The 72,089-nt window shown below is 38.2% G+C and overlaps 2 protein-coding genes across 13 annotated transcripts in view; both read right to left on the bottom strand.

The window, feature by feature from the left end:
* MYRFL (myelin regulatory factor like) overlaps window positions 1-6,976 on the bottom strand; it is a 122,567-nt gene extending 115,591 nt beyond the window's left edge. Inside the window, exon 1 of the mRNA XM_043447547.1 lies at window positions 6,931-6,976. Within this exon, the coding sequence (XP_043303482.1) occupies window positions 6,931-6,976 (46 nt within the window). The remainder of the gene's footprint in view (window positions 1-6,930) is intronic.
* Window positions 6,977-21,246: 14,270 nt separating this feature from the next.
* Window positions 21,247-70,296, bottom strand: LOC122427369 (RAB3A interacting protein). Of its 12 annotated transcripts, none has more exons than XM_043446785.1 (12): window positions 70,127-70,296; window positions 57,807-57,887; window positions 54,384-54,659; window positions 53,286-53,544; window positions 42,015-42,110; window positions 36,099-36,176; window positions 34,872-35,075; window positions 31,372-31,500; window positions 29,808-29,920; window positions 25,546-25,645; window positions 25,391-25,460; window positions 21,247-21,601 (listed from the first exon to the last, which is right to left on the bottom strand). In XM_043446785.1, exons 3-12 carry the CDS (start codon window positions 54,632-54,634, stop codon window positions 21,519-21,521), a joined length of 1,383 nt encoding a protein of 460 aa, XP_043302720.1. In that variant the 5' UTR covers window positions 54,635-54,659; window positions 57,807-57,887; window positions 70,127-70,296; the 3' UTR covers window positions 21,247-21,518. The 12 variants fall into 12 exon arrangements, with proteins under 12 accessions (XP_043302720.1, XP_043302719.1, XP_043302721.1 ...); XM_043446784.1 differs by having other exon boundaries at window positions 70,118-70,265; XM_043446786.1 differs by lacking the exon at window positions 70,127-70,296 and adding an exon at window positions 69,275-69,593.
* Between the last annotated feature and the right edge of the window lie 1,793 nt (window positions 70,297-72,089).

The raw sequence follows: 72,089 nt of genomic DNA, 5'->3' as shown, positions 1-72,089 counted from the left end.
TCTTGTTTCAAAATAAATAGAACAATTTTTTCACACTTGTAAATGCTATAATTAAAAATCAATAACTATCATTTACCTCATCTTTCAATATTTTATCATTAATGCTCACAGCCCCAAGACGTAGGTGTTATTATCCCCATTTCACAGATGGAGAAAACTGAAACTTTAAAATGTTAATTTAGGGGTGATCCCTGGTGGTCCAATGGCTAAGACTCTGAGTTCCCAATGCAGGGGACCTGGGTTCAATCCCTGGTCAGAAAACTAGATCTCACATGCCACAACTAAGAGTTCACATACCACAACTAAAGACCTCACATGCCGCAATGAAGACTGAAGATCCTGCTTGCCTCAGCTAAGAACTGGCACAAGCAAATTTTTTTAAAAAGTTGAGATGACTTTAAAAAAATAAAAAATAAAGAGCACAAATAGTATGATCCTAATAAACACACCCCAAGATCAACACCAAAATGTGAAGAGCTGTTATCACTAAATGGTGTGATGTACAGCGATAACTATTTCTTGTTTTGGGTTATCTGTCTTTCCCACAACTGTCCATGTATTCAATGTTTAGCTCCCAAGACATTGTGGAGTCTTCCAGAAGGTGACTTCTAACTCCCAAGTTGAGAAGTTTGACATCAATAACACCAAAGAAAGTGGTGGAGTCTCTGCTCAGGAGCATTTGTCTGAGTAATTTTGTTCCAGGATTCCCTAGAGTTGCTAATAATGCTGGCAGGTCTCAAATGTGGGATGTGTGTGGTGACAGAAGTTGGCTCTGACCTAGTTACAGCACATTTTAAATTCTAATAAAATCGCCTTCACCTTGGGGATCCCAGTATGAAAGAATAAAGGATTTTTTTTCTTAATGGCAACAAGCCCATACCTCTTTGTTCTGGATGCTTCATGATAAGGTAACATAATTTCTAACCACCTTCCAGCATCAGATAGAAGTGTTCAAATAATTATAAGCTGCTTGCATTATCTTCTTGTCCTTGATGTGTTCTTGTTCCCAGTCTCCTGAAAAGTCTATACTGTTTCCAAACAGAAACAGAGGCAATCTCATCAATAAACAAGGAGCTCCTATCTCTGTGGGATAATTTCAGAGATACTAGGATGCAACATGATGTCTAAAATTCCACCATTAGAGAGCAACCAAACCTACCCTTAGAGAAGGTAATCTTTTTGATTCATTTGATCAAAATAAATGTGTTCTATGAAAGTGCATTGGATACAAAACACTTTAGAGATGTCAGGTGGCATCAGATCTTTCGCCATTTGCACCTTCTGTGCAAGCTCAGGTTTTATTGGGACAGAAGGAAGAGGGAATAAGGATGCTGGTTTGTGAGAGGTGAGAAGGCGGTGGTCCTAAAGTGAATGAAAGACAAAGATTGAGAGATTGGTCAAAGACACCCCTTACCTGCAAGACTCGTCCCCAGGGCCAGCCCTCTATACTGCACTCAGTTGCTCAGAGCTTCTGATTCCAACCACAGGAATTCAGAAACATCAACCAATCAGAGCTGGTTTCACTTTTGGAGGAGTAATATACAGGAATCACTTAAGACATTTATGACTTTACCTTTGGTAATAATGGAACCTGAGGCTTTCCACCGACTGGCAGCACTTTGTACAATCTGCCTGTTTTATTCACTGAACCTTTATGCTGTGTTAGTCAGTCAGTTGGGCCTGACTCTTTGCAACCCCATGGACTGTAGCCCACCAGGCTCCTTTGTCGACGGGGTTTTCTAGGCAAGAATACTGCAGTGGGTTGCATTCCCTTCTCCAGAGGATCTTCCCGATTCAGGGATCAAGCCCGCATCTCCTGCATAGCAAGCAGATTCTTTACCATATGCTAGTTTTTCTTCTTCTCATATCTGAACTTACTAGATGCTCCTAACCTAGAGTTTAAACTATTGAGTAGAATTGTCGTCATCCATTTATTCTATAAGTATTTCTGTCTACTGTACGCTGACACCATATAGGCACTTCTCCAAGCTGCATTTCTCTTTTCTCAACAATTCTCCCAATGCCTTGGAGACTTGATGCCTTTGACACCTTTCTAGATGCATTCTATCTGGGGTGAGTCCTTTGAGTCACTGCGTTTCTGCTCCAGAGTTTTCAGCATTTTCTTCACTTCCAAGAAAACTTGGCTCCTCCCTAATATTCCTGTACAATTCATGGGTAGCAGATGTTTTTGCCTAAATCCCTACCACCCTACTTTAATAATAGGTAATTAGAAATTTAAATCTTAAGCAAAGAGAGGAGGGCAGAAAATATACTGCTGCTTGTTTGACAGCCGCTTCCTGAAGGGCCTCTTCCTCCTCTTTGATCTCAGGAGCTGTTCAGTGCTTCCTGCCCGTCCACAGTTTCTGGTTCTAGGAGGTACCTTTCAACCCTCAAATTTCAATAGGTGCGTAAGAGTTTCTTCAACTAGTTTCCATCTTCTGCTTTTTCATGTGATTCTCTCTTAGGAGAGTCAGCCCTCCATGTCTGCGAGTCACACATTTGCAGATTTCAACCAACCAGGGAAGGAAAATATTTGGGAAAAAAGATCCCAGAAAGTTCCACAAAGGCAAACTTGATTTTGCGACATTCTAGAAATGACTCACATAGTATTTACCTTGCACTGGATATTATAAATAATCTAGAGATTATTTAAAGTATGATGTACATAAGTTAATATGCAAATACTACTGCTATTTTATATAAGGGACTTGAGCATGTGTGGATTTTGGTATCAGAGGGGCTGGATACTAAGGGACAACTGCATGTAGTTTTCCCATTTCTGCTCAGTCAGAGCGGGAATCTCCTCTTTATTTCATGATAAGCCAAAAAGCATTTGAGAACCTACTTCCAGATCCTATGAAGAAGATGAGCTAAACATCTTCTCACCAACTTAGAAAATTTCTTCTTAAAGATTAAATTAATGAACTATAAAATATTCTCAAATTAGCTTTTATAAACTAAAATCTACTTTAGAATAATTTTCTTTTTCTTCATTTCCATGAAAAGTAATTCTCAAATTCGCTTTTATAAACTAAAAGCTAGTTTAAAATGATTCCCATGGGAAATAAAAGATGAATCCTGATATCACAGTAGTCCAAAAGAAATACCCATAGGGAAACAAATTTAGAATGGAAGGTCACAGCTATCAAAATGAGTGAAGTAAACTGAGGGATGGGATCTAACATAACTTTATTTTGTATTCCTTTTTTAACCAGGGGGTTGTAAGAATTAAATGAGATAATGGTGTAAAGTGAATGGAACAGTACTTAATGCCTAGTAAATGTTCAGTAAACATTATTAATCTGGTTCGAATTTAAGGTAAAACAAAATCTAAGCTAACTCACTTAAAATTTGGCAAGCGTTAAAGGATATATATTTTTAAAGATAAAATCATGACTTATACAAATAAAAGATGAACACATGTCAAAGATTTGTATTTACTTAATTAAGGAAATTAAGATGTTACAATTGGTTCAAGGAATATTGAAACAGCAGATCTAGATCTAGGTATCTAGAAAGATGAACCAAGATAGATAGATGGATAGATAGATAGATCTATATAGGTATGTAGATAGATAAGCAGATAGATAATCTAAGTCTAGCTATGCTATGGAATGAATTTAATAATAATTGGAAACCTGGGGTTTACTGAAGCTGTTGTTTAGTCACTCAGTCGTGTCTGACTACTTCTGCAACCCCATGGACTGTAGCCTGCCAGGCCCCTCTGTCCATGGGATTTCCCAGGCAAGAATATTGAAGCAGGTTGCCATTTCCTACTCCACTGAAACTCTACTGAAACTATTGATCCCCAAAAGGAGATAATTGACTTACATATCTATAGACAAAATTCATTGCATTGATATCAATCATCTACAATTTACAGAGTTTCAGAATAGCTCTAAAACAATAAAAGGTGAAAATCCCATAGAATTTGATAGCCCAGAGGACATGATGCAGCCATAGTTTTCTGTGGAAGATACCTAGTAATCTTTTTTTCATCCATGTCAATGTCTTTTACAATTTTTCTTTATGCAAAAAAGAAACTCTAACAGAAGAGTTTTGTGGAATTAAATTCAATGCCCTTTATTTAAGATAACCTATGACATAGTACATTCCAAGTTTGAAGTACTGAGATAATAAAGAAGAAACTAAAAATCTCAATATTCCTACTGCTAAGAGATAGCTACTACTAATACTTTTCATGTAATCATCCAGTTGTTACCATGGATATGTGTGTGTGTGTGTATATATAGTGTATGTGCATCCATATGTGTATATATAGTAACTCTTTTCAGGTCAGTTTAAATAAACTCTGTTCTAGAAATATATAAATATATAATTATAATATACCAATTTTAACCCATGTTTCTGCTTTATATCATTAACATTTTCCTTATCATCATCATTTTTACTAGCTACAAAATATTCCATTATATAAAAGAACTATAATATATTTAACTAGTTCACCACTAATTTAAGTTGTAATCAATTTTTGGTTGTTATACATAAAATAATGTGCCTCTCCTCTGACAACTTTTCTCTTGCAGTGGTATCAACTTTATTAAAAAACAAATATTTCACATAATATCTGAGCTTCCAGTGGATGTTGGGATCCCTGGAGAATGTGATCCAACTCTTCTCCTTTAGTTGATGGGCCTACTTATTGCATCATTGGCAGGCAATAAAATAAGGCTTGCCAGTTGCCTAGAACCACTCTTTGTTCTGATCATTTTCCTGAGACACACAGTAAAGATTTAGCATAATCAGCATGAACTCTGATGTTCAAGGTCATTTAATTCACAATGATATTGTCAGTCCAGATACTTTTTACCACAAAAGTGTTCATAAGGAAAGATATATTATTTAGGATTCAGTTTATTAGAATGAAGAGTTTGAGGAAACGAAAAATTAGCTTTCAGGTGGGTAACAAATTAAGAAAACTTTTCTTGTTTTTCAGACCTTGGTTTTTTTATATGAGATTGCACTTAATTGGAAGGTGATATATAAACAGGAGAACAACATATAACTGGCCCTCCTCATGAGAATATCATATCCAGTTTTGCTGTCCTCATTCTAAGGAATATTTGAGAAAGGAAATCATAACCTAAGGGAAATTCTTCAAAGCCCTACAGGCTTTCAAAGAGGTGATTGTTGGACTTGGCACACAGTCAGTGATCGATATTTGCTGAACAGGTAATAAAAAATTGACAACCACCCCTGTGATATTCAAGGGGAGGGGAGTCACTAAAATTAGTACTTCTACTTTTTATTTCTAAGTTCACCATCTTTTCAATCTATTCATTCAGAGATAATGTAAGAAAACACTGACCATTTTATTCTCTTCCCATGGAGAAATTACTCCTCCCTAGTTAAAAAGTCTCCAAAAGGAGCCCAAGTTCCGTTCGGGCTAAGAAAGATACAATAATATTAATCAGATTTTTGTAACCAGCTATAGAGAGGATTTGTGGAAACTGTATCTCCAAAGACTTCAGAAAATAGCCTGAACAAGGACAATACAGTGACCCTATAGGCATGACAGGACTACTAAAAAACAGAAGGTAGACCAGATGAACTTTTCAGGTCTTCTCCAGTTCTGGAATGAAGCTAGGTTGATTTTGTGCTTTTATAAAATGAATGGTTTCTCTAAAATAAAACAGATATAACTGTAGCTCGGAGCTTGCTACTCTATTCAAATGAATGTTGCATAGGATATAAAATCAGGCAACAACAATTGAGCCACATTATTATACCTAGTGTGTGACCCAAGTGGACACATTGACTTGGCCACTGTCGGAGATAGAACACAATGAGATAGATTCTAGAGCTAGAATAACACAATACTTCTCTAGGTCCTATATTTTTCTTGCCCCATCTGACAAAATTCAAGCCATTGGACCTTTGTACTGTGCTAATGCCTTCTGATAGTGACCTAGAATCTCACAGTTTCTTTGGTAGAAACACTCTTTAGTGTTTGACACAATATGGTCATTCAACCTTTAAACATCTAGTATTTGTCAGGCACTTTACTAATCACAAGAAATGCCAAAAGCACTTTCTCAATATGCTGCTAACTGCCCCTGGGATTCTGTGAGCGAGCAGGTCTGCCCTCAATAATTCTCATACTCTCTCCTGGGAAATACCCGGAAATGTGCAAAAGCTCTGGCCACATTTCCTGTTCCATGGAAGTCTGAGCATTGCTAACTGATAAGAAACTCTAGCTGCACTAGTGTGCAGCATCCCAGGGGCTCCCTAAAAGATGTCACAAGAAGGCAAGTCATTGCTGACATTTGCAGTGGACCCATCATGAGAATATCAACCCAACTGAATATGAGAAGTGCTACCGACATTTCAGGTTTTTAGAAAAAAGAAAACCTGTGAAACCATGTCATATAGTAAGTCTCTCCTTGGGGAAAAAGATACTTACCCTCAAAAACAAACCATCATTCAATAGTTATATATTTTTTTAAGTGTTGTGAAAAACACAGATGGGAATGAGAAAAGAGGTGCTTCTTTGCTGTTAGGCTGTTTTGTATTTAATTATACCGAGAGAAAAATTGTCTTTAGTAAACTTTTGCATTTTTGTTGTGCTATATTCAATAATTTTAGAAGTAAGAAAAATCTAGCTTTATGAAACATAGAGATTGGAAAAAAATCTAGCATAGAACAGGGGCAAATTCTAGTAACATAGGAATGCTGACATCTTGATTCTTCTAATAACCAACCTATAAGATGGAAATCCTGAATTTTTAAAAATCACTACCTACACCACTGATTTTTTGCTACAAACACAACAAACAAACCTGAACTTCTGACTTCAGAACAGTTAGTACAATTGTATTTCTTTGAAAGCCAAGTTTAAGTGAATTCCAAAAAGGTGAAACAGTGACGTAAGCAATGTCATCTCCCAGGTGTTGAAAACAGGCCTCTTACCTTCAAAGAACTGCTGTAGGGCCTCGTTTTCGCCTACCACATCCATGGTACTGAGGTCCTGGTTGTTACTTCCTCATGGAACAACTACCAGAACTCAGGAACGAAGTGCTCTCCTCTTGGCTCAAAGCCTATGAATGCTCTCGAAAAGTTTTCATTTTCTTTTTATTGGAGTGAAGCATCTCTTCAGCCATTGAACTGTGCCCAAAAAGATGGTCAAGTTTTCAAATGTGATTATAAAGCCAGAAGGATATGCAAGCATGCAGAACGAAAATTCATGAAGAGGGAAGTGGTAGCAAGTCCATCTATCTTACTAAAGGGAACTGCTTCTACTCTGCCTTTCGTCTTTGTTTTAAAGACCTTTGTCCTCAGTGACACATGTAATTACATAAATGGGCAATAAATACATAGTCTTATCTCCTATGTGTCCTTTTACACCAATATATTTATATCTCTGCCTCTATCAACCAGATCAATTTAGCTACAACTAAGCAAAGATACAGGTTTTTTTTTTTTTAATTTTTACTTAGAGAAAGGGGACAAATCAATACATCACTTTTATAGACATGAAGACTTGTGAAAAAGAAAAGTTAGGGTTTGTTAAATATTTCCAAATCTACCCACAGTGCAAACTTAAATTCCTTAATACACATGTAGTCCATTTCCTCCAGCTTATTTCCTTTGAAAGTATAAGCCATAAAATATGAGAAGTCCCTCTAATGAGCAATAGAACTTTATTTCTGATTTTCTAATTCTTACAACTAAGTACATGACTGACTGTTAGCTGGTTTTATTCCTAAATATAAAGTTATACCCAAATAACTGTTTTGTTTTCATTGCTTAGCTATTAACTTATCTATTACGAGACAAAAAAGAACACAGGAAATTAAACCAGGTCTTTTGGCTTCTTCCTTTTTCTCTAAGTTTATTTGGAAAGTTTTTAACCTATAGAAAAACTGAAAGAATAATACAATGGAGTACCCTATATTCTTCAGCTAGATTTAGTAATTACCAATATTTTCCCTTATTGTTCACTTAAGAAAGGCCTATTAAGTGAACAATGCAAAGAAACAGGAAAACAATAGAATGGGAAAGACTAGAGATCAATTCAAGAAAATTAGAGATACCAAGGGAACATTTCAGGCAAAGATGGGTAAAAGGACAGAAATGATATGGACCTAACAGAAGCAGAAGATACTAATAAGAAGTGACAGGAATACACAGAAGAACTACAGAAAAAAAACGTCTTAATGACCTGGATAACCACAATGGTGTGATCACTCACCTAGAGCCAGACATCTTAGAGTGTGAAATCAAGTGGGCCTTAGGAAGCATTACTATGAACAAAGCTAGTGGAGGTGATGGAATTCTAGCCAAGCTATTTCAAATCCTAAAAGATGATGCTGTTAAAGTGTTGTACTCAATATGCCAACAAATTTGAAAAACTCACCAATGGCCACAGGACTGGAAAAGGTCAGTTTTCATTCTAATCCCAAAGAAGGGTAATGGCAAAGAATGTTCAAACTACCACACAATTTGCACTGATTTCACATGCTAGCAAGATAATGCTCAAAATCCTTCAAGCTAGGCTTCAGTAGTATGTGAACCAAGAAATTCCAGATGTACAAGCTGAATTTAGAAAAGGCAGAGGAACCAGAGATCAAACTGCCAACATCTGTTGGATCACAGAAAAAAATCAAGGGAATTCCAGAAAAACATCTATTTCTGCTTCATTGACTACACTAAAACCTTTCACTGTGTGGATCACAACAAACTGTGGAAAATTCTTAAAGAGATGGGAATATCAGACCACCTTACCTGCCTCCTAAGAAATCTGTATGCAGGTCAAGAAGCAACAGTTAGAACTGGACATTGAAAAACAGACTGGTTCCAAATTGGAAAAGGAGTGCCTAGAGGCTGTATATAGAAAACTAACCAATCTGATCACATGGACCACGACCTTGTCTGACTCAATGAAACTAAGAGCAACGCCATGTAGGGCCACCCAAGATGAATGGGTCATGGTGGAGAGTTCTGACAAAATGTGGTCCACTGGAGAAGGGAAGTGCAAACCACTTCAGTATTCTTGCCTTGAGAATCCTGTGAACAGTATAAAAAGGCAAAAAAGATAGGACACTAAAAGATGAACTCCCCAGGTTGGTAGGTGCCCAGTATGCTACTGGAGATCAGTGGAGAAATAACTCCAGAAAGAATGAAGAGATGGAGCTAAAGCAAAAAAATAAATAAATAAATAAATAACACCCAGTTGAGGATGTGACTGGTGCTAGAAGCAAAATCCAATGCTGTAAAGAGCAATATTGCATAGGAACCTGGAATGTTGATTCATGCTCCATGAATCAAGGCAAATTGGAAGTGGTCAAACAGGAGATGGCAGGAGTGAACATCGACACTTTAGGAATCAGCAAACTAAAATGGACTGGAATGGGTGAAGTTAACTCAGATGACCATTATATCTACTTCTGTGGGCAAGAATCCCTTAGAAGAAATGGAGTAGCCATCACAGTCAACAAAAAAGTCCAAAATGCAATACTTGGATGCAATCTCAAAAACAACAGAATGATCTCTGTTTCCAAGACAAACCATTCAATATCACAGTAATCCAAGTCAATGCCCCGACCAGTAAGGCTGAAGAAGCTGAGGCTGAACGGTTCTATGAAGACCTGCAAGACCTTTTAGAACTAACACCCAAAAAAGATGTCCTTTTCATTATAGGGGACTGGAATGCATAAGTAGGAAGTCAAGAAACACCTGGAGTAACAGGAAAATTTGGCCTTGGAGTACAGAATGAAGCAGGGCAAAGGCTCATAGAGTTTTGCCAAGAGAATCCACTGGTCATAGCAAACACCCTCTTCCAAAAACACAAGAGAAGACTCTACACATGGACATCAACAGATGGTCAATAGCAAAATCAGATTGATTATATTATTTGCAGCCAAAGATGGAGAAGCTCTATACAGTCAGCAAAAACAACACTGGGAGCTGACTGTGGCTCAGATCATGAACTCCTTATTGCCAAATTCAGACGTAAATTGGCTCAGAGGGTAAAGCGTCTGCCTGCAATGCAGGAAACCTGGGTTTCATCCCTGGATAGGGAAGATCCCCTGGAGAAGGAAATAGCAACCCACTCCAGTACTCTTGCCTAGAAGATTCCATGGATGGAGGAGCCTGGTAGGCTATAGTCCATGGGGTTGCAAAGAGTCGGACACGACTGAGCAACTTCACCACCAGAGACATAAATTGAAGAAAGTAGGGAAAACCAGTAGACCATTCACATATGACTTAAATCAAATCCCTTATGATTATACAGTCAAAGTGAGAAATAGATTCAAGGGATTAGATCTGATAGACAGAGTGCCTGATGAACTATGGACGGAGGTTCGTGACATTGTACAGGAGACAGGGATCAAGACCATCTCCCAAAAATGCACAAAAGCAAAAATGACTGTCTGAAGAAGCCTTACAAATAGCTGTGAAAAGAAGAGAAGTGAAAAGCAAAGGAGAAAAGGAAAGATATACCCATTTGAATGCAGAGTTCAAAAGAATAGCAAGGAGAAATAAGAAAGCCATCCTCAGTGATCAGTGCAAAGAAAAGGAGGAAAACAATAGAATGGGAAAGACTAGAGATCTCTTCAAGAAAATTAGAGATACCAAGGGAACATTTCATGCAAAGATGGGCTCAATAAAGGACAGAAATTGTATGGGCCTAACAGTAGCAGAAGATGTTAAGAAGAGGTAGCAAAAATACACAGAAGAATTATATAGAAAAGATCTTCATGACCCAGATAATCACGATGGTATGATCACTCACCTAGAGCCAGACATCCTGGAATGTAAAGTCAAGGGGGCCTTAGGAAGCATCACTACAAACAAAGCTAGCGGAGGTGATGGAATTCCAGTTGAGCTATTTCAAATCTTGAAAGATGATGCTGTGAAAGTGCTGCACTCAATATGCCAGCAAATTTGGAAAACTCAGCAGTGGTCACAGGACTGGAAAACGTCAGTTTTCATTCCAATCCCAAAGAAAGGCAATCCCAAAGAATGCTCAAACTATTGCACAATTGCATTCTTCTCACACGCTAGTAAAGTAATGCTCAAAATTCTCCAAGCCAGGCTTCAGCAATACGTGAACCATGGACTTCCAGATGTTCAAGCTGGTTTTAGAAAAAGCAGAGGAATCAGAGATCAAATTGCCAATATCCACTGGATTATCAAAGAAGCAAAAGAGTTCCAGAAAACAATCTATTTCCACCTTATTGACTATGCCAAAGCCTCTGACTGTGTGGATCACCACAAACTGTGGAAAATTCTGAAAGAGATGGGAAACCCAGACCACCTGACCTGCCTATTTAGAAATCTATATGCAGGTCAGGAAGCAACAGTTAGAACTGGACATGGAACAATAGACTGCTTCCAAATAGGGAAAGGAGTACATCAAGGCTGTATATTGTCACCCTGCTTATTTAATTTATGTGCAGAGTACATCATGCAAAATGCCAGGCTGGATGAAGCACAAGCTGGAATCAAGATTGCCAGGAGAAATATCAATAACCACAGATATGCAGATGACACCACACTTATGGCAGAAAGTGAAGAAGAACTAAAGAGCCTCTTGATGAAAGTGAAAGAGGATAATGAAAAAGTTGGCTTAAAGCTCAACATTCAGAAAACTAAGATCATGGCATCGGGTCCCGTCACTTCATGGGAAATAGATGGGGAAACAGTGGAAATAGTGACAGACTGTATTTTTGCGGGCTCCAAAATCACTGCAGATGGAGACTGCAGTCATGACATTAAAAGACACTTACTCCTTGGAAGAAAAGTTATGACCAACCTAGACAGCATATTAAAAAGCAGAGACATTACTTTGACAACAAAGGTCCATCCAGTCAAAGCTACGGTTTTTCCAGTAGTCATGTATGGATGTGAGAGCTGGACTATAAAGAAAGCTGAGTGCCGAAGAATTGACACTCTTGAACGTAGTGTTGGAGAAGACTCTTGAGAATCCCTTTGACTGCAAGGAGATTCAACCAATCAATCCTAAAGGAAATCAATCCCAAATTGTATCAGAAGGACTGATCCTGAAGCTGAAACTCCAATATTTTGGCCACCTGATGCGAAGAACTGTCTCATTGAAAAGACCCTGATGTTGGGAAAGATTGAAGGCGGTAGGAGAAGGAGATGCCAGAGGATGAGATGGTTGGATGGCATCACCGACTCAATGGACATGAGTTTGAGTAAACTCCGGGAGTTGATGGACAGGGAGGCCTCACATGCTGCAGTCCATGGGGTAACAGAGAGTTGGACATGACTGAGTGATTGAACTGAACTGAACTGAAAGCTGTATATTGTCATCCTGGTCATTTAACTTATATGCGGGATGCATCATGTGAAATGCCAGGCTGGATGAAGCACAAGCTGGAATCAAGATTGGAGGGAGAAATATCAATACCCTCAGATATGCAGATGACACCTCCCTTATGGCAAAAAGCAAAGAGGAACTAAAGAGCCTCTTGATGAAAGTGAAAGAGGAGAGTGAAAATGCTGGCAAAAAACGATGATCATGGCATCTAGTCTCATCACTTCATGGCAAATAGATGGGGAAACAATGAAAACAGTGACAGACTTTATATTCTTGGGATCCAAAATCATGGCAGATGGTGACTGCAGCCATGAAGATAAAAGACTTTTGCTCCTTGGAAGAAAAGCTATGACAAACTTAGACACATATTAAAAAGCAGAGACATCGCTTTGCCAACAAAGGTCCATCTAGTCAAAGCTATGATTTTTCCAGCAGTCATGTATGATTGTGAGAGTTGGACCATAAAGAAAGCTGAGTGCCAAAGAATTGATGGTTTTGAGCTGTGGTGTTGGAGAAGACTTGAGAGTCCTTTGGACAGTATGGAGTTCAAACCAGTCAAGCCGAAAGGAAATCTGTCCTGAGGACACATTGGAAGGACTGATGCTGAAGCTGAAGCTCCAAAACTTCGGCCACCTGATGCAAAGAGCCAACTCATTGGAAAAGACCCCGATGCTGGGCAAGATTGAAAGCAGGAGGAGAAGGGGATGACAGAGGATAAGCTGGTTGGATGGTATCACCATTTCAATGGACATGAGTTTGAGCAAACTCAAGGAAATAGTGAAGGACAGGGAAGCCTGGTGTGCTGCCATCCATGGGGTTGCAGAGTCAGACATGACTGAGTGACCAAAGAAAAACAAAAAAATTTCTCCCACTTTTGCTTTCTCTCTCTCTCTTGCTCTCTCTCTTTCTCTCTCTCTCTCTCTATATATATATACACACACACACACATATATATATACACACACACATATATATATACACACACATACTTGTTTTGGCTGAGCCATTTGCTGACATAGTTATTTCATTCAGAAATAACTCTGTATATGTCTCCTAACAAATAAGGGTGTTTTCCCACATAAATCATGATATTATTGTTACTATCATTATTGGACCCAAGAAATGTCATATTAATTTAATACTAATATTTTGTATATAATTCCCATGATTGTGCCAAAACTATCTTTTATGATTTTTTTGTCTCATCAAGGATCCAAGCAAGGTTATACATTACCTTTGGTTATGCGTTTCTTACAATATAGAACACTCTCCTTGTCATTTTTATTGGTTGGTTTTTATAAGACTGACACTTGTTTAACAGTCCTGGTGTATTGTCTGGTAGAATGTCCCACATTTTGAATTTGTCATATTATTTCATTTTTGTAAGAATTGGTATGGGTGATGAGTATGATTCTTAATAAGTATTTTAAAACTTCACACTTATAAACTGTTAAAACAAAAGAATTAATTTTATCCTGGAGAAAGAAAATGAGGCTTAGAATCTTGTTTTGAAGGTTATATTGGGCCCCATATCTTTAAGGACAAGTCATCAAGTTCTTCATGAAATAGATTTTCTATTTGAAACAAATAGAAAACTTGTGCTAAACTCTCTGTTAGGTGCAGAAAATAAAAAGATGTGTAAATCATGGTCCCTGCCTCCCTAGGCTCAAATGCAGGGCATGAGAAAAATTCAAGGAACTGTAATTCAAGGCAGAGTCTGATAAGAGCAGGGGAAAACATCCCAAGAGAACAGAGGCAGGAAATATTAATTTCATCTGAAGGGACTTGTAAAAGTGTCATCAAGAGCTAGGATTTGAAGAGACTTAAACAATGGATATGTCTTTAAACACTTGAGCAGTGACTTGGAGGGGAGAAAGCCCATGAACTGAGCCTGGAGTCACAGTGGATGCGTGGTAGAGTGAGAAAAAAAAAATAAAGGGAAGTAGGCTGAAGAAGGGTTTGGGTAGATTTTGAATGTTTGGCTAAATCTGAATTTGATTCTATGCATATTCATTCTAAGTATATCTGTTGATGTCTTATATTTGGATAGTGTGTGGTACATGATATAGTTAAATCTAATTTAGAAAGAAGCTGTGTTAGAGTGTGCTGATTGGGGCAGTAACTAAATTTATAGCAGCTGAGATGCTCCTGCAGAATCCAGATAGGCAGTAACAAAGCCTGAAGATGCTAGAGAACCAAGAAGATGTGCTGCTGATTGGATGTGGGAAGTAAGGGAGAAATCAGATGTGATTTCTCAAAAGGATTTCTTTACCTTTAGGTGCAGAAAGAATTAAAATGTCTAAAACGTGTGCGCGCATGCTAAGTTGCTAATCCCAAGGACTGTATCCTGCCAGGCTCCTCAGTCTGTGGAATTCTCCAAGCAAGAGTTCTGGAGTGGGTTGCCATTCTCTTCTCTAGGGGATCTTCCCAACCCAGGGAACAAACCCTTGTTTCTTATGTCTCCTGCCCTGGCAGGCGGGTTCTTTACCACTGTGCTGTGTGCTGTAATTAGTTCACTCGGTCATGTCTGACTCTTTGCAACTCCATGGACTGTAACAGGCCAGGCTCCTCTGTCCGTGGGGATTCTCCAGGCAAGTATACTGGAGTGGGTTGCATGCCTTCCTCCAGGGGATCTTCCCAACCCTGGGAATGAACTCAGGTCTCCCACATTGCAGGTGGATTCTTTACCATCTCAGCCACCAGGGAACCACCTAAAACATGTAGCCTACGGCTAAATCTAGACTCCAAAGCAAGCTCCCAGCCAAGTTTACTGAAGGCCATTGGAAATTAAGTCAGCACACGGCATCCTCTACCAAATGATGATTCAGGATTCTATGCAGCAGTTCACCCAGAGACTTGACACAGTCAGCAGAGAGTAATGAGTGATAGGAAGCAAATCAAGTTTCATTTAACAAGCTGAGAGACAAAGGTTAGACTTGGAGTCCCAAGCTCAATTATAGGACCAAGCAGATAAGTGAGTAAAATGGGTCAAAATAAGCAAAAACCACCATGCAAGCATATAGATAACCGACACCTGACCCTTAGCCGTGGTGTCCAGGAGACAATTATGGGTGGTGGGGCAGAGAGCGAACGAGAGGGGACACACCCTCGGGGTGGAGCTGCCGGCTGCAGGTGGAGTCACTCCACCCCCTTCACGTGCCGCCGCTCAAGAATGTGGACTCGGGGTTCTTGAAACGGTCAACTTGAAGAGAGGAGCTGGCAACGCAGTTTTAAATCACATTTGTAAATATTGCAAATAATCCGTTTAGAAACAAAACAATAAACCAAGACACTGTCAAAGACAAATTCAGCACATGTGTGAAAGCACAGTTCAGCCTTCAGGTGGCAATGTCTGGGTTGGAGGCTAAATCATAAACAACAGGGTTTGAGGAAAGCCTCAAAAGAATGAAGAAAGATGTTGGAAGGGCTAGAAAATACATCTGTATTGATTAATGAGCAGACAGCTGAGCACAATACAACTGGTGGGAACTGGAATTCAAGTGGAAGTTTCTCCCTCACAGTGAATAATAAATATTACCTAAATTTTGCCTCAATTCTGAGCTTTACTTCCCCAATGGTCTAAGATTTTCCAATTCTACTGGGCATCCCATCTTGCACACATTTGATGGAGATTCATTATCTTGAGTAGCAATCTAACGTAGCTGTCCCTTGGATTTGTTTGGGATTAACAATTCCTAAAGAACACCAGTAGATAAACGATCAGAGCTGAGCTGCTGTGGTTATCTGGGCATGTAGTGAAGGGAAACTTGTCTGTCTTAAGACTGTCCTTGGTGGATGAACCTAGAGCCGGTTATACAGAGCGAAGTAAGTCAGAAAGAGAAAAACAAATATCGTATATTAACGTGTATATATGGAATCTAGAAAAATGGTACTGATGAACCTCTCTGCAGGGCAGAAACAGAGGCACAGAGAACAGACATGTGTACACAGCGGAGGTGGGACTGATTGATTAAGAGAGTAGCACTGAAATGTATGTATTACCATATGCAAAACAGCTAGCTAGTGGGAAGTTGCTGCGTAACACAGGCAGCTCACCCTGGTGCTCTGTGACAACCTGGAGGGTGAGATGGGGGAGTGGGAGGGAGGTTCAAGAAGGGAACATATGTGTTGTTGTGTTGTGCTCAGCTGTCTGACTTTGAGGCCTCATGGACTGAAGCCCGTCAGGTTCCTCTGTCCATGGGATTTCCCAGGCAAGGATCTGGAATGGGTTACCATTCCTTCTCCAGGGGATCTTCCTGACCTAGGGATCGAACCCTCGTCTCTCACATCTCCTGCATTGGCAGGCGGGTTCTTTACCATTGAGCCACCAGAGAAACTCCAAGTAAGTATCTTTTAAAAGGCTGTCCCTGAGACCCATCGCTCCAGAATTCTTGTATTCATACCAGCCCTCCCTCTTGAAGTCAGTGTTCGTGGGCTTGTACTTCTGGGACAGATGCCTTTGGCAAGGATTTCTATTCTTTGACAAGCTTGCTCCTCTTCTCTATTTTTTTTTTTTCATTTTAAAAAGATTCATGAATTGTTTTCCAACCTGATTTTTATTGTTTTTTCTCTGTTAACAATAACCACTGTGGAAACTTGATGATTTTCTATTGAGTTTGGCTTTATTTTTCCAAGAAGCCATGAGAGGACATTTTGATTTTTGTTTTTAAAATGATTATGTCGGCTGCTGTCAGGAATTATAGAGGGGCAGGAGTGGAAGCCAGGATACCAAGTAAGAAGTTATTGCAGGAATTCAGGTGAAAGATGATGATGGCTTGGACAGAGTGGAAATAGTGAACATTGAAAGGAGTGGATGGTGCCAAGATATGTTTCTGAGACTTGATGGGACTTGCTGATGGATTGGACTGAGGTAGTGGTGACAGAAAAGGAGAAATCAAGAAGAACACCTAGATTGTTGCTTAAGCAGCCGGGAAATGTTCAGCCACGTTAGATTTGAGATGCCCATTTGAAATCCAAGTGGAGTGGCTGAGTAGGCCAATGGGTACAAGAGTCTGGAGCAAGGAAAGGTGTAACGCCAGGGCTGGAGATGCAGTTATGAGCAATAGTTACATAAAGTTTTCAAAACCATGAGCCTAAATGAGATGATCTAAAAAACATTCAGATAGGGAGAAAGGGGCCCAGCACAGAAATCTGAGGATTCCAGTATCTAAAAGCTGAGTTGAAAAAGGGCCAGCTAGAGCCTGACCAAAGCTGCCACAGAAAACTCCCCATTTCCAACCACAACTTACAGAGATCTGCATGGTCTGACTGCCCACTCCCCCACTTTTCTCTTACCACTCTTCCTACTGCCAGCTGCACACTAGCTCTCCTTGCCGTTTTTTCATTTCTTCCTCAGGGGTTAACACCAGCTTTAAAACACTCTCCCTACCATCTTCCCTTCCCAAGACCGGATCTTCTCAGAGCCCCACCTAAAAATGCCAAGTCCTAAACGTGGCCTTTCCACACCACCCAATATGAAGTGGTCATCCATTCCCTCTAGCCATTATCCCATTTTAATTATAGAGGACGTGTCCAGTCTTTGAACATTTGTCTTTTTGTCCCTTTCTTACTACTGAGAGCTCCATGAGAACTGAGACCTTGTCTGTCTTGCTCGTTGCTGTACCTGCAACACCTGCTTCTGACACATACAAGACTCCCAGAGATGTGTGAATGAATGAATGAACGAATGTAGTGTGGAGGAATTCTCTTTGTAGAAGTCCTACACACAATTATAGACCCTACTGGGTCTTTGTCCACACAACAAAGACAAGAAAGTCAGCTATTAAGATGTATGGCATCCCGTGAGGAAAATAAAAAATCATTTTCTAGCACAAATTCATACTGCTTTGGACTCTTGTTCTTAAATTAACTTTTATTGGAGTATATTTGCTTTACAACGTTGTTAGTTTCTACTGTACAGAAGATGAATCCGCTCTCTTTGTTTTAAACGTTGTATCCTATGGGGGGGAATCTATGTAGGGAAAAATTCAATGAAGAAAATCTTTGAAAATAAAAGCTGAACAAAATCAGACCCATTTTAGAGTCTGGGTGCATGAAACAAAAAAACACAGGATTCACAAGGCGGTGGTGGTGGAAGTGGGTAAGTAGGTGGTTGCACGTTCTTTTCAGGACTGAACAAAATCTTTCTTCTTTCAGTGTAGATGTTTAATTAAAGGCTGTGGGCTGTTAGAGCTGGGAGAAACCATGGAGAACACCGGATCCAGCTTTACAGAGGCGGCCGGAGAGGAGTGGCCAGCTGCCTAACTTTCCAGTTTTTGCAGACCCAAGCCTGGACCAGAATGTAGGTCTTCTGAGCAACTCCCAATCCAGAGTTCTCTTCACTGGGCTAGGCTCTCTTCCCAGCTCTGAACTTACTTACAGAAATGTATCCAAAAAATCTTTTTTTTCAGAATTGGTAATCAGGGCAATTAAACTCTGTGTAGAAATATTCTCGAGAACCTAAGTCACTGATCAGCATCCTAATCGTCCCTCTCCTCTGCCTTTTAGTGCAATTAGCTCCTTTGTAGTCAGTCTTCTTCCAGGCTTTTCCTTTCCTTGTCATAGGAACTCAGGGCTCAGTGCTGTATTTCTGACTCCCAAGTATCCCCAAAGCTCTCATGGCTAACTACACCCAAACTTATCTCCTGTTCTGACCTTACCACTGAATTTAGACTTGTATATCCAGTAAAGGCTTCCCCAGTGGCTCAGTGTAAAGAACTTGTCTGCAATGCAGGAGATGTGGGTCTGATCCCTGGGTCAGAATATCCCCTAGAGAAGGAAATGGCAACCTACTCTGGTATTCCTGCCTGAGAAATCCCATGGACAGAGCCTGGCGAGCTACAGTTCATGGGGTTGCAGAGTCAGACATGACTTAGCGACTAAAATAACAACAGCATCCAATACCTACTTAACATTTCCACTTGTAGTGTCTGTAGTGACATACACCTTTTCATTCCCAATATGGGGTATTTGGTGTTTTTTCTTCAGGATAACTTGCTAGAAATTTGTCTATTTTGTTCATCTTTTCAAAGACTCAAAGGCTTTGATGATCCTCTACTGCATTCTTTTCTATTTCTGCTCTTATCTCTTTCATCCTGCTCTTGTATAGTTTCTTTAACAGGACACCAAGCTCATTTTTAAAATGTAAGTAAGGACTTAGAGCTATAAACTTTTCCTTTGAAGCCTTTCTCTGCATCACTGTAGGTTCTGATATTATTAGTTAGCTCTTAGTAATTTTAAATTTCTATTATTTCTATTTTCTCATTAAGTCTTCACAGTGCACTAAATTTTTAGCTTTATCTAGAACCTCTATTTCTAATAATGCTTTTGTCTTAATGACATCTGTTTTGTCTGTATAATCACACTAGCTTTCTTTTGGTATTTTCCTGATTACATTTTCCATTCTTTGATTCTAACTTTTCCATGTCCTTATGTTTTGTGTAGTATATTTTAATCCAATTTGATTATCTTTTTACCAGTGAGTTTATCTCATCATTTTACCTTTTATTTCCATATCATACTGTTTGGTTCTCTACTTGGTCTTTTTTTGGTCTTTTACTTTTAACTGATACATCTAACAAGATGAGAACTTTAATATATCCCCATATTCTCTGGTCTCCTCCCATTCCAACTGTGTTGATACAGTAAAGAATTTCAGTTCTAAATTGTTATGAATATACTTGAAATTTAATATTTTTCTTTACCTTTGTATTTTATTAAGTTATCAATAAGCTATTACTTTTCCTCTCAAATCTCAAGCATCTCCTGGATTTGTTTCTCTTTTTAGTATTTTCTTCAAAAGTGTTTTTAATTTGCATCTTTGGGTGGAAAAATCTTCTGAAGCTTTGAAAGTCTGAGAGCATGTTTATTATGTCCTCACATTAGAGTAACTATCAAGACATGAAATCTAGTTTCAAATTTCATTTTCAATTTCATATTCTTGAGCTGGGTATAGTGATCTCCAAACACAATTAATTAAACTATGCTAACATCCTAAAATCAAAACCTTACAGTGATTAAGCTTTGTAGAATATTTAAGTAAAGTTTACTTTTTGTTTCAGAAATGTACATATGTAGGTAGAAAATATCTGAAAATCTATTCTTCAAAAATATGGAGTGGCTTTCACTAGATGGGGACACTAAAGTAATTTCTTGTTTCTTTTTGCTTTTCTGTACTTACTATATGCAGGAGATGTTATGAGATGTGTGTTTGATCCTTGGGTCAGGAACACCCCCTGGAGGAGGGCAAAGAAACTCCAGTATTCTTGCCTGGAGAACCCCATGGACAGAGGAGCCTGGTAGATTATGGTCCATGGAGTCACAAGGAGTCAGACAAGACTAAAGTGACTTAGCATGCATGCATGTTTCATGAAACTATTTACTCTTAAGTTTTTCCAAGCAATTTCTATTTTATAATTTGAAATTTATAAATCAAGAGGTTCTATGATCAGTCTATCCTTTGCAGGTGTCACTCTTTCAACCCACATCCCTTACGACTCCCTGGAGGGCACATCATATTAATTTATCCTTATGCCCTTTCAATGATTACTCAGTGCCCAACAAATATAAAGTATAGATACATTACATCCAGATGCCAAAAGAATGCATCTCTAGGATAAAATCTGACTGTCTTCTATCGGATATATTTAAACCAATCACCACAATAATGGGATTCTTTAAATTAGAACCGAATGATTAAAACAGAGAACTTTCTTTTCAGAAGAAGTCTTTCTTTAAATAAAGTCTTTTCTTTTAATCTTAACATATAAAAACAGACAAAAATAGAGTCATTCTAGTGGGTGTGGGGGGAGGAAGGTGATCCTGTCCACTTAGCCTTCTTCCTTGTCCTTCATAGGCTGCTGCAGAGTTTGAAAATTACAGTTCAAATTCAACTGACCCTATGCACCAAGTCAGAGCTAGAAGAGAAAGCAGAAACACACTCAGTTTAACATTTATTTATTTAGCTATTTTTTGCAACTATAAATTACAATCACTAGTACACCTGTAATTCTTTATAGTGTGTTCAACTAAATAATAAGCAAACACAGCATAGGTCAGTTTAAAAAGAAATCACAGTACTTCTTAGTATAATCTGCAAAAGAGGGAAAAAGTCTTGGACCCGCTCCTTGGAAATAAATATCAAGTAACCGTAAAAATATTCAGCCATTTTCCATGTCTTCAGGGAGGTTCACGGATGGTCCCAGGCAGAACATCAGAGTTCCTCTTTGAAATAGCCCAGCTTTGCCAATGACATCTCTTTTCTCAACTGCATAATTTCCCAAAAGATTTGGTCAACTACACAAACAGAAAAGAGGGACACATAAATCATAAAATATCATCTTAATTATTTTCGTTTCAATGAAAATTTAGGATTAGCTGAAATGCCAACTGGACATTTCTAATGATATACCTAATGCTTAACATCCTATCACTTATTTCACACTAACTTTTCCATGTACTTCTGAGCATCCCAGTTTTATTAATAAATATATTTACTGATTTTGCCACCACAATTTGTTAGATATTATCAATGACTACCATTTTAGTCCAAAAGAAGGTAGACATTTCAGCGTCCTGAGTAACTGGCGATGTTGCTGCCTTCTTGAGTAACTATTCTCAATGCTCGATTGTGCAAGAGTTACTATCTCACTTATGGATCTTCTTGCTCTAGTTTGCTATATCTTGGCCATTTTTCACTTTTCATTAAAACTAACAGAGTAAATAGGAAAAAAGGAAAACACGAGACACTCCAGAGAACTTAGTAACATTCTTTGTAATAACAGGGAAAGATTCTGTGTATGACTCAACTAGAAATAAAAATAAATTCAGAGGATAAGCTGTAAATTTCTATTATCTCTGCTTCTGTAAGTCCCCTCTGGTACGTGGGGGAAAGTTGGCTCTGTTTTAGATTATAAAAGGTCTCCCTCTGACATATGATCAGATTAGACTGATTTAGATCAGTGGTTCTTAACCAGGGAGATTCTGCCCCCCAGTGTGCATATGGCAATGTCTGGAAATGTTTTTCATTATTCACATCTAGTGAGTAAAGCCCAGGAATGCTATTAAAACATCCTACAATGCACAGGACAGCCTCTCTCAATAATTATCTGGCTTAGAATAGTAATAGTACCAAGGCTGAGAAACCCTGCTTTACGTTTAGCTGCCTTAAATCCTTTTCAACACAAGGCACAAATAATAAACAGAATGTAAAATCAATAATAATTTACTACAAACCCATGCAATATATAATGTGTACCAAATACTGTGAAATGAAACAGTAAGAGAAGCTAGAGAAGATATCACTTTCATCACTGTCAACCCCCACCACTTATGACCCTTTCTTCTTATTTTTATAAGTAGAGTACTTTTCATTCATCCCTACAAAAACTCTTTTATAACAAGTAGAAAAAATATGCTTGACAACTTGGCACAAATCATCTGTTCTTAAGCTTAAATAGTATTACCTACCAACAGCTATTCAAAAAGATTTACATTTTATTAAAGTCAGAAAAAGTCAGTTCAATTAGCTCAGTTCAGTTGCTCAGTTGTGTCCAACTCTCTGAGATCCCATGGACTGGAGCACGCCAGGCTTCCCTGTCCATCACCAACTCCCAGAGCTTGCTCAGACTCATGTCCATTGAATCGGTGATGCCATTCAGCCATCTCATCCTCTGTCGTCCCCTTCTCCTGCCTTCAGTCTTGCCAAGCATCAGGGTCTTTTCTAATGAGTCAGTTCTTCACATCACATGGCTAAGGTACTGGAGTTTCAGTTTCAGCATCAGTCCTTCCAATGAACACCCAGGACTGATCTCCTTTAGGATGGACTGGTTAGATCTCCTTGCAGTCCAAGGGACTCTCAAGAGTCTTCTTCAACACCACAGTTCAAAAGCATCAATTCTTTGGTGCTCAGCATTCTTTATACTCCAACTCTCACATCTATACATAACTACTGGACAAACCATAGCTTTGACTAGATGGACCTTTGTTGGCAAAGTAATATCTCTGCTTTTTAATATGCTGTCTAGGTTGGTCATAGCTTTTCTTCCAAGGAGCAAGCGCCTTTTAAATTCATGGCTGCAGTCACCATTTGCAGTGATTTTGGAGCCTCCCAAAAAAGTCTGTCCCTGTTTCCATTGTTTCCCCATCTATATGCCATGAAGTGATGGGACTGGATGCCATGATCTTAGCTTTTTGAATGTTGAGTTTTAAGCCAAATTTTTCACACTCCTCTTTCACCTTCAACAAGAGGCTCTTTAGTTCTTCTTCGCTTTCTGCCATAAGGGTGGTGTCATCTGCGTGTCTTGAGGTTTATTGATATTTTTCCCGGCAATCCTGATTCCAGCTGAATGCTTCATTCAGCCTGGCATTTTGCATGACGTACTCTGCATATAAGTTAAACAAGCAGGGTGACAATACACAGCCTTGGTGTATGCCTTTTCCAATTTGGAAACAAGTCTGTTGTTCCATGTCCAGGTCTAACTGTTGCTTCTTGACCTGCATACAGATTTCTCAGGAGGCAGGTAAGGTGGTCTGGTATTCCCATCTTATGCAGAATTTTCCACAGTTTGTTGTGATCCACACAGTCAAAGGTTTTGGCATAGTCAATAAAGCAGAAGTAGCTGCTTTTCCGGAACTCACCTGCTTTCTTGATGATCCAACGGATGTTGGCAATTTGATCTCTGGTTCCTCTGCCTTTTCTAAAACCAGCTTGAACATCTGGAAGTTCATGGTTCATGTACTGTTGAAGCCTAGCTTGGAGAATTTTGAGCATCATTTTGCTAGCGTGTGAGATGAGTACAATGGTGCCGTAGTTGGAACAATCTTTGGCACTGCCTTTCTTTGGGATTGGAATGAAAACGGACCTTTTCCAGTCCTGTGGCCACTGCTGAGTTTTCCAAATTTGCTGGCATATTGAGTGCAGCACTTTAATAGCATCACTTTAGGATCTGAAATAGCTCAACTGGAAATCCATCACCTGCACTAGCTTTGTTTGCAGTGATGCCTCCCTGAGGCCCACGTGACTCTGCATTTTTACCAAAGCATAGAAAGTACCGCACAGTTTAACGCCTGCGTGTCCGCTCTGCAGCCTCTTTTCAATACTGATCAGAGGCAGGTTTCACCCCTATTCTTTTAGGCATTAAAACCTAATTACCAAAAAAAATAAAAAACCCTAATTACATAGGATTATAAACAAATGACTGTTTTCAATATACCAGAGTCTGAAGATGCTAAACTTAAGTTTTTACCAACACAACTAATTCTTCCAAAGGATTAACATTCACTGATTTACATTACTAAAACACAGTAGGCTTTTACCAGTTTTTCAGTATAAGAAAATTTTCAGGGTCTGGAAAAAGATAAACAGGAAAATTCTCCACAACTTCAAATACAAAATTGGCAAGGACTTGTCCCTAGCTCAGTACCTGTTATTTCTGTTTTAAAACAACCATATGTATTAACAAATATATATTTTGGAGTTGTCAGGTCATGTTAGTTTCTATGCCTGTATTTAAGACATCTGACTATAAAATCATAACTAGTCATGAAAGACTACAATTAAAAATGCTGCCAGCCTGGCACTAGGTTAGCTCTCTGGATATACCATCTACATGTTTCTGTTGATTTGGAAGACAGTGATCTTTACTCCATTAGGAATTGCCCTCACGACTACTTTATTAACTCACACGTGAAAGAAGAAAATACAGAAAAAAGCTTAGTGCCCTGTGGGCTCCACTAATTAAAATAAGCCTGACCACATTTAGAGCTTGCTCAGTTTTATTTCTTAAGGAGTATATTCTATGGCCTTTATGCTCCTCTCACATTTACCATCTGGTTTATCATATATTCCTTAAACATTAAAACTGATCCTGCTTCAAACTCAAGATTAGAGTAAAATGTGACAAATCTAAGCATACAGCATGTTTTAAAAGATGCTTTTATTCCCAAATTCTTCACACATTTTATTAGACCGATAAAAGAGATTCAATATAAATGTACCAGTAACGTTTATTTGAGCATTACTATTATGTTCTATACTTTTTACTGAACTTTCATGGAAATATTTTATAACGAATTGACACTCACCATCTTGCTGTTTCACAAGTCCCTGCTGAATGTACCGAATGTATGTGAAAAAGTTACAGACAGACGTGATCTAGGCCAAAAAGAAAAGAATGTTAAACAGTCAAATGTTTCATGTCAAAGAGAGCTTTATTAAAATTCATGGTTACGTTACTTACCCTGTATCTGCAAAAAGGAGAAATATAATAGTAGTTGCTTGAGTCCCCTAGTTTAATTCTGTGTTTACAGGACTTGCTCTGACCTGTGAGGGCACATTTTCTGTAAAATAAGGATAAATTTTAGTTTTCAAAAATTAAAAGCATTTTGCCTCTACTTTCTGAACAAGTTGCACATTCATTCAGACAACAAATATTTGACAACCTACCCTGTATCAGGCACTCTGTGAAGATGAGAAAGACAAAAGCCCTACCCTCTAGGGCTTACATTCTAGTAGAAGTTTACAGGCATAGCATTCAGTATGGTCCTAGAAATAAAAGCTAGATGTTTTAATATATGTCCTTGCTCAGTCACTTCAGTCATGTCCGACTCTCTGCGACCCCATGGACCACAGCCCGCCAGGTTCCCCTGTCCATGGGATTCTCCAGGCAAGAATACTGGAGTGGGTTGTCATTTCCTTCTCCAGTGATAAAGTATGAAGTGAGTGAAGTGAAGTCGCTCAGTCATGTCCGACTCTTTACAACCCTGTGGACTGTAGCCTACCAGGCTCCTCCGTCCACGGGATTTTCCAGGCAAGAGTACTGGAGTGGGATGCCATTTCCTTCTCCAATGTATGTCCTAACCAGGAACAAAGTTACAAATAAATAATCAGCTGCAGGGCAGGCCACAGCTTTCCACTGGGACTTCAACTTCTGTCTTAGTTGAAAAAAACTTAAAAGTGACTGTTCGAGTCTCAAAACATGTTACTGATGCCCTGCAGGACAACGGTTTCCAGATGGGATACTTTTCGGTGTGTTGGGTTGGTATATATGAATTTAATGTGGCACCTAGGACTGAGAAATACAAAGGAATAAGATCGCTTACAAATACACTGCATCTTAACAACTACAATTACACAAAGGGTACACACTACATTCAGACATACCAACCTTCCTCTTCGCATACTACATGTATGAGGGTTTTCAGGCTACAAGAGGGTGGAAGTCTCTTGAGATCAGAGAATGTCCCATATTCATCTTTTAACTGCCTGACAGTAAGTATCTGCCGGGCGGGGAGCAGACCTTCAGTGGTTGCTGGTTAAGCGACAGGCCACCTGTCACTCTGCTTGCTCAGTAAGATCAGGTTGGACTCACAGCGGCCCAGCCGTCACCCTGCTAAATCAGAAGCTTGACTAAGGACAGCTACCACTCCTCGTCCATGCAGAATCAGGGTAGCTCTAAAGTAAAAGAAAGTGGCCAATAGCATTTATAGGACATTATAAGTTATAAAGAAATATGTATTAACTAGACATTGAATTTTCAGCTATACTTACGAGACATATGAAATGAATGTGGCTGCATATTAAGCAAACACACAACAAATGGTTCCTTAAAAGAGAATAATTTTGGCCATTCAAATCACAAAAGAATTCTTACCTTTTCAAAGAGATTTCACCTCACTGTTCCTTTATTAGAAAATTCCTTTAATGATCTCTAACAACATTTAAAAGCACTACTACTAGCTTGAGGAGGATGGACGATCAAGAAAGTTAAGGCACAAATGTTAAAAGTCCTTCGAACTATACTATTTTAAGTATAATTTATACAAGAGAAAAAAGTACCATCAAACTGATAAAAATCACCTTTACACTGCTCTTCTGGAAGCAGACATATATCTGTTTGTCTACTATTTTTCTAACTTTCAGATGACTCAGGTAAAATGGTTTTAAGTATCAACTTTTAAAATAATAAAGTGTTTAAGTTATCTCATTTCTGAAGTTAATATATTTTTATTTGAGCTAGAATTCAATGCTGTCTTCTGAGCTCTAATTCCAATTTTTTTTTAAAAAAACATACTACACTACCTCAGTATCTCAACAGCTCTAGTCCCAAGAGTTCAAAGCCTTGCTTGCCATTTTCACTCAAGGATGTCAACGTGTCTAAGTTTGCATCTATCATCTTGTAAACCAGAGCCCTTCCTATTAACTTCCAAAAGCTCACATCACCCATCCAACCAGTCACCTCTAACCTCTTTCTTTACACATCTTTCCTCCCCATACACTCATCATCCACTGAACGTAGTTTCCTTGTTCCCTTCTTCAGTCTTTGTTATCCAAATTCCACCCATGCTTCTGAGTCCAGATCAAACCAAAGCCCCTCCAAGAATAGTTCTGATCACCACCAGTGGAGTGACCTTGCCTTCCACAAAATTCCCAGAGCACTATGCCACTCACTTACTGACTGTCTTGACAATCTCATCCACAAGAGCCTTAGCCGGGGCCATACTTCACATTTCATTAAAAAAAAGAGAGAAGAAAAGAAAAGACAACATTTTCTTTTAGTTTTCTCCACACAATATGCACTGCAAACATCTTGGCTTCTGGCCCCATTTCCACAAGCACAACAATACCCTTAACTATGTAAATTGTTCCCTAAATAGCTCAGTTGGTAAAGAATCCACCTGCAATGCAGGAGACCCCTTTGATTCCTGGGTCGGGAAGATCCACTGGAGAAGGGACAGGCTACCCACTCCAGAATTCCTGGGCTTCCCTTGTGGCTCAGCTGGTAAAGAATCCACCTGCAATGCAGGAGATGTGGATTTGATCCCTGGGTTGGAAAGATCCCCTGGAGAAGGGAAAGGCTACCCACTAGAATATCCTGGCCTGAAGAATTCCATGGACTGTATAGTCCATGGGGTCACAAAGAGGTGGACATGATTGAGTGACTTTCACTTTCATTCAGTATAATTATTTTAGTAAAATATTGTAAAAATCTACTGTAACTGAGATTTCATTTGATGATATTGCACATTTAATATGTGGGATAGATATAATGCAACCATAAATTTAAAATCATACAATAAAAACTGCTATTTGTAAAATAAGGTATAACACAGAACTCAGAAGTACAATAACTGCTATCATTAAAGATCACGATAAAAATACCCAGGAGTTTGTTGATGGGTAGAATCTAGGAATGTAAATCTCGTCCCCAAAATTCAGAGGCCACCATACACTACAAGTCTGGCATGGGGAGCGTAAAACAGGACACAGCTCTAAGTGGACAGACCTGTGGGTCACGAGCAAACACAGGACTGGAAAAATCAGTTACCCAAATACCAGCACTGACTGATCCTGCTGAGACTGCAGTGTGCGTAACAGGAAACAGAAGAACCAGACAACCCCCACACCTGGCTTTAACAGACCTGGCAGTTCATCTCAACCAGCCGTTTCCTCTTCTGCATTCAAACAGCCTGCCTGATGGGATTCAATTGTTGCTAGCTAGCAGCTCTCTTGGGCCTCCCAGGTGATGCTAGTGGTTAAGAACCTGCCTGCCAATGCAGGAGACATGAGAGACGTGGGTTCAATCCCTGGGTGGGGAAGATCCCCTGGATGAGGGTATGACAACACACTCCAGTGTTCTTGCCTGGAGAATCCCATGGACAGAGGAGCCTGGCGGGCTATGGTCCATGGGGTGGCACAGAATCGGACACAGCTGAGCGACTTAGCATGCACGCATATGAGCTCTCCTGGGCTCTTCAGTCCCCTCATACTGATCCAGTTTTTAACCAACTAAGCAGCTTCCCCAAAATTTTTCAAAGTCACTTTTTAAACAGTTATGCCAAAGGTTTTTAAGTACTGCTGGTTTCAGTCTTTCCTCCTCCCAGAACTAGCTGGAAAAAAGCTTGTTCTGTTATGAAATGTGGAGTCACTTCAGTGGAGTCACTGAAGGTACACAACTGTCAAATATCTCTTCCACATGAAGACAGAAATGTTTCTTTATCAAAATGAGAAAGCTTTACAATAGAGTACTGAAGGAGAGGACTAGCCAAGTCTTTTTGGTAACCTGTTTTCATGCTTGGTAAGACCTGGTCTAATTCACTGTCTTTTCAAATTATTTTTGACAGCAAACTTCAGGAAAAAATATTTTATATAAAAAGCCCAGAACATGAAAAGTATAACAAAAAGAAAATCTGCTTATGACCCATTAAAGAGATTTCATAATCAGGTAATGGATTACAATATGTGGTTTAAAAAAAAATAAGTTTCTGACACCTGATCTACCTGGATCCCACGTACAGGTCTGTAATTAAAGAGCTCTCCACTGACGATACATCTGAAATCCCCACACTGCCTGCGGGTTGGTCTCTGGGCTGCACAGACTCTAAACAGAAAACCGCCGAGAGATTTAACCATATTTAAAACCAGAAAAAATTAAAGTAACTACAATACATAAAATTTTTAAAACTCAGTATTCTTCCACAAGACATGATTTTGAAAACATACTTTGGTCCTCCACATTCAACTGCAGATGCTTTCACGAATCGAACAGGTTGTAATCCCACTGGTTCAATGCTTAACGTGTTGTTCTCCACAGCCTCCAGAACAGCTGAAGCCAACTTCACAGAACACAGAAAAGTATTAGATGCTGACAGGAAAATGTAAAAATTCTAGTTCACAGTAAACTGATGTTTAAAAATTATTTTTCCCCAAGTCCCCCTAGATTTGCCTTAGCTAATGAAAAAGAAAGAAACCACATAAGCATGGTTTGAATTATTTTGTAACTTCAATATTGTTACGAAAAGTGATTCAGTTACAGCTAAGTAACTTTTCTCATTTTCTGGAAGGAAATAAAAGACATTAACTCCAGATCACCCCTTATCCACAATTAACATCCACTATTAAAGTCACTTCAAAATGAATATCCTAATGCTTGATTTTGCTAAATTTATGCATTATTTCTTAATACTGGTCATCATAACAGAGCAATATATATTAAACAGAACTATATATTTAATGATCTCGTATTTATGTGCACAAGAGTATACAAAAGAATTAAATGAATTATCAAATATTAAATGCCCAGATGGAGATGGTAGTAACTGATAAACAATTGATGAAATGGGCAAACTACTTTATTCTGGCAAGATTACTTATACGTAGCAATCTATCTAAAATTAGGGCCAGAGCCATACTGACTAACAGCTATATATCAAAAGCATTTTATTCTTCCTCTTAACTTCTCCTTACAAGTAGTATTGTAATTAAATTCTCTAAAGACTCTTAGGATTAAACTTTCTAAAAACACTTATTGATTGGATATTTGTAGACAAACCTTCCACATGTAAGAACAAATTAAAATTATGACCTTACATTTGCATAGTGTTTTAAGGTTTTCTGTCTACTTGAAAGTGTCAAAGTTAGTCACGCAGTCATGTCCAACTCTTTGAACTGGACTATAGCCCACCAGGTTCCCCTGTCCATGGAATTCTCCAGGCAAGAATACTGGAGTGGGTAGCCTTCCCTTCTCCAAGGGATCTTCCCAACCCAGAGATTGAACCTGGGTCTCCTGCATTGCAGGCAGATGCTTTACCATCTGAGACACCAGGGAAGTTTTTCTATCTACTTAATTGACTTCGTTTTGTCTTAACAACCCTGAGACCCAGGCAAGGAAGGAATTTTTTCCCCATTTTAAAGATGAAGGAACTAAACAGGAGTTTTAAAATCACAAACAGATAAACCAAACAAACAGCTTGAAGTGTACAGAAACTCCTTTACACTGACCCTTGAACTAAAAGTTAAGAAATAAGGGCTACCCCCTTAACATATTTAATACTTCACTCCAGTGCAAAGCACCCTGCAGTGTGAGTGATCCTCTGCTCAAATAAGGAAGGAGGATCAATAAGTGAATGCCAAGAAATTATTATGATCCTAGTATGGAATGGAGAAAATGGTAAAACATGACATTTTATAAATTATTTATGTAAGAGATACTAAAATATGCAACATGTCTAAGTAAAAGGTATAGGAACAACTCTATTGCATTTCTATTAAAGTTTTTTAAAATTACCTCACTTTTTGAGAAGGTTAGACAAGGAAAGATATCTTCCTGATAGATTTTGTCTAAGAAAGGACACGTTCTGTCCATTGTGGGCTCATCCTTCCAAGATCTGAATTCATTATACAGGGATAAGTCAGCCTGACAAAAGAAAACATATAATAATTTTAAAAAATACAAACAGAAAATCACTTTATAAAACCAAAACCTAATTAGTATATTACCAAAAAACAAATATTCTTTATTTAAAATAACAATTGAACCATTCTTGATTAGTTATAATATGGGATAGCAATTTTTTAATTGAAGTATAGCTGATTTACAATATTGTTTGTTTCAGGTGTATAGCAAAGTGATTCAATTAAACATATTTTTTTTCAAATTCTTTCCATTATAGATTATTATAAGGTATTGAATATAGTTCCCTGTTGTTGTTTTAGCTGCTAAGTCATGTCCAACTCTTTAGTAACCCCCTGGAGTGTAGCTCACCAGGCTCCTCTGTCCACGAGATTTTCCCAAGCAAGAATGCTGGAGTGGATTGCCATTTCCTTCTCCAGGGGATCTTCCCCACCCAGGGATTGAACCTGCCTCTCCTGCTCTAGCAGGCAAGATCTTCCCCACTGAGCCACCAGGGAAGCCTATGGTTCCCTGTACTATACAGTAAATTCTTGGCTTATTTTATATACAGGGGTGTATATCTGTTAATCTCATACTTCTAACTTATTCCTCTCTCAGCCTTTCCCCTTTGCAACCAAAAGATCCCTTTCTATGTCTGTGAGTCTGTTTCTGTTTTGTGAATAAATTCATTTGTACCTTTTTTAGGATTTCACATATAAGTGATCATATTTGTGTTTTTCTCTCTGACATCTTCAGTGAGTATGATGCTCTCTAGGTCCATTTATGTTGCTACAAATGGCAATATTTCATTCTTTTTAAAAAACTACCTAAACTCCCAAATAACTAGTGGGTGCTTTTCAATGTATCCACTGTGGTGTCAGTGATCACTACCATTACCCACCCACCAAAAAAAGTGTAGCACTAATGTTGGAGCTCTTCTTAAGGCGCAGGTGCACACTGTTCTGAACACAAAAGTCTTCTGAAAATAAACAATTTGGAACCAAGTTAATTAAAACAAGTGTTTAAATAAGTAGAGGCTGACCAAACTGTGAAACCTATTTTGGGGTCAAAAGTGACACCAACAGTCCAGCTATTTCAGGCACTTCCAGAATTTTCTAAATTTTCACTGTATAAGCTGCAAAACTGAACGCAGCACACACACACAGTCTCCTAAATTGACTATCGCAAGTATAAAACATTCATTTAGGTTTTTTTTGTCACTTCAACATCTAGTATCTACCATCTGAGTTACCAATAAATCCAGCGGGCACCGGCCTTCCTATTCACTCTTCCAGTTGTCTCTTCTCTTTCCTTCCAATTTAATAATTTTTCCCAAGTATTCTCTTCAGATTCTCTCAGCCCAGCTCAATCCTGCCCATCAGCATATAAGGATCCACCCAGCCCCCAGCCCCCCAAACACAGAGCAGTGTCCCTCACCCGCCCGCAGCTCTAAGCCACTCTTGTCCAGAAGCACTAGATAGCCTGTAAATGACACACGGACTGCATCTACGGCCTCCAGGACAGCTCAATCAGATGTGCGTGCAGTCTATGTGAAAGTAACAAAAGACTGGCTGTACCCCAGCTTTCCTAGAGACTTTCCTTTAAGGTGTATAATGGCAATCTCAATGTGAATTTTTTTCATCCCAATCCACAAATTCCTTGAATCAAAGCTAAAGGCAAAAGGATAAAAATATTAGCAGATAAGTAATACATTTACAAATTAATATTCTTTGTAAAGTCTACCCTTTGATGGATAGAAAACCCAAAGTGGGTAAGTAGTGTTCTGAGAAAAGATTCTAGTTGAAAGGCAATAATTTAAACTACTTATTAAGAGCTGACTCTGTCTGGAACTATAGTAATAAGCACTTCACAAACATTTAATCCTCAAAGCTGGGCAAGATAAATATTATAACCTCCATCTATAGATAAAGAAACGAGGGTTTAGAGAGATAAAATAACTTGACCAAGGTTACCAAGCAAGAAACCAGTAAAAGTTCACATCTGAGTGACTTGATCTCAAAGCCTTGCCTAACTGCTGTGTGTGCATGCATGCACCTGTGTGCTCAGTGATTTCAGAACATACACTGTAAATGTCATGACTGAATGCCCCCATCACATTTTCTATAGAAACATGGACATGTTCCATTTTCTGTCCAACTATTATATCTAAAATTTACACAGGCCAAATTTATGTGTTTCCTTTGTCTAATAAAATATTTTGACAAGTTTTTCACAAAATATTACAAGATATAGCCAAAAAGCAAAATGTTATATGCTGCCTATATGCATATTTTAAGGAATTTCATAAATACAAAACTTGAAAACATTCCATAAGAAACATCTAAATTTTCTTAGTGTAAACAGCAGGGAGGAAAGGGTACATACACTGAGAAACCACAGCAAAAATACAAGTTGTACCAAGCAATTAAAAATGCTATCAATACTGAAAGAAATCAGAATTAAAGTTATGACTAAAAAAGTTTCTTAAATATTTAACAGAAACCAGTGTGAATTTTAATTTCATCACATTCAGATTTAACTAAGTATTGAACTTTTCTCTCACCAGCATCTTTTTTTTTATGAATAACTAAACAATATGCAATTCAACTAAAATGAGCAGCAAGCCTGGTTATTCAACTTAATAAACTCCTGGCTTCTATGTAAAAATCTAAACAAGCACAGCTTCTTAAAGATTAATGAGAGACTTGAATTTGACAATGTAAAATACAACTTTCAAGAAAAAAAAATGGGAGAAGGCTGCTTGTTAATTAGTGATCAATCCCCTTGGACATGCTTTCTCAACACATGTAAAAACTATTTTACAATTACACAATTTTTACTCAAAACAACTCAGAGTATTAGCACATTATCTCAGCTATCCTCATAATATACCTTATAAAATTATAAGCTTACCATCAGTTCTATTTTTTGTTGCTTAATTATCTGAATTAACTCCAGGACTTCCTTACTGATATAAAATTGTTTCTCCCAGAATTTAAGTAAAAACAATGCACCGTTCTTCAAGAAAATCACCTAATATTTTCATATATTTCTTATATTCATATTTTGCTAGAGCATGCAAGCAATAAATTTTGACTAGCCAGATCATTAAAGTCACCCACTCTCCTTTATACAACACACAACAGTTTGCTCCCTAAATGAAATATCGAGATTAAGAAACTTACCAAGTTTCCAGCAGGTACTCCAAGGTCAGCCAGGTAGAGAAGGGAACTGAAGAATCCCTGAAAGCAGCCAGCTCTAGACAAAGCCTCCCCCATCTTAATACTGAATATTTTGTACTAAAACTTTTGCTGGCAAAAATCATAACCAACACCTCAGTGAAGAGAATTACTAAGTATCAACAGAGTCAGAGGGGACAGTCCTGGACGAGTTACCTCTTTGCAGTCCTTTACAATTGGCTGTATCACACTGAGGTCCTGATGACTGCCACTCATAGCACTGCTTGTACTTTTATTTCTTGTATGCCCCTTTTTAAAATGTGCCTTTCCACCTGGCAGAGGCTCTTGCGTAGGTGATGTTGGAGAACTGGACAATACAAGTGTCTTCAATGCCGCTACTTCAGCTTGAAGTACATCAATCTTGAAAAGAAATCATCATAGTCACATATACTGAGTATGTTTTATAACAGATGCAGCTAAATGTTAACCATTTGGTAACTTTCAGAGATGAAACATAAGTTTAATGTGTATTTCCTGTGGAGTAATAAAAGACCCTGATGCTGGGAGGGATTGGGGGCAGGAGGAGAAGGGGACGACAAAGGATGAGATGGCTGGATGGCATCACCAACTCGATGGACATGGGTTGAGTGGACTCTGGGAGTTGGTAATGGACAGGGAGGCCTGGCGTGCTGTGGTTCATGGAGTCGCAAAGAGTCGGACACGCTAAGCGACTGAACTGAACTGAATAAGAGAAAAGTAAACTAAATGGTTTTTTGGGGAGGGCTTTTTAACTTTTAATCAGTTTTTTGATGTTCCCATACAGTCTGGATTCAGCTGCTATTCACAATGTCAGATGAAAATTTTTAAATTATCAAAATGTTTCACATTTCACTATGAGGATTTTCAGATGAGATCAGGTGTGTTCAGGGTGGTATGGCCATAGACATCACCAACTCAATGGACATGAGTTTGAGCAAGCTCCAAGAGTTAGAGATGGACAGGGAAGCCTGGCATGCTACAGTCCATTGGGTCGCAAAGAGTCGGACACAACTGAGTCACTGAATGGATGTAAATTTTCAAAATCTTCATATTTAAAAAGAGCTTATGATTAGGTGCAGTTCATTTCTAAAATAGTAAATCTAGTAACATTTCAGTGCCTTTTTTAGTGAATTAAAAAGTAACTGACTTTAAAATAATTATATAATCCTTTTGATAATATGTGTGATTCACAAAGCTTTAAATCATTTGCTTCTAATATAAATGTACACCAAATGTTCACTATTAATTCTATGTAGTAGCTATTTTCTTCTTTATGGTGTCTTGTAGTTTTAAAAAATCTTCTAAAGTAAGAACTACTTTTATAATCAGAACAAATCCAATAAACATCAAGGTATTTTTCAAACTGTAATTATATTTTATCCTATTAAAAGCAGTAAAACTTACTTTTCCTTGTGCTTCTTTTAGTTGTTTTTCTGCTGTTGCCTGCTTGACATTTGCTTCTCTCACCATCTTATGAGCTTCCTGAAAAAGTTAACATCTCATATTTTGGGAACAAAGTATTTAGCATTTGTTTCCAAAAATCTTTCAACAGGTGTCTATGATTGAAACAAAGATACACTAAGAAAATTTTGCCCAAAATTAAGTATTCAATGTCAACAGCTGAAGAAGCAGCAACTGTCATCAGGCAGATCAATTATCAGGAATAAAGAATATGTACCTTCTTTTAGTATCTATTACCAGAGAGGCAGGCAGGGTTAGTTTGATCATTCTAATCAATACTTGTGTAAAGACTGCAAATGTTAGAGGAAAAGTCATGAATCGCATGTCAAACCCAACTTCTTTGCAGTTAGGTTTTTATAATTTGTATTCATATTACTCCACAGAGCAAAGACATACAGGAGAAACAGGCAAAAATACTAACACATCAGTAATGCTGCAGTTTATAGGAGTAACAGCTGAGAAGCCTTAGAGCTTCCAATGAAAATACTCACAAATCGATATTAATTCTTGATTTTGTGCAGAGCAATAGAAAAAGGTTGAGTTTATCCTTTCATAAGATCTTAATTTTTTAGTACCAAATATATGAAACTCTAGGTATTTAATTCTCCTTTATTCACACAACATTTATTCATGACATCTATTCCTGAGCTACCGTTTCAGGCGCTGATAATTCTTAAGGAGCTTACACTCTGAAGACATTCTAATAATCAAATAAAATATGAATACAAATTCTGGATTTTATTCTAAATCCATTATGAAGCCTTGTGGCTTTTTAAGAAAGAGAATGACGTTATGTTATTTGTATTTTGAAAAGCTTTCTCTGCTGCCTATAAAATATGAAGGTGGACTGGAACAGTAGAGGGTGCTTGCAACAATCCCCCAGGATGTGAGAGCATAGATCTTAGAACTTCAGTTTACTGTTCATGAGGAAAAGAGTGATGGAAGGCAGAAGGAAAGAAATCAGCTTCAAAGATGTTTAACAGTTTGACAAGAGAACCCTCACTCAGTCTGTCGACTATTCAGGGAAGTGTGGAGGTTCTCACACCAGAGTTCCACGATGGCACTCCCATTTGTTCATTTGCTCTCAGAGTATGTAACGACATTGCACCTTGTATGTGCCCTTGTATTAAAATAGATTTACAGACATTATTTTAAATAAGAAAAGCTTTACTATCAATGCTTATAATGAGATGAGATTAACTGTCAGAATATTCCATGCACCATTATGCTGGCTATCCTGTGTCAAAGCCTGGAGGAGCTATCAAATTTAATAATGAGATAAGCATTTTTCTTTTAAAAATAACAAGTATTTCAGATGTGCTGAATTTGTACAAGTGGCTGTCATTAAAATACTACTTGATAGGTAGTTTCCAAATAATAAGTATATCTAATCTAATCCTTCAAGATAAGTGACATTTTAACTATGAATCCAGAAGTAACATGTGCTATGGAGAGAATATTTGTTTAATGTTTAGAATTGGATTCTGTTTTCATTAATGGCGGACCACGCACTTGGAACAAACTTCTTACAGAGAATAGTTTTTAAAAGCTGGACAAACTTTTTTTAAATGTTTTTGAAGGCATTAGAGAGCAACAAAATAGTGAAGAACCAGAAGACCAAGATCCAGAAGAAGTAAACTGAGGAAAGTGAGCTGAAACTTGGGGTGATTTGTCCCCTTAGAGATATAAGGGATATACTGAAGAGGTTTAAAATAAATATAACTGGAGTCCAAAAAGGAAAGAGAAAAGAGCTAGAATGAGGCAAGAGGAGTATCTAAAATGATAATTCATAGGATTTTAAAAACTGACAAAAGGCATCAAAAGATATATGAGCTTGAGAACTTTTCTATCACTGTCATTCTGAAACCAAAAAATTATGTAAGTATCATCTACATAGGAAAGTCAGTAAACTTTCTAGAAAGGCCAGATAGTAAGTAGTTCAGAATTCTAAGCCATATGGTCTGTGTTGTAACGACTCAACTCTGCTGCTATAGTGTGAAGACAGCCACAGACAATAAAACAATGAGTGTAGCCATTCCAATAAAAATTCATGGGCACTGAAATAAGAGTTTCATAAGAGTCTTCATATGTCACAAAATATTTCTCTTTTCGATTCTTTTTCCTCCTCCTACCATTTGAAAATGTAAAAACCAACCTTGGCTCATTAGGTTGCACACAAGTATTTATAGGCCAGTTTTGGCCTGCAGGCTACAGTTTGCAGACCTGTGATCTATACAAACATTCATGTCCATATATTTACAAACGCTGAAGACAGAATTTTTTTCCTCTCTGGTTAGCAGTGATTCAAATTAAGTTGATTTTTTTTTTTCTTTTTTAAAAGTAATGTTTATTCACCCTCTTCTGATTAGTTTTCAAAAACAATTTGTGGGCATTAGAGAAGACAAAAATTCACTAGAGAAAGTTATGGAAAAACTTTCACATAACTAGCAATGGGACTGAAAACTCAGTATCATGGTTTACTACAGGAAAAGACATACTCGTTCCTTTCAGATGAGTATATCTGTGAGTTATCAGTAGCATTACATCTAAATTTTAAAAATGGAATTTAGACCATATCATCATCTGGATCATAAATTTAAAACAAGGTTTCAAAAGCAAGATAACATTCAATCACAATGCTCTCACTAAATAAATATACACATATACAATATGTTTTAGTGAGAATACTTCTGCATTATAAAAAATTTAAGTATTTTTATTATTTCATTATTTTTAAAACTTTTGTGTTTTATGTGTATGTAACATTATGATGGGTATTAGTATATGTGCATAATTTACAAGTAAGTACATACGTCTTAGAACAGTGCCTAGTACATAGGGAATTCTTAATATCTTCATCATAATGAAGGTTCATGCTCAAATTTGTCTCTGTGGCTTGAAAGAAATGGGAAGTGCCATTTATGACTTTCAACGTACTTAAAAGCAAGATCAAGGTCATGAATTTGAGTCCCAGCATTCTTAACTCTACTTATGATTTTCTTCACAGACAAAATAATTTGTGCAATATGTTCTTATAGCATTGTTGAGAGAAACTAAGCACATCAAAGACATTTACTAAAATTGGCTGAAAAAACATAAAACCATCTTAAGACTACATGTCTTTTTTTCCATGTTAAATGTAGACTACTTTGTAAAGCATTCTTTCAACTTATTTCATTTTATATTTTACATTACCTCAAAATCCATAATACTATAAGAAAAAATATATATACACATACACATATATACAACTTTATAATCTTGTATTTTTTGCTAAATACAAAGTGTAATTATATTCAAGATCATTCATCATATATAAATTCCTAATCTCAGTTTACAAGCTTACCAAAATTATATAAATTGAGTTTATTCAGAATAATCTTTAATTCTTAAAAAAAAAACTATTTACACATATACACAGAATGTAAGCAAAATATTTTTTCATAAAACAATGGTAAACTGAGATCATGAAGGCACAACTGAGACCACAGAATAATTTTCTCTACTTTTTTTCTAAACTCAGTAAGCAGTTGGTTTGAATACAATTTTCTTCATTACTGAAATCATCTTTAATTAGTGTAGTTTCTTTCCCAGAAAGCACACACAGTTAAGGTTATTAGTCACTGTTAGGTCAGAGATAAATTAGGGACCCCAAAATTATGCTTTTTAGATAACTTTTTCATTCATTGCACAAACTGCACTTCTGGTATTTCACATCCTGCTAGAGACAGGGAAAAGTTTCTGTTTGTTCTCCTACTTCACCTAACAAAATGACATGTACGTGCAGCTGGGGGGAACTAAGTGGGGGCTAAAATTAAGGGCAGGCTGGTAGGAAACCAACATTAACATAAGCAGCATAATGTATTTGCTTTCTTATCTACTAACACTATATTATAAAATTTTCTTCTAACCAGACGTTACTGAAAGAAATGCCTTATGTTTCTGTACACTCCTTCTACATATAAAAATGTAACATTACATAACTCCTATTTCAGATCTTTGTATGTTAGTAGCTCAGTCATGTCCGACTGAGACCCCATGGACTACAGCCCACCAGGCTTCTCTGTCCATGGGATTTCCCAGGCAAGAATACTGGAGTGGGTTGCCATTCCCTTCTCCAGAGAATCTTTCTGACCAAGGGATCAAAGTCAGGTCTCTGGAATTGCAGGCGGATTCTTTGCCATCTGAGTTACCAGGAAAGCCCTCCATATCTTTAATTTCCCACTATTTCTAAGCTTAAATTTATCTTCCTATTATCTGTGATAACTAGCTAACTAAACAAAAAAAAAAGTTAGTTTTTAAACATTCATGAAAGAAAATCACCCCAAAAAAGACAAGTAAGAGAGCAAAGGGGTGTGAGCAGAGCGGGGCATGGAAAGCCCACACCTCTGTAAGTATCCTCTGCAATATTACTTATAACAATAAAAACAGTGGCATATACACTGGATAGATTATGATTTTCATTACACTGACTATGAAGTAACATGAAAAGATGTTATTTAAAGTACAAAATATATTAGGATTACAACTATGCAAGCAAATATGCATACCTAAAACTAAAAAAGACTCTGCATATACAAAAATAACAAAGGTGAAGAAACTTGTCCCCTAAAATCCATTTTTTCATTAAAAATTTTAAGAACAAATTTTCAGGGGAAAAAAGAAAATATTGGTAAAGTGATAATGACACTAGCCATTCTAGTAACATGTCAATGTTTTTGATAAGGAACCTCTCAAGGCTAAAGGTCTTATAACCTAAAGGAGGTGCGCTAGGTAGTGGTTCTTAACCTAGAAAATAATATCCTCTCCCCACCCTCCACAAGGATACTTAAAAGTTATCAAAATGATGAGGGAGTATTACTAGAATACTGGGGGCAACATCAAGTGTGATGGTTAATTCTGTGTGTCAACCTGACTGGGCCCCAGGTGCCCAGGCATTTTAGTTAAACATTCTGGATGTTTCTGTGAAGATGCTTCTGGATGAGCTACTATGTGAATTGGTAAAGTGAGTAAAGCAGATTGCACTCCTCAATGTGCGTGTGGCTCATCCAATTAGCTGAAGGTCTGTTAGAACAAAAAGGCTCATCCTCCGAAAGAAAGAGAGAATTCTTCCTGTTTTCAGACTTAAGTTGAAACACCAGCTCTTCCTGGGTCCCAAGCCTGCCAGCCTTTGAACTAGAAACTAGAATTACATGATCCGCTCTCCTAGTTCTCTGGCCTCTGGACTGAGACTGGAACTACACCACCAACTCTTCAGCGTCTCTAGTCTATCAACTCATCCTCCAGGTTCTGGACTTGCCAACCTCCTTACATAAGCCTCTTTCTACACATATATAGATATATGCATGCACAGACATGCATCCTATTGGTTCTGTTTCCTGCAAAGCCCTGATTAATACACCAAGGATGCTAATGTCTTACAATGTCAATGGCACCCCTACTGAGAAACACTGTTTGAATTGGGTAGAAATTTTGATCCTGTGGCAGGCTGGAGACAAAGATAGGTGCCTTCTAATGTTCCTCAAATCATCCCCTTTCAGAAAACTACCTCAAAGGTTTTCCATCTGTGTTATGGAATCATATAAAGTTACTTGAAAGCAGCCCCTAAATAGTTGGTAAAATAAATTAAAATTTACCTCCTCTCTTTTCATTCACATTCTTAAACCACCCGATTCTAGTAGCCCATAGTTTTTTACATCATTTTAAGTTGTAGCCTCTACATTTCTTAAATATTTTTTTAGAGGACTTACAAATATGCATGAAGCTACGCATATCTTTTTCAAGATTCCCTCAAAAAATAATTCTATCAATATATAAAAATTAAGACATTGCTCTTGACCAAGACATAAACAGACCAACCTCAAATAGACTAGCTGTGAGTTCCTCCAACTCCTGTCCAAGTTGATCTCGTACTTTAGAAAGCCTCTCACACTCTTCATCTTTTAACTTCAGTTCCTATGAGAAATTGATCATTTTATTTTTTTAACTTCCAAAGTTTGATGTTAGACTCAGAAGACTATATAGTCTTTACTAATAAAATTATAAAATATTAATACTGCCCCCTCCTACAACATTCACACTGGAAGTTTTTATTTAGCACTTGCTATGTGGAAACAACCAGGCAAATCTAAAATTACAAATAATTCTAACTCACATATTAAATTTTCATAAAACATACAAAGATTAAGTATAACTATTCATTACCTGTGAAAATAAACAAAGAACTTCATTTTTTTTCCTTAACGTTGCTCTGAAAATATTTGTTTCCATCAAGTAAGGAATTTCTTCAATTAACGCAGGTTCATTTCAATAAACGTTTAGTGACGTTGTTTCATGTTTACCTTAACAATTGTTTACCTATAGATAATTTCATGCACCATACTGCAGTTAGTATAAAATGTCCATTAGGAGACTATACCCATTTAACACTGTGAGGCAAGCAATGTATATTATATTTAAAATCAAGAAGAGTATTAATGACAAAAATCCTGTATTTATACATAACTCCTCAAAAGGTAATACATAGGTGCTAAAAAATTTCTTTATTAAGATGTTAAAATATGCAATTTTAAAAAATTTTATATGTAAATTTATCTTTCAAACTTAGAGATTAAAAAAAATCCAAGTCCCTATATATTGGCCACAGATACACTAATAAAATGATGAGTTAGTTGTGTTATAATTGCGGTGGCAGCATAGTTTCTGAATTCTCCAACAACTCCCAAAATCACTGCAGATGGTGACTGCAGTCATGAAATTAGACGATGATTGCTTCTTGGCATGAAAGTTATAACAAACCTACACAGTGTGTTAAAAAGTAAAGGCATCGCTTTGCCCGCAAAGGTTTGTATAGTCAAGGCTGTGGTCTTTCCAGTAGTCATGTACAGATGTGAGAGCTGCACCACAAAGAAGGCAGAGCACCAAAGAATTGATGCTTCCAAACTGTGGCGCTGGAGAAGACTGCTGAAAGTCCCTTGCACAGCAAGGAGATCAAATCAGTTAATCTTAAGGGAAACAAACCCTGAATACTCTTTGGAAGGACTGGGGCTGAAGCTGAAATTCCAATACTTTGGCCACCTGATGTGAAGAGTCGACTATTGGCAAAGGCCCTGATGCTGGGAAAGACTGAAGGCAGAAGAAGAGGGCAACAGAGGATGAGATAGTTGGATGGCATCACCGATTCAATAGACAAGAACTTGGGCAAACTCCAAGAGATGGTGAGGGACAGGGAAGCCTGGTGTGCTCCAGTCCATGGGGGTCACAAAGAGTTGGACATGACTTGGTGACTGAACAACAACTCCTAAAAACCAAATATACCGACTGGTATATCAGAAGAACCCAATGATTACATCTTCAACAAAACTAACTAAAAGTGAATCCTCACAAATTGTAGACCCTGAGAAAACGTGGTTACACTGCCCAGACCACAGAATCAGGAGTTATGTGGAAGGGAGCACCAGAAGTGAAAGCACTTCCATTCCCACAGAGTCCCAATATCCCCCCACCCCTCTGGTGGAGGCTTTAAGATTAGCAAGTGAATCTCCCTCACTTATGGTCTAGGTAATTTTCAAACTGCTGCTTTTGTGCTAGGTCTCAGGGTAAGTCTGCATGTGAGTCTTTCAGATTGGAATCTCAGTTCCCTAGAGTTTTTGGGTCTCCTGGACATAAGCCCCATTGATTTTCAAAGCCAAATGTTTTGGGGCTTATCTCTCCACTGCAGGTCCCAGGGGTTGAAGTGCCTAATGTGGGGGGCACAAACCCCTTGGGAAATCCAATTCATTTAAACATGAAAGACAAAAAAATGTTATGTGAAGTTACCATTACAAAAAAGTTAAACATAAAGCCAAGTCAGCTACAAACTAAAGAAAATCAGATAGGTATCAAATTTCAAAAGCATTTTATGCTAAAAAAAACAATGGAGTCACATTTTTAAGATACTCAAGGGGAAAAAAAATGTGAGTTGAGAATTTTATATCCAGTCAAAGTATCCTTCAAATGTAAGACCAGAGACTAAAAGTTATAAACCTGTCACACTTTAGAAACTATATCTCCCATGAGCTTTCCAGAGTAATCAGGCAGTGAATGAGTTTCATATAATCAAGAAAAAGAAGAAGAAGCTTTAACATTAAGGACAGGGGATGAGAAACAAATGTATTTAACTGTAGAACTACAAACAAAAGATGAGGATACACAAGAATGAAAAGACAAGCCACAGACTGGGAGAAAATATTTGCAGAAGACATCTGATAAAGGACTGTTAGCCAAAATATACAAAGAATTCTTAAAACTTAACAGTAAGAAAACAATTTGATTAAAAAGCGTGCAGAAGATCTGAAACGACACCTTGCCCAAGTTATAGAGATGTCAAATGAGCACATGAAAAGATGTTCCATAGTATATGTCATCAGGGAAATGCAAACAACATGATTCCACCACACACCTGTCAGAGTGACCAAAAAGCAGAACTACAGCAATACATACTGACAAGGATGGAAGACGACAGGAATTCTCACGCACTGCTTCGGGGAATACAAAATGGTACAGCCACTTTGGAAGACTTTCAGCAATTTTTTTGCAAAACCAAACATATTCTTACCACACAATCCAGTAATCATACTCCTTGGTATTTACCCAAAGGAACTGAAAGCATATCCACACAAAAGCCTGCACACAGATGTTTATACATTCATAACTGCCAAATTTGGAAGCAACCCTATATGCTTCAGTTAAGTGAATGAATAATTAAACTGTGGTATATCTAAACAACAAACCACTACTCAGCATTAAATGGAAATGAGCTATCAAGCCATGAAAAGATATGGAGGAAAAGAAATGCATGACTAAATAAAAGAATCTAATCTTAAAAGGCTGCATGCTGTATGATTCCAACTATATGACATTCTGAAAAAGGGAAAACTATGGAGACGGTAAAAAGATCAGTGGGCTGCCAGGTACTAAGAAGTAGGGAGGGATGAATAGATAGAACATAAAGGATTTTTGCAATGCAGGAGAGCCAGGTTTGATTCCTGGGGCAGAAGATTCCCTGGAGAAGGAAACGGCAACCCACTTCCGTATTCTTGCCTGGAGAATCCCACGGACAGAGTAACCTGACAGGCTACAGGCCATGGGGTTGCAAGAGTCGGACATGACTTTTCGAATAAACTACCACCACATAGGATTTTTAAGACAGTGAAACTATTCATATGATACTAATGACAGATATACATCATTATGTTTTAGTCAAAACCCATAGAAATTAAACTAGAATTAAATGACAGAGGCAAAGGAAAGAAAGTTACAAGATAATTTTATAGTGTTGCTTATAGTAGGGAACAAAGTCAGTATCTAAAGAAAGGCTAAGAGAAATTCTTTGATTAAAGATAACAACTAGAATAGAAATCAAACCTTCCAAAATACAAAAAGGAAAAAAAGAAAAAAGAAAAAAAGGAAGAGAATGCAAAGAAAACAGTACACATAGTGAAAAGATTTGTATACACACAGAGTAGACATTTGAAAGCTATGTGACAGAAACAAGCCTAAATACAGCATTTTTTTCAATAAACATAAATGTGTGTAACTCACTTATTAAAAGAAAATGATTTTCAAACTGGCTAAAAGAGCAAAATCCATCTCTAGTCTCTACACAAGAGACACACCTAAAATAAGTAATTCAGACAGATTAAAAATAAAAGGCTTGGCAGAACTGTACTAAAAAATATAATACAAATAAAACCAAAATAGAGACCTCAATACTGATATCAGACACAAGGCAGAAGTCATTAAAGAAGATAAAAGAAACTTCATAATGCTAAAGACTACAACACAAAATGAAAACCTTACAATACTCTCAAATACAAAATACAAAAGTAGATCTAATAGGAAGAAAGACATATTATGTTCTTGAATAGAAAGTAGGAAGTCATCATAAAGATGCCAATTCTCCCTGCGTTTTTATTTTTTTAAGTTTTTTTTTTCTTTTTTATTAGTTGGAGGCTAATTACTTCACAACATTTCAGTGGGTTTTGTCATACATTGATATGAATCAGCCATAGAGTTACACATATTCCCCATCCCGATCCCCCCTCCCACCTCCCTCTCCACCCGAATCTATAAATTTAATACCAGGTCCTTCTGAACTCTAAAATTTCACAATTTTATAACTATATGTGAAACTGAGTCAATTCATTCAACATTTACTACTATATAGGTATTATGGTAACCCCTCAGGATACCAAGTAAGACACTGTTCTTTGAGAAGTTTCCAATCCTTAGAGCAAAACATATATCATTCACAAAAGCAAATTCTTGACTCGTTCCCTACCATCTACCACAGTAAACCTCATCCTGATATTAAAGACCCTCTACAACATGTGCTCCCTTTCCCTTTTCAGAGTTATTACCCTTGATCCACACTCTAAAACTAGAGTTAAATTGTTCTGATTTGTTCCTGTTTCATTTCCCAATTTGATCTCATCCACCTGGACTGCCATAAACATTTGACTCTTTATGCTTCTAGATCCAACTCAATCTACCTATATGAACTCAAGTTTGTATTTCATATGAATACCTTTTAAAATGTCACTTGTACTTTTCATTATCAGTACCTTATACTGTAATACAGCTATATGAAATTAACTCCTTCAACAAACACTAATTTTGTGTTAACAATTCATCAGGTATTCATCAAGGGTCTGGAAAGAGAAAAGGAAGGACGCCTGCTTCATGCTTTTCATAAAGCCATAGCCTACTAACAGTGGCAAATATTTAAATAGATTCACAAGGAAAAGGAAACAGGAAACAAATATTTAAACAGATTCACAAAGAAAAGTCCTGATAAGGACTATCATAGTGATATGCACATACTAGAGAAAGTAGGAGCTTGTCAAATGTAAAGACTAAAACTGTGTAAGCTACAGTAGCAAAAGACAGGGAAAGGTTGATGCCATAGTTAGATAATGCCAGAAAATTAGGTTTGTGGTGAGTCCTGAAAAACCTTGGCTAAGAAAGTGGAACTTTAAAAAAAAGAGAATATCATCTCAAGGGTGATGGGAAGTCACTGGAGGATTTTAAACAGGATAGTGACAATCAGATTGCAATTCAAAACAGTAACTTATCAGTGTGCTAGATTAAAAAAAAATTAAGACAGGGAAAACAGTTAATTACTGCAATATTTTAGACAACAGACACAAATTTACAGTAGCAATATTAGAGAAAAGAAACTTAAGAGACATTCAAAACAGAAAACCAGGACTCTATAAGTATACTCCATCAAAGTTAACACTATTCTGAAGATAAACATTTTATACATCAAGAGAGAAAAAATGCTGGCAATGAAACTATAATCTGATGGTTGTTTTTTTTTTCCTGTTAGAATTTTCATTTTGTACTTTACAGGAAGAAGTCTTTTAAACTGATGGAGACACAAATTTTTATATGTCATTCTTTTGTACCTTTCTCTTTGTTTTGATGTCATATCATAGTGAGATCCTTTTAAGATTTTTAACCCAGTAATTCACAGTAACAAATAAAGCACTCAACTCACATAAATTCCACTGACTTAATAATAACATGAACAGCTTTAAGCAAGTTCACGCACAAGCAGACAATGATAACTGTCGTGACTGCTGCTTAGCTGGGAGCAATTTTAAAACTCATACTGATTTCACAGATGTTAAAATGAGGGCAAACATTCAATTCAGAATCAATGAAACATTACCACATATACATGTCTTTTGTCCCCAACTAGTAAACATCTTTACTGCTGCTGCCAAGTCACGTCAGTCATGTCCGACTCTCTGCAACCCCATAGACAGCAGCCCACCAGGCTCCCGTCCCTGGGATTCTCCAGGCAAGAATACTGGAGTGGATTGCCATTTCTTTCTCCAGTGCATGAAAGTGAAAAGTGAAAGTGAAGTCATTCAGTTGTGTCCGACTCTTAGCGACCCCATGGACTGTAGCCTACCAGGCTCCTCCGTCCATGGGATTTCCCAGGCAAGAGTACTGGAGTGGGGTGCCATTGCCTTCTCCCAAACATCGTTACTAGTAAAGTCTAATTTATCTTTCCCTCTACAGGGCCTATTAAAACTTTAAGTACACTGGTTACTCAAGAAATGTTTGTTCATTAAAGAACACAGTAAACGTTTATAAACAACCCTGGTCACAGTTAGCAGGGCCATGCCAAACATGGATTTGTAGAAGTATGTGTTTTGAATGACTTTCTATGACTGCAAGCTATAATATTCCACTGAATTTTATTTTCTAAGTCATTTTCATTTTAAGGAAGAATAATTGAAAGTTGAAAGTAATACCTTATACCAGTAGGTCTCACACGTTAGTGAATATAAGAATCAAAAGAATATAAGAATCAAAGAAAGAATATGTATACCAGAAACTAATACAACACTATGAATCAACTATACTTCAACTGAAAAAGGGAGAAAAAAGAAGAATCAATAGGATAGTTTATTGAACATGCATATCCTCCAGCCTCAATACAATAATTCTTTTTTAACAGAATCTAGGGGAGACTCCAGGAATCTACATTTTAAAAAACATGTACTAAAACCCAACTTCTGCCTCAGGATTCCACCAAGAGTTGTTCTTCAGCAATGATCTGTAGAAGGCCAGAAGAAAAGACTGGCCTACATCACAAGAAGTGAAGGACTACATCACCATCTTAAGTGCATCTCTGCACTTGACGCTCAATCACCACACGCTTGGTCTCCCTATGTACAGTGCGGGTTTGTGCTGGTAAGTGGTTGCCCCACCAATGACTACATTTCCCCGTCCATCACACATTTAAGTGTCAGCATGAAACTGGCTCACACCAAAGAAATATGAGTAAAAGTTACGTGTATCACTTCTAAGTTGAAGTTTTTTAGAAGCAGGTGTGCTTTCTCCAACTTTTCTTTACCCTTCATCTCACTGGTTAGATACAGATAATAAAACCCTAAAAGATCACAAAGATCCAAGATGGGAGAAACATAGATTCCTGAATTATTTCACAAAGAACTGCCTATGAACTATGAACACCTGCTTAAAAGTGTTCAGTGAATAAAAATGAACTTCTACCACAGTAAGTCACTAAAATTTAGGGGTACCTCATAAGGAGCTGGCACATCCCTAACTAATATATTCTGTATGTCTACTTACACAACAGTGTAATGCATGCATATATTCATTTAATCAACAGAATGTGTTGAGAACTTTTTATGTGCTCAAGATATAATCATGAGCAAAAACACATGTAATCCCAATCCTTGTGAAGCTTAAAATTACTGAAGTGTATGTGTAAGTGTAGACATCTACGTTGGGGTTAACTGGCATGGGGCAGAGCAATCAATACAAACAAACAAACAGAACTTTCACTTTCAATCAAGATAGAATAACAGGGATCATATTCACCACCCCGCCTGACACAACTGAAAGACTGGAAAAAACATACGAAATGATTTTTAAGACACTGGATGCAGGCAAAAAAAAAAAGTGATCCTCCAGAAATGGGAAATAATAAAGCAAAGCCTGTGAGTTGTTCCAGCTTATCACCTGAAGAGAAAAAAGCATTAGTAGATACGGATTCAATGTTATTAAACTGTATTTCATATGTTTAAGAAGCTAAGACAAAGCACGTTAAGTAAAATACTTAAAAGATCCAACCAAACTTTCAGTGATGAAGACTACCACGTCTGTGATAAAGATAATAATAATAATAATACACTGTGTAGAATTAACATATTAGATACTACAGGGGAGAAAAAGAATAGTGATACTGATGACACATCAATAGAAATCATCCACAATTAAACAGAGAGAAAAAAAAATTAAAAAAAATGAATGAATAGAGCACCAGTGAGCTATGGGACTTCAAACAGTCTAATGTGCATGTAACAGGAGTCCCAAAAGAAAGGAGAGCTAGAGGAGATATGTAAATAAGTTTGAAGAAGTAATGGTCAAATTTCCCAATTTCTATGAAAAAAAACAAGCAACGTACCCACTTAAGAAGATCAACAAATTCCAAGCTCAAGAAACCTGAAGAGGACTACAAGAAGACACACCATAATCAAATCATTTGCAGCCAATGATAAAGAGAAATATCACATCACAGTACAGAGAAACAAAAGTAAGGGTTAACAGTTGACTTTTCATGAGAAACAGTGCAAGCTAGACCACAATGCAGCAAGACCTTCAAAATAATGATACTGATAGAAAAAAATTATCAACCTGAAATGCTTTAGCTGGTGAAAATACATTTCAAAAACAAAGATGAAAAGAAGATCTTTCAAGACACACAATAGCTAAAAAAAATTTATCAGCAGCATACAACAAAAAATACTAAAGGATGCCCTTCAAGTAGAAGGAAAATGTTATTAGATGGAAATCTGGATCCACATAAAGGAATGAAAAGCACTAGAAATGGTAACTACATGGGTAAATATAAGGATTCTGACAATTTAAATGGGCTTCCCAGGTGGCACTAGACCACCCGCCAATGTAGGTAGACAAAAGAGACACAGGTTCGATCCCTGGGTTGGGAAGATCCCCTGGAGGAGGGCACAGCAACCCACTCCAGTATTCTTGCCTGGAGAATCTCATGGACAGACGAGCCTGGTGGGCTGCAGTCCACAGGGTCGCAGAGAGTCAGACACAACTAAAGTGACTTAGCATGCATAGCATGCATACGGATTTTTAAATCCCTTTAAAAACAACCAGTTGTTTAATGAAAAAATAAGTTAAATATATCCAGAAATTTAAAATATATGGAGAAGTAAAATATATGGTAATCACAGCATAAAAACTGAAAGGGGGAGACAAAAGTACACTTGACCTCTGAACAACGTGGGTTTGAACTGCACATGTCCATTTATATGTGGATTTTTTTCAATAAATACATACTACAGTACCACACAATCCATGACTGATTGACTCCAAGGGTGTGGAACTATGTATACGAAGGGCCGACTGGAAATTCAAATGCAGATTTTCAAACACAGGGGTCAGTGCCCCTACGTCCACATTGTCCACAGGTCAACTATATTTTTGTAAGTTCTTATATACGAGGTAGTATAGTATCACTAGAAAGTAGAGACTGATTAAAGATGCATACAATAAACCCTAAAGCAACCACGAAATTAGCAAAAAGACGACATATAACTGATAAGCCAACAGAGCAAAGATGAAATCACAAAAATATATAGAATTAATCCAAAAGGCATAAAAGGGAAAGAGGGGAAAGAAACATAAGAGACGAACAGAAAACAAACAGTAAGTTGGCAAATTTAAACCAAACTATATCACATTAAATGTAAATAGTCTAACATAAGCACACCAGTTAAAAGGCAGAGATTAGAAAGGATTAAAAAAAAAAGATCTAATGACGTGCAGCCTACAAGAAAACCCACTTTAAACAAGAAGACAAAAATAGGTTAAAAGTAAAAGGATGGAAAAATGGGAACTGTCTAGCCACTCTTAAAATCATCATCAAAATAAGAAGAATGACTACTGACATAATTTTGATTCACATGTTGCTATAATTCAGGAAATATTTTCATATTCAACAGTCCTTTACAAGGCTTAAGCTCTAAGTAAGTATCAATACTATCTTGAATTCTTCATAACAGAATTCACCATTTGCATGTGTTCACACATCATTATCATTTCAACTATGTCAACAGTACTTCTAAATACAACAAACTAAAAATTTCAAAACAAATTTTCAACCTGAGCTAAGAAATTATCAATATATCCTGATGAATAAGTAACCACAATGTATTCTCAAACATGGATATATATGTCCAATAGTTCACTTCTATATAAATTGTGATTTCACTTAGTATTCTGTACTAAGAGTCTGAACCAGATGACACAGGCCAAATATAACCACATCTCACCACACCCCCTACCTTTGGGGAAAAGTTTAAAAGAATATTGATTTATCTTTCTGATATATTCAACCACAAATGTTTTAACATCTCTTTATGGCCGTCTAACCATCAGGCATCCACTGAAGCATTTATAGAGACATACACACACCAGGCATTGTACCTTATCATGCTAGGCACCAGGGATACCAAAACCAGTGTTTTACTCCTGAGAAACAAGTCTGTTGGGGGAGAAAATGGGAATATATATTTGTAAAATGTCATACGTGGAAAATATGTTGTAGAATGATTTCCCTATCTTCTCAACTTTCTAAATGTGAATTGGTCCATTTCACCTTAGTGTGAAATTTATATACGTAGAGCTGTTTGTATTATTCCTTTACTATACCTTTAATGTCTGCAGGGTCTGTACTGATATCCCCTATTTCACTCCTGCTATTGTGTCTTCTATTCTTGTTTTTTTCAGTCTTGTTAGAGGCTTGTCAACGTTACTGATCTATTTAAAGAAACAGAGCTTTGTTTGTTTCTCTAATTTTTATGTAACCAGTTTCATTGTTTCTGCTTTTTATTATTTTCTTCCTTCTGCTTGCTTCTGGTTTTATTTTGCTCATCTTTTTCTAGTTTCTTAAAGTGGGAGACTAGATTGTTGATTTGAAACTTTTCCTTTTCTCTAATGTATAAATACTTAGTGCTACAAATGTCCCTTTAAAGTTTAATTACAGACTCAGAATAAGAAAGAAATTTAGTCACAAATTTGGGAATATCAGAAATTTAAAAGATGAGCAAGTGAGAAATAAAACAAATTAGGAAGAAAGACAAATCTCCAAGTTAAGATACAGAAAACATTCAAATTCAGCTGAATAGCACAGCATTATTACTAAAACTATTCCTCAAAACATAATGACTTGGACCTAATGGCTTCAAGTAAATAATCACAAAATCAACCACGTGTAGAGAAGGAAAAAATCCACACACAGAACGTAACTCCCCAAATCTGCACTACAGAAAATGCAAGACAAGGAAAGGGAAAACAAAGAATTAAGAGTCTCTTTTTTTTTGTTCGTATTCTTGGATCAGCTTCTTTACTATCGAGACCAATTCACAGATTCCTAAATGCTGCCCAACAGCAACTAAGAGTACGCATGTGCAAAAGAAAGGTGTAGAACTATAATGATTTCACTTGAGTTGCCCCCATGGACAAATATTCATTCTGAATGTAACATAAAGAAGAAGAAAATATATTTTTGCTTACCCTCTGAGCTTTTGCAAGTTCTTCTTTTAATCTTTCATAGCCCTTTTCTCTGACTTCCAAAACAGATGGGCTTCGTAAGCGGGACAGACTATCAGTGCTCAACCCAAAAATATCCTCACTGCCGTCACAGGCCTCTGTTAGAGTAGCACCCTGTAAAAACTCCCTCTCTGCACTACAGTGGTCCTTTCTCGTAGTTAATTTAAGTAACCCAGCTGCGACTCCAGAGGTAGAACAAGGTGCTGGATCTGTACCATGGATGCTGTAAAGGAGAGTTCAAACAAACATCAGCATGTGCTCAAGTGTTAACTGGCATAAACACACATGCCTCTAACTGCATTATCCAATGTGTTCACCACCAGAACTAGTTAATAGTATGTCCAGGGCCAAAGCAACAACATCTCAAGTCCTTCACAGCCATATATGGCTAATGGCTATCATCTTAAATAGCACAGAGAATATTTTCATCATGCCAGAAAGTTCTATTGGATAGTGATACTCTAGAACAGGGGTCTACAAACTAAATGTAGAATAAATCCAGCCTGCTACCTGTTCCCTGAAGGCCCACAAGCCAAAAATGATTTTTACATTTTCAAATGGTTCAAAATAATCAAAATAATAATATTTTGTGGCTCAAGAAAATTATATAAAATCCAAAATTCAAGGTTCATATACAAAGTTTTACTGGCGCTTATCCATTTTCATACTGCCTATGACTACTTTTGGAGAAGGAAATGGCAACCCACTCCAGTATTCTTGCCTGGAGAATCCCATGGATGGAGAAGCCTGGCAGGCTATAGTCCATGGGGTTGCAGAGAGTCGGACCCGACTGAACGGCTTCACTTTTATGACTACTTTCACACCTTAATAGTCATGGCCAGCAGTCGAAACAGACTGTGTAGCCCACAAAGTCTAAAATATTTGCTATTTGGCCCTTTACATAAAAAGTCTGCGACCCCTGCTCTTGATCATTAACCTGCATTGCTCTTCATAAACAACCTTATATTATTCAAATTTTCTAAAATAATAAAACTTGTTAACCAAGCAAACTCCATTTGTTTAATACAATGCTCTAAAACAAGCATCTTGATTCTCTCCTACCTGCCACTGGATATTTCCGCACAATTTAAGCGTCTGGGGGAGGAATACACAGGTTGTGTAGGAAGGTCAGAAACATCTAAGGCATTAGCCTGGATAGGGGTGGAGCACAAAGCTGAAGGATGTGGCCGGTAGATGACACTAGGTGAGGTAGTCTGCTCTTGAGTTCCCGGTTCATACACAGCAAGAAGGTCTGGAGAAGTAGGTGAAGCAAGGTTCACTTCATGGAAGCCTTCCAAGGGGTCATTAGCCATAGCAAAAGCCTCATCATAGAACAACCTACATTAAAAAGCAGAAAATTATTTTGAGATAATGACATTTAAAATTAAAGTAAGATGTATATTTATAGAATGTGTTTAACAGTCCATTATAAAATATAAACTTAAATAGGAAAAAAACTACAGTCATTTAAAACTTAATAAGTGACCTTGGAGCATAAATACTATAAAAGGCAAACAATCTGATTCAGAATAAACTTGAAAGTTAAGGATAACACTATTACAGTAAGTAATTAATAAGTAACAATGAGGAATGAATATTGCTTGATATTAACTTTGCTATCATATGTGACTTTGGTTAGAAAAAGAAGAAGTAGTAAAGACAGACAGATACACACACTCGGAATAAGAGAGACTGAGTTCAGTGAATTATTCTGTTCCGCTTCAAAGAAAGTCACATATGAATGGATGACTCAGTGTTTTCTCTTCTTTTATTCTGAAATAATTTCAGATTTACAAAAAGTTGCAGAGATACATGTATTTCACCCACATTATGAAACTGTTAACATTTTAGAACCATTTGAGAATAAATCTTACGCATGATACCCATTACCCTTTAACATCTCAGTGTATATACCCTAAGTAAAACATCACCAAAACCAGGATGTTATTAACACTGATCACTATAACCATCTAAACAACAGGCCCCAATCAAAGTTCACTGATTATCCTAATGATGTTCTCAACTGGCCCAGGATCCAACCCAGGATAATGCATTACATTTCTCTAAGCCTTAAATTTTCCCTCTAAAGGGATGAGAATGGGGATAATAATACTCCCTTCCTTCATCAGGTTGCAGTGAGGATTGAGGGAGAAAACCCATATAAAGTATTTAGTAATGCATTATGCATCTGGCCCAGACTACAGCTCAATAAATATGCTATCAGTCAGCCATTAACAGTAATATGTATGCTTCAGTTTCTCCATAAGTAAAAAAATATTTCATAAACTACACAACTATATAACAAAATTTACATGAAAACTAAAAAGTATAACACTCAAGTTTTTCACTTGAAAAATATAAAGAAATCTTATAAACTTTTATTGATTTCCCACTGTCTAAAGAATAAATTCTGAACTTGTTATTCTGAAAATCAAGGTCTTCTACAACGTCAACTCAATCTCTCTTGTCAATTGTTTCTTTATTACAACAGTACTTTGATAATCGTGACTAATACCTTCCCCAAACTTTGAAAAAAATCCCAAACACAAGCACTACTACAGCACATGATTTCATTATAAAATACCAAAAAAAAAAAAAAAATTCATTAAACTGAAAAATTTTACTCTCTCATATTCCTAATAAAAAAAAATGTTAAAAAAAATAAGACAAGTAGGGAACTTCCAACAAAGGCCACAGTAAAGTTAGGAAGGAAGGGAATTGACAAAATATTTATACACTCTCAAAATTACAGATTACTACATGTAATCTGTAATCAGACCTTCAAAGACATATAGTCAGTCCTCCATATCCAGGGATTCCACATCCTCAGGTAGAAAAAATTCAGAATAAAAATTCCAGAAAGTTCCAAAAAGTAAACTTGAATTTGCCACACACTGGCAACTATTTACACAGAATTTACAGGGTATTAGTTATTATAGGATTATAAACGATGATTTTAAGTATATGGGAGGATGTGCATAGGATACATGTTGATACTGTGTCATTTTATATAAGGGACTTGAGCACCCGGGAATTCTGATATGGGGTGGGAGTGAGTCCTGAAACCCAATGCCCTGTGGGTTCTCAGGGACAACTGTATATGGACAATCAAAACTCTAACTATTAAATCTGCAAATATCAAATTTCAAATCCAATGAATGTTTTCTTTATTGTAGTAAACAGTAATCTCAGTCCTTAAAATGAAACTAAACTTTGCTTTTTTACCCAAAATATTCACTATGCCAAAAGGAAGATCATATCGACAAGGAATTTAAGGTATTTAATGTTCAATTCTAATTTATTACATTTCCCCAAAATACTTTTTTCATTCGTTGTTCATAATACACACACACACCAGAGCAAACATCTAAACCTGAATATTTCATTTTCACGGGAATATAGTTTACCAATCAATTCACTCGACACAAGAAATGAGGTTTTCATTAAACACTGACATTTTATCAGGAACCATGATACTTTTTCTTTGATCTCATATACTCCTAATTCACCTCTATATACCTGAGAGGTTCACTGAATCATCCATCATGGGAAAGCATTTGCATTTCTGGAAATGTAAAACAGCACAAACCCTATGGAGGAAAATTTGACAATATCCACAAAATGACACAGTCATTGAATCTACGACCCAGCATGCCCACTTGACAGGGCTTTATCCCAAACATAAATGGGCAAAATAAAAAAGAAAAGATATATTCATAAGGCCAATGGCATTAGCAAAAGACTGACTGAATGAACCAACATAGGTTCATCCTCATCATGAAGCACCATATAGCTATAAAATAAATGAGCAATACCTACATACTGCTGTGAAGGAAATCTGAGAATACGTTGACACTGAAAAACAGGCAGTTATATAATAAGCTACCTTTTATATGAGAAAGGGGAAAATACAAATTTATATGTATATAATTATATATATTTCTGTGTACTTATATTTTAGAAATAGAAGGATATACTAAAAATTAATTTTTAAAAAAGTTACCTTTAGGAAAAGGGCAAGAACAGGAAGAAGAGACAGGTGTAAAACCTAGACTTTTCCAAATGTACCCGACTTTGCAGATATGAATTTGAACTTGGAACCATGTACATAAGACAAAATTAGATTTTTTTTTAAAAAATCTTTAAAAATAAAAAATGAATCCAGCTCCATTTGGTACTTTATAACATTGAAAAGAACTATTTCAAATGATTTTAAAACACAGTAATAAAACTGTATATCCCCAGTGGCATATATTCTAAGAACAAAAGGAAATTAAAAAAATAATACTTTCAGTAATCATATTAGTAATGTTGATACTGCTATTCTACACTATTGTATAAGATTAAACAGTATCACTCAGAACTAAAATTTCCAGCATATGAGAAAAGAGACACAAATACAAAATCAAGGAATTTAAAACTCTTAAGTCCTAAATTTGAATCAGAAATACCAGGAAAATCTCTTCTATTTATAAAAATGCCTACCTTTATCCACTGAAAAGGTGTAATAGCAGTAACCAACTCAGGAGCAATGAGTACCTCTTATGCCCAGAGCAGTATCATATCCTACCAAAAAAAAAGAACGGCATCTCTGAAGAAGGGCTGATCCCAGGCCTGGGGCAGTAATATACAAAAGGATCTTGGAACGTCTTGTTTTACCAGGAAGCAAGAAAGCTATCAAAGACTACTGGAGAGGTATCAAAAGGACTCCCACAAACCAAAGATGGGACAATCTGAACATCAAAAAGGACCATTTCTGTTAAGAACAAACAAACAAAAAAACCCAGTTTTAAGCTCAAGGTTTCATGATTATACTAAAAATAAACAAAAATAAATCTCACTTGACTCCTTTTGATCAGTGCCATGTAATCAAAACACTATTTTGAAAACTGGTAAAATAAAGAATCCAGTATTTATCCTGACTTTCCAAAATATCAGAGAACTAAGAGTTTATGAGGAAAAGTCCTTCTTTTCAAAGAGTCCCACTTAATAACTTTGTAATCTTAATGAAACAATGAATCTGCTACTGCTACTGCTAAGTCACTTCAGTCGTGTCCGATTCTGCGACCCCAGCCCTGGGATTCTCCAGGCAAGAACACTGGAGTGGGTTGCCATTTCCTCCTCCAATGCATAAAAGTGAAAAGTGAAAGTGAAGTCGCTCAGTCATGTCCGACTCTTTGCGACCCCAGGGACTGCAGCCTACCAGGCTCCATGGGATTTTCCAGGCAAGAGGACTGGGGTGCCATTGCCTTCTCTGGGATTGAGTCTAGGCAACAATTATCAATAACTATTTAAACCCTAAGGTAAAATCTGGGGGACTTTATAATTAATGGATCAAAATGATAGTACTTGAACTCACTGATGACTTAATATCACGAAAAGGGAGAAAATCATAAATTATGAGAATTATGTGGTAAAACAGGGAATGAACACTATTACCATTCATGAAGTATTCTTGACCCTGTCCCCTAATAAAAAAGAAAATGACCTCAATTCAATTAACCCTCTAGGTGATTATCAGTTTGTAGGAAATATAGAGGACAGTATGTGCGGGCCCAGTCATGTCCAACTCTCTGCAATGCCAGGAACTGCAGTCCAGCAGGCTCCTCTGTCCATGGAATTTTCCAGACAAGAATACTGGAGTGGGCTGCCATTTCCTACTCTAGGGATCTTCCCAAGTCAGGGATCAAACCTGAGTCTCCTGTGTCACCTGCATTGGCACGCCTTTACCACTGTGCCACCTGGGAAGTCCAACAGAGGGTAAAAGAACATATTAAAAATAGCACCATATGGACAAAAACAGCAAAATCCAGACTTTGGGAAACTCTACTGGATAAATCACATTTTTTTTCAATAAACAAAAATGGGAGGAAAAAAGAAATTTATAGAGAGACTTGAGACATAAAGAAATATAATGTGGGGACCTTGTTGGAATTATCTGAATTAACCAACTATAAAAACATATTATGAAAAAAATCAATGGAACCTGAACACTGGACGTTACTGATATTATTATGAATTATTGTCAGTTTTTAGAGATAATAATGGTATGATGGTTATGTGAAAAAAAATTATCTTTTAGGGATACCACAGAAATATAGAAGAAATAAAATTCCTTGGATTTGCTTCAAAATAATCCAGGGGAGAAGGATGGTATGGGGAGCTAAGTCATCCAACTACCAGTACCAATCTCACAGGATTACAGAGCTGTTTCTCCCAACAGTTCAGTTCAGTTGTTCACTCATGTCTGACTTTTTGCGAACCCATGGGCTGCAGCACCCCAGGCTTCCCTGTCCATCACCAACTCCCAGAGGGTGCCCAAACTCATATTCATCAAGTCGGCGGTGCCATCTATTTACTGAGCATTTACTAAACAGCAGGTATAGTGCCAGTATACGCATCGCTGAGGAAGCTACACCTTAGGGCAACCAGGATTAAAATCTCTGGCTGTTGGGACTTCAGAGTCCTAGCTCTTAACCACACCACACTTACCACCACTAGAATTGCTTTGCCTTTCCACTGTTAAGATGGTTCATGTAAAAATGTTTCTCCTTAAGTTGAAGTAAAACCCATTAGGTGGCTCAGATGGTAAAGTGTCTGCCTGCAATGCGGGAGACCTGGGTTCAATCCCTGGGCTGGGACGATCCCCTGGAGAAGGAAATGGCAACCCACTCCAGTACTCTTGCCTGGAAAATTCCATGGACGGAGGAACCTGGTAGGCTACAGTCCCTGGGGTCACAAAAAGTTGTACACAACTGAGCCACTTCACTTCACAACCTGGCAACATCCACTCTGTTTTTCCTATAAACATTCAACTGTTCTTTCAATGAGTTTTCACAGAGAGTCTACTATGTGCCAAGCTCTGGGGAAAAAAAGATGGTAAATCATCTCTGTTCCCAAATAGTATCAATATAGTAGGAGACACCGACAATTACAGGCAATGACACAGTGTGATAAACACCACTGAATAAGCAAAGGCTACCCTGGTGGCTCAGATGGTAAAAGCATCTGCCTACAATGCGGGAGACCCGGGTTCGATCCCCAGGTTGGGAAGATCCCCTGGAGAAGGAAATGGCAGCCCACTCCAGTATTCTGCCTGGAAAATCCCATGGACAGAGGAGCTTGGCAGGGTGCAGGCCATGGGGTCGCAAAGAGTCAGACACGACTGAGCAACTTCACTTTCACTAAGAGACCACACAAGAAGGCCAAACAAATCAGAAGAAAAGACCCAAAGAAATAGGAAATAATGAGAAAGAGAAAGCCCTTGGAAGGACTCTTCAGGCATGTCTAAGGTGTAAAAGTAACACATTTGTGGAAAATGTTCCATAAACTGGAGCACAGTCTAGGAAACAGAAGATCCAAACCTCAAAGAGAGGCAGGTTTGAACCCTGGTAGTTCAGTCAGTGAGGAACCTGTCTGCAGTGCAGGAAACCCAGGTCCAAGCCCTGGATCAGGAAGACCCCCTGGAGAAAGAAATGCCAAACCACTCCAGTATCCTAGCCTATAAAATCCCATAGACAGAGGAGCCTGGGGGGCTACAGTTCATGGGCTCCCAAAGAGTCGGGCACAACTGAGCGACTAACACTTTCACTTTTCTATCAAATTACTGGGCCAGTGTGTGCCTAGGTTCTCTCATCTGGAAATCTAGATTGGTTTGCTTCCTCAGAGGCTGAGAATTAAAAGAGAAATGCAAGTAGCATTCAGTAGAGTACCTCAGAGCACTGCCTTTATGTACAATGTTTTCATTCTGGGGGATACATTAAAACACTGTTTAAATTCCAGTCACTCCTGAAAAGGAGATTATTTGAAGATTAAATGTAGTCCCTTTTTCAAGTGTGTGAAATTTCCATAAAATGTGTAACTTGGCTGGTAATGAGCTGCCAATCACAATGATCTGAAAATCTCTTGCTCTTTCAAATGGAAGCATTAAGATTTGTTTTGCATTCAAAGTTCTTATACGAATAAAATAAATTGCTATTTGTAAGCAGTAATACTCTCTACATTGTGTGTGTGTGTGTGTGCAATTGTTCAGTCGAGTCTGACTCTGCAACCCCGTGTGACAGTAGCCCACCAGGCTCCATTTCTTTCTCCAGGGGATCATCTCAACACAGGGATCAAACCCGTGACTCCTGCATTGGCAGGCGGATTCTTGACCACCAGCGCCACCTGGGAAGCCCTACTCTCAGCATTTAGTAGTAAGTAATTCAAAAACTCAATTTCAAGTGCAGTTATCCCAATTCATAAACTAAACTTATCAGAGATCACTACAAATGAGTGAAAAGGATGATAGCATGTAATTTTTACGGGTTAATTACTAACCCACTTTGAGTGGCGTTATTATCACTCGGTTTTAAGTAATAAAACTTATCTCCAATTTAAAAAGTTGATCAAAACAATTTGCTTCTGATTCATAATATTCATTATATCTTATTTCTTCTTTCCAGAAGTCAGCATTATCACAGAAAAAACAGCAGCCAATATTTACTGAAAGTTAACTATGTGTCAGTTAACTAAGAATTTCACATGTATCAACTCAATGAATGCCTAGAAAAATCTTAATGGTTTATACTTATTAAATGTATTTTATACCTATATTATTTTAGTGTAAGTATAATTAATAATTTTATCAATTATTTGTATTCCAGCTGAACAGAAGGAAGATTGTCAGCTTCAACTCCTCAGGGCAAATCCTGGTACTAAGTTCTAAGAATACAGATATGAAAATGGGCTAAAAAGAAAATGCATAGCCTATTATGGGCCACTAAATGATAATCCTAAAGAGAGAGAAGGAGGAAGACAATGTTTCAAGGAGAAGTAAAACTATAAGTTAGATTTTTAAATGCCGAATAACAATCTGTAGATGAGCTAAGCAAGGAAATAAAATAGCATAGTCAAGGAATAAGGGTCTGGCACTAATGAAACTAACCAAAAAAAAAAAAAAAGAGGACAGAATATCAAGCTGGAGAAGCAGATATGAGACAAGGTAATTAAAAACTTCACTTAACATGGAAAATGTTACTTGGAGTTTTATCCTGAAGAGGCGCTCAGATCTACATTTTAGGAAGTACAGATGAATTGTGATGTCATTAGAAAAATGACTCCCAAGGACTTTAACTAGAGACAAGAAACTAGAGGCAACTAGTTAAGAGGCTACTGCAACAGACCAGGCAAGAGAGTATGAAGGTCACACACTGTAAATGAGGGGATGGAGGCATATATATTTAACATCTATATATGAAAACATTCAGAATAGCTTCAATTATATTTCTATGTATAATACATATGCATTACATTATTATATTCTTTATGTGTGACATATACACTTATACATTATTCTAGTTATTTCTCTTAGCATCCCCTTGAAATGGTTCTTGCCTCTATTTTATGGATTCAGAAACTGAGGATCAGAGAGGTTAATTAATTTTGTTAAGGTGAAACAGTCAGTAACGGAGGGAGGATTCAAAGCCTGGTGTGTCTGACTCCAACACCTGCGTCTGACTCCTTCACATCTTAAAAGGTTAGGGGTAAGACTCAAGATAAAGGTTAGATGAAGACAGATGATCTCTAAGGCTTACCCAACCAATTGTAAGAAGAGAACAATCCAAACAGAAGAATCCTATTTAATCTATGAACGCCTGTTTTACTTTCAGAAAGAAAAAACTAAAGTTTCTCTAACGCACTGCTATTGAAATGAGCATTTGCTGTTACTCTGCGCCCTTTCTATTTTTTCCCCACATTCTCTCTGCTCTCATCATTTCCTTATTTATTTTGCTGCTATATTTTGGAGAAGGCAATGGCACCCCACTCCAGTACTCTTGCCTGGAAAATCCCATGGTCGGAGGGGCCTGGTAGGCTGCAGTCCATGGGGTCGCTGAGAGTCGGATACGACTGAGTGACTTCACTTTCACTTTTCACTTTCATGCATTGGAGAAGGAAATGGCAACCCACTCCAGGGTTCTTGCCTGGAGAATCCCAGGGACGGGGGAGCCTGGTGGGCTGCCGTCTATGGGGTCGCACAGAGTCGGACACGACTGAAGCGACTTAGCAGCAGCAGCATGCTTGGATTTAAAATAAGTACTTATTCAGCTCCTTATAGTTTGCTGTGGGAGGGTAGGAATAGCATATAAATAAAATCAACAGAAACCTGATTTTAATATAATGGCCTTATGATATAATCAAAAAATTGTCAATGTTTGTAATTAGTAGTCCTTACTTAAAAAAATTTTACATGTTACTTTTTTAAAGTGTGAAACTGTACTGTAGCTAACTGCCTTTAGCTTTTAGAAATACATAATGAAATATTTATAGATGAAATTATACAATGCCTGGAATTTGCTCAAAATGAGGAGAGGGAACAGTACAGGAGCAGATGGGGCCGGACTGACAGTAGTTAATGGGCTAGATGATGGGAAACGTGAAGTTCATCGTATATTTGCATCTATGCATTTTGTTTTAAATTCTCCATAATTAGAAAATTTTGAGATTTATTCAAATACTATATAAAGGAACAAAACAAAAAGGTGTATAAAAAATAATTTTCTCATTAACTTTCCCTAAAATTATAAAGTTGGTTTTCCAAACTAATATTTTGGTTGTAAAAGAAAAATTCACATTTACATTTTCGGAAGCAGTCTATAAGTGGGAAATTAATTACTAACTCAAAGGAAAACTTAAGTCAGATGGTTAGTCAAGCTTCACAATCTTCCCACTCATTAAAATAGACCACAAATTAATTTCCACTTACTAATACCACAGGATTAAATGTACAGTCTGACATATTGAGAAATGTTAGTTATTACAGATTCTTAAATTAAAGGTTTTCAGAAATTCTCAGAACTTACTGAGTTACTAATACTATGAAAAGTGTTAGCTGCTCAGTCGTGTCCGACTCTGTGACCCCATGGACTATAGCCCACCAGGCTCCTCTATCCATGGAATTCTCCAGGCAAGAATACTAGAGTGGGTTGCCATTCCCTTCTCCAGGGGATCTTCCCGAGCCAAGGATCAAACCCAGGTCTCCTGCATTGGCAGCCACTATATTACAAATTCTTGGAACAAAAACATAAAAAAAAATTGTTTTCCAAGTTTCCTTCTCTTAAAAGTGGAAGTCTCTTTATTTTATATATGTAAGAATACAGGTCAACTAAATATTCAATAGGCACTGAAGTATATGTTGATTGGATAAATAAGCAATAAGAGTATTTAGGGAGGGAATAAATAGTGGAGCAGTGAAGAGCAGAGACAGTGATTCCAGGCCACTTTTAAAAACTGGAGATAAAACAATAAGCACCCTATAGCAAGATTGGAGAAACTGTTTTTAAGGTTTGGGGAAAACTAAGCATTTGATCAAACAAGCTTCAGAAAACCCTTCTAATTCAGATTCTATTAACTGGCTGCGTGAACTAGGGCATGTCACTTAATTCCTCTGAGCTTCAGTTTCAACATCTATAATGGTGGTGGTATTATCACCCCTGCCTACATTTGAGAAAATCAAGTGGCTTATCCGTCGATGTAAAAATGTCCTGAAGATTGTAAAGCACAACACAGATGAATGATATCTATAAAGATCTAAAAGAGAATAAATGAGGGGGTAAATAATAAGAGCCTACAAAGGGGTTTGTCTTACAAACCAGAAGGGAACTTTAGATATCCTTGATAAAGGAGAAGGAAGGGAAAAACAAGTCTCTCTGAGGTACAGAGTTCAAATTAACTCTCTTTCCAACAAGAAATTAATTAATGCACATTTACGTACTGTTCTTCAAATCTACTTTAGTTGTTCTTTTATACTGCATCTTGACCTGTCAATCAGATGCCCACAAATACTCAAAACTATTATCTGGACACATCAAATGACAATTCACTTCCTTAAATGGCTCTAAGGGGCGTCCCAGGTGGCTCAGTGGTAAAGAATCTGCCTGTCAATGCAGGAGACATGGGTTCAATCCCTGGGTTAGGAAGACCCCCTTGGAGGAGGAAATGGCAATCCACTCCAGTACTCTTGCCTGGAAAATCCCACAGGCAGACGAGCCTGGCAGGCTACATTCCATGGGGTCGCAAAAGTTGGACACGACTGAGCGCATGCACACGAAGGCTATCATCAGTATGTTTCTGTATGCTTCAAAGCTACTCTCACAGTCTTGCATGGAGTTTCCTTCCACTGGATTGTCAAGTCATCAACTTTACTATGTAGAAGTGAAGTAAGTAAAGTCAAGTCGCTCAGTCATGTCTGACTCTTCGCGACCCCATGGACTGTAGCCTACCAGGCTCCGTCCATGGGATTTTCCAGGCAAGAGTACTGGAGTGGGTTGCCATTTCCTTCTCCAGAGGATCTTCCCCACCCGGGGATCAAACCCGGGTCTCCCACATTGTAGGCAGACGCTTTACTGTCTGAGCCAGCAGGCTTCCATTATGCTTATACTTAAAACAGTTGTCAACTATAAGCCACAAACCTCTCATTGAATATTCAATACTGAATATTGAACTATTTCAATAATTTCCATTCTTTTTCCTCTGATTTAAGTAATCTTAGCTTATGGTTAAAGCTATTTAATTTTGTGTTGCTGATATCCTAAGATAAATCAAGATTACTTTTTCACTTTTTTCTATATACAACTGAAGCTTATGAAACTACCTCATTTAGGTTTTTGCCTGGAGAATACCAGGGACGGGGAAGCCTGGTGGGCTGCCGTCTATGGGATCACACAGAGCTGGACACGACTGAAGTGACTTAGCAACAGCAGCAGCAGCAGCTGTTTAGCTTTAAGCATTTAGCTTTAAGTTGAAAGGGAAAGCAGAAGGCAAACACAGAGATGGCAAATTAACGCTACCTCTTGTAAGTAACCTCTCCTTCCCTTAGTCCCTTCAATCCCTACTCTGAAAACTCACTTCCATTTCTACCGCTAGACCGATTTCAACATATTTTAACATTTTTTTCGCTAACCATCCATCACCAAACAGCACAGTACCTACTAGGTTCCAGGCCCAATACTAAAGCTATATGGTGGGGTAAGATGCATTAAAGCCCTGCCCTCAAAGCATGTGTTCACCAGAAGGCAGCTCACTGTCAACAAACATTTACAAATACGATGTAAATATCAAAATGATACCAAAATAGAGGCATGTACTCCGTGCTTTGGAAATATATATTAAAAAAAAAAAAGTACTATGTGGCAAAGGTAAGGACAGCAGGACAGAAAAAGAGAAACTATTAATAGCTAGAAGTGAAGTGAAATTCACTCAGTCAACTCCGACTCTTTCAAACCCCATGGACCATATAGTCCACAGAATTCTCCAGGCCAGAATACTGGAATGGGTAGCCTTTCCCTCCAGGGGATCTTCCCAACCCAGGGATCAAACCAGAGTCTGCTGCACTGCAAGCAGATTCTTTACCGACTGAGCTATCACAGAGAGCTAGAAAGGAGACTTTAAATTTCTTCGGACATTTTCTTTTTAGGATACCAGATGTATTTAAGTAATTCAGTAACCAATTTACCACCATTCACTGAACTACATCTTGACTCGCACCCTACAGGGCAGAGGCTTGGTGTGAAAGGATGTAATCCCTCAGATTACCCTCAAAGCTTTCCCTCAACACACAAGTATCACCACCAACTCCTAGTCCTTCTTTCTTCCCTACTCTCCAACTACTTAAGCACTTTGTCTTACCTGACACTCATTAAAATTACACCACCATATGTATGTGAAGGTACCTTCTAAATTTTGATAAACTTACAAAAAGATATGGCAATGATTACATGGTCTACCTTCCAGACATCTTATGAAGTCTTTCCTTTAACCCCCACTGTGACTAGAAGAGTAGATACTCAATGAAATGTCTGATTTAAAAATCTCTGGTGATACATTAAGAATTACTTATTACACCAATATTTAAGTATCTCATAAAAGCTAAATTAAAACCAATTCTTCAGCATTATAATCTACACAGGAAGAAGTAGTAGAGTGGTTAAGAGCATGGACATCAAAGAAAAACTGCCCAACTTCTAATCTAGTCCCCGCATTAATTAGCTTTGTGACCTTAAGCAAGCTTCATAACCTCTCAGGGCCTCAATCTTCTCAACTATTAAATGGATAAAGTATTACCTAACTCCTAGGTCAATGTGAGAGTAACTGAGTTGGCATAATGCTTAGACCAGAACCTGATACACCCTAAGGGCTAGACTCTTTAGTAGGAGCAGCAGTGCTCATATCACATCATCAGAAAACCTGTTTATTTTTTAACCAGTCTTCTTAGTCACAAAGCTCTTTTACAGAAGGTGTTTTTCAGGAGCGGAAAGAGCAAGGCTGGTAGGATTTCCATTTCGGGGAGTCACACTCAGTGTTTAATACCGGCTCTGCCATTAGTCAGCTATAGGACTACAGACAACTAAGTAACTAGAGGCAAGTTATTCACCTCTCTGACCCTCAATTTCATGATTTGTAAAATGCAATAATACCACCTATACGCCAGGAATGTCCCAAGGACTAGAGAGTCAAGGTGCTTGAAGCAACAAGCACAGTGCAAGGCACACTCTTGAGCTATATCTGTTCCCCTCCTCCACCCCCTCCCTGGAGTATCTCATCTAATTCTCATCCCACCATTATGAAACTCATGTGAGATTGAGACATGTTGAAAATAGCTGAATACTTGCAAACCCCAAACCGTTCAACCTAATGCTACCCCCATTTGCAAATGGAGAAAATAAGCTCAGAGGTTAAATGATTTACTCAAAGTCATATGCACGGTTTAACTGATGGAGCTAAAACTTAAAAAAGATAATTTTTTATTAAAATTGGTTCAGTGAGTCCTGCTCAGAAAGGGGGGGGGGTATACTAATTACAATAATACGTGTAAAACTACTGTAACCTGCAAGTTTTTGTTCTGCCATATCAAATCCCAAAATGATGATGTAGATTTCTAAGAATCTGTCAATCTTAAAAACTATTTGCAGTGGACTGCTCTGGTGGTCCAGTGGTTACAATTCCACACTTCCACAGCAGGGGGCACGGGTTCATCCCAGGTCAGGGAAGTTCAACAGACTGCACTGCACAGCCAACACACACAGACACACACACACACACGGTGTCTATGTGTGCTGTAGAAGTTGAGGGTTTAGTGAAAATTAGAGAAAACTAATATTAAAGAAAGCATTAACTACACCAATTCAAAACCTACAACTGGATCTAGTTAGAAACTCCACTAATTAGAAAATTCACAAAGCAGCTGAACATCAAATATTCATCCTGGTGAAAAGTTAGCAGTATTCAATACCACCGATGAGTTGTTTGCCAAATATACCAGAAGAGTTGCAGTCTATGTAAGCCCTTCGGTTCTCGAAATAGTGGAAACAGAAAAAAAAAAAAAGCAAAGGTTTTTTTTTCTAATAGTAAGAAATATACTATTGTAGTAACATTATATAACCACTAAGTGTATTTCTACATATTCCACAAGGATAGGATTCTATCACACAAACCATATTTGGGGTAGGTATCTGTCCAAACATGAAAGCTCCTATAAAAACGCACCACACTAGTAAATAAAACAGCAAGCGTTAACACAACAAGGCCCCATCTAAGTGGTGAAATCTTTCAACAGTATCAAATATTTACTCTGACTGGTTACAAATCTATTTGACTGTTTTCTCCACTCTGTCTCCTTTCTCCTTGATATGTCATTCACCATTTCCCCCCCTTAAAATGGCATGAACAACAAAATAAGGATAATGAACAGAAACCGGGTCTGGCAACAGATTTACAATACAACAGTTTTGTTCTAATCCTCTTACTGGCCTCTCCTGCAATTATGTAATCATTTCATGGCAAAAGCTTACAAGGAAGGCTCTTTGCCGACCCTGAAATAAAGCTGCAGGGGGAAACAGAAGTGGGGAACAGGTAGCCTCGGAATTTGCTACATTTCCGCGAAGCTAAACTGTCTGCATCTTCCGAATCACCATTACCTGAGCGCTCTTCATTTTCAAGACTTTACCCTTTAGCCATTATAGACTTTTTTTTTTTTAATCCCATAACAACTGGCAACTCTTCACGTGCTGCAGATTCCATCTAACACCATCACTTCCCGAGTCCATTAAACTCTTTTCCCTGGGCGATCGGAGCGAGCTATCCACGCTGGAAGGGTAGTGTAATTACAATTATGTCTGAACAGCTCGCCTCAACTCCCCGAAACAAAAGTCAGGCTGAACTGAGCTGTCTCCTAAGGCGCCGGTTCCTGACCACCAGGTTTCGCCGAAACCTCCCAAGGGTGACCTCTACGCCTTGGCGCCCTGCCCGGCTCGCCGTCTCCTAAGACCCCCGGTCCGTGCCTACTGCCTCACCCGGTCCAGCTCCCGCGCGGCGCCGGCCTCCAGACTTGTTCGCGAAGTCTCTTTACACCCTGCTCCGCAAGCCCGGGCCCTCAGCTCCGGCCGCGCGCGCCCCCCCGACAGGTAACCTGGGTCTGGCTCCACTCCTCGGGCGCTCGGGACGGCGCAGTTAATGAGTAACGCGCCCGAGGGACGGGGGAGGAGCCGCCGCCGCCCGACGCCCACCAGCGGCCCCAAGGGGCGCCCACATGCCCCCAAGGCGCCGAGCCTCCGCCACCGCCTCCGCCGGAGTCCGCGAGCCCAGGCGGGGGAGCGCGCTCGCCGGGGCCAGGACAGCCGGGCCGGGTCCGCGCGCGCCGCGCCCTCACCTGCACCTGCTGCGGCCGCCCCTCCAGGCCGGCTCGCGGGAGGCGGGCGCGCGAGCACTGAGGGGGGCGGTGTTCCGCGTCCCGGGCCTCTCCCTCCCGCCGCCGCGCTCACCTGACTAACCTACCACCGCCGCGGCCCGCGCTCAGGGGCGCTCGCAGAGCCGCACACAGCGCACGCCGAAGCACTCTGAGGCGGAGGAGGACGGCTGGCCGACGCCGCTACACTCTACCGCGGCGAGTGCACGGCTGGAGGAGCCGCCGAGGGAGCGCGGGACTGCGCCTGCGCCGGGAGCCCGGCCCGGAGCCTGGAGCCGTGCGGCCCCGCGGAGGGAAGGCGGGGCTAGGGGCGGGGAGGGGGCGGGGCGGGCGTGGGGCCGGAGGGGCCGACGCGCTCCCGCGCCCCCTGGCGCCAGGCGGGGCTTTCGCAGGTGTTGGGCGCGGGCCCCAGGTGCCTTCGCGGGTGGTTTCCTTGGGAACCAGGGCGAACTGGCGCTGAGCCTTGTTGCCCTGGGCTTTACAGACGGTCTCCGGTTCACTTCGAGTTTGTTGGGCTCTCCAGGAGTCGGAAGAGGAACCTTCGATGTGAGTTGAGGACCACTATATCCAACCTGAGACTCGGCGCGCATGTGTACCTTACAACGTGTGTCTGTTTGTGTGTGCGCGTGCGTGAGTCTCTGGGGGCATGGATGGGAGGAAGGGGAGTCTGATGGAACTTAGATCCTAGCATTCCAGCAACTGTTAGAGCATTCGAGAATGTCGTGTCTGTACCTACCTTCTCTCATCTTTCGTGTCAACTTTTATCAAACTTGCACCCCACTTTAGGTCCTCCAGAAAGGAAACATGAAACTACAAACCATGTTTCCGAAAATCTGATCGAAAAGAGGCAGTCACATCAAATATGCGTCTCTATGTTTAGTCAAAGAGATACAGGCAGTTTATGCAATATGTATATTGAGTAGGACCCCCATTCTGTATATTGATGCCATCTATTAGCGGCAATAAAGAAGAGTAGGTTATGTGTATGGCTATAGGAATCAGGATTCCTGGCTTTGAGGTTGGCATCTACTAGCTGTTGTCAGTGACCTTGAGCTAGTTGATCTCTAATAGCCCCAGTAAATGGGGATAATAAGACTACCCACTTCAATAAGTCGTTAAGAAATTAAACGGTTTAATGTATGTAAAATACTTAGTGTACTTCATGACACAGTGCCTAATGAATATTGTGTATTTGTCTAAGTAGCTAAGTCGTGTCAGACTCTTGAGACTCCTTAGACTGTAGCCTGCCAGGCTCCTCTGTCCAGGGGATTTTCCAGGCAAGAATACTGGAGTGGGTTGCCATTTCCTTCTCCAGGGGATCATCCTGACCCAGGGATTGAACCAGGGTCTCCTGCATTGCAGGCGGATTCTTTACCAACTGAGCTAGAAGGGTGTGTAATGAATATTATCTGTTAATAACATTATTACTATTATCATCCACCTATAATAAAAACAAACCTAGAAACTCACTATTTACTCTTTTGTACTCCATCTCCAATATATCAAGTCTTACCTATTCTAATTCAGAAACAGTTCTTAAATCTACCCCATCTCTTGTTTACTGGGACTAGACATGATCTCCCTCATGAGGGAGGTCGGTTCTCCCTGAGTCCACTTCTCTCCCTTACACCATGTCATTCATTTATCAAGTGTTTATTGTGTTCAATCTGTGTACCTACTACTCGACTTGGGAAGAGAGAAACCATTACACACAATCTCCATCATCCAAGGACTCAAACATAGTGAAGAAAACAAATATGTCAATAATAACTAAGTAAAATAAATAACTGCAACAGAAAGTAGTCTTTCCCCGAAAATGTATTATTTAAGAAATTTTTCTGGTGGCCAATAACAGAAATCCATTCAAAGTATAAGCAGAATGGGAGGAATTACTTTAAGGATATAAAGATTGCTCTCAGAATCCATGGGTAGGGGTGAAAGAAGGCTTGGGAATAGTCTGAAACCTGGGACTGAAATGTTGTGGAGAAGCTAGGAGGTCCTCTCATTGTGTCTCATCTCTCTTTCTCTTCCCTCTTACTGCAGATTAT

Source organism: Cervus canadensis, chromosome 25 (genome assembly GCF_019320065.1).
Source record: "Cervus canadensis isolate Bull #8, Minnesota chromosome 25, ASM1932006v1, whole genome shotgun sequence".
Classification (NCBI taxonomy): Eukaryota; Metazoa; Chordata; class Mammalia; order Artiodactyla; family Cervidae; genus Cervus; species Cervus canadensis.
The sequence above is the reverse complement of the archived record's forward strand: the minus strand, read 5'-3'. Positions and strand labels throughout refer to the sequence as shown.

Excerpts from the sequence above, each read along its gene's own strand:
- LOC122427369 (XM_043446785.1), bottom strand. The coding sequence starts at position 54,634 with ATGGCTAATGACCCCTTGGAAGGCTTCCATGAAGTGAACCTTGCTTCA. Across the intron at positions 42,111-53,285 it reads AACTTGCAAAAGCTCAGAGG|GAACTGAAGTTAAAAGATGA; the intron begins GTAAGCAAAAAT and ends AATTTCTCATAG. Across the intron at positions 29,921-31,371 it reads TAACCTTCTCAAAAAGTGAG|TTGGCTTCAGCTGTTCTGGA; the intron begins GTAATTTTAAAA and ends TGTTCTGTGAAG.